Raw genomic sequence first — 72089 nt, 5'->3', positions numbered from 1 at the left:
GAGAGTTCCAGAGATTCACCACTCTCTGTGTGAAAAAAGTTCTTCTCATCTCGATTTTAAAGGATTTCCCCCGTATCCTTAAGCTGTGACCCCTTGTCCTGGACTTCCCCAACATCGGGAGCAATCTTCCTACATCTAGCCTGTCCAACCCCTTAAGAATGTTGTAAGTTTCTATAAGATCCCCTCTCAATCTCCTAAATTCTAGAGAGTATAAACCAAGTCTATCCAGTCTTTCTTCATAAGACAGTCCTGACATCCCAGGAATCAGTCTGGTGAACCTTCTCTGCACTCCCTCTATGGCAATAATGTCCTTCCTCAGATTTGGAGACCAAAACTGTACGCAATACTCCAGGTGTGGTCTCACCAAGACCCTGTACAACTGCAGTAGAACCTCCCTGCTCCTATACTCAAATCCTTTTGCTATGAAAGCTAACATGCCATTCGCTTTCTTCACTGCCTGCTGCACCTGCATGCCTACTTTCAATGACTGGTGTACCATGACACCCAGGTCTCGCTCCCCTTTTCCTAGTCGGCCACCATTTAGATAATAGTCTGCTTTCCTGTTTTTACCACCAAAATGGATAACCTCACATTTATCTACATTATACTGCATCAGCCAAACATTTGCCCACTCACCCAGCCTATCCAAGTCACCTTGCAGTCTCCTAGCATCCTCCTCACATCTAACACTGCCCCCCAGCTTAGTGTCATCCGCAAACTTGGAGATATTGCCTTCAATTCCCTCATCCAGATCATTAATATATATTGTAAATAGCTGGAATCCCAGCACTGAGCCTTGCGGTACCCCACTAGTCACTGCCTGCCATTGTGAAAAGGACCCGTTTACTCCTACTCTTTGCTTCCTGTTTGCTAGCCAGTTCTCTATCCACATCAATACTGAACCCCCAATGCCGTGTGCTTTAAGTTTGTACACTAATCTCTTATGTGGGACCTTGTCGAAAGCCTTCTGGAAGTCCAGATACACCACATCCACTGGTTCTCCCCTATCCACGCTACTAGTTACATCCTCGAAGAATTCTATAAGATTCGTCAGACATGATTTACCTTTTGTAAATCCATGCTGACTTTGTTCAATGATTTCACCACTTTCCAAATGTGCTGCTATCCCATCTTTAATAACTGACTCTAGCAGTTTCCCCACTACCGGTGTTAGACTAACTGGTCTGTAAATCCCCGTTTTCTCTCTCCCTCCCTTCTTAAAAAGTGGGGTTACGTTTGCTACCCGCCAATCCTCAGGAACTACTCCAGAATCTAAAGAGTTTTGAAAGATTATTACTAATGCATCCACTATTTCTGGAGCTACTTCCTTAAGTACTCTGGGATGCAGCCTATCTGGCCCTGGGGATTTATCGGCCTGTAATCCATTCAATTTACCCAACACCACTTCCCGGCTAACCTGGATTTCACTCAACTCCTCCAACTCCTTTGACCCGCGGTCCCCTGCTATTTCCGGCAGATTATTTATGTCTTCCTTAGTGAAGACAGAACCAAAGTAGTTATTCAATTGGTCCGCCATCACCTTGTTCCCCATGATCAACTCACCTGTTTCTGACTGCAAGGGACCTACATTTGTTTTAACTAATTTCTTTCTTTTCACATATCTATAAAAACGTTTGCAGTCAGTTTTAATGTTCCCTGCCAGTTTTCTTTCATAATCTATTTTTCCTTTCCTAATTAAGCCCTTTGTCCTTCTCTGCTGGTCTCTGAATTTCTCCCAGTCCGGAATGCTGCTTTTTCTGGCTAATTTGTACGCATCATCCTTCGCTTTGATACTATCCCTGATTTCCCTTGTTATCCACGGATGCACTACCTTCCCTGATTTATTATTTTGCCAAACTGGGATGAACAATTTTTGTAGTTCATCCATGCAGTCTTTAAATGTCTTCCATTGCATATCCACCGTCTACCCTTTTAGAATTAATTGCCAGTCAATCTTGGCCAATTCACGTCTCATACCCTCAAAGTTACCATTCTTTAAGTTCAGAACCATTGTTTCTGAATTAACAATGTCACTCTCCATCCTAATGAAGAACTCAACCATATTATGGTCACTCTTGCCCAAGGGGGCACGTACAACAAGACTGCTAACTAACCCTTCCTCATTACTCAGTACCCAGTCTAAAATAGCCTGCTCTCTCGTTGGTTCCTCTACATGTTGATTTAGATAACTATCCCGCATACATTCCAAGAAATCCTCTTCCTCAGCACTCCTGCCAATTTGATTCACCCAATCTATATGTAGATTGAAGTCACCCATTATAACTGTTTTGCCTTTGTCGCACGCATTTCTAATTTCCTGTTTGATACCATCTCCAACTTCACTACTACTGTTATGTGGCCTGTACACAACACCCACCAGCGTTTTCTGCCCCTTAGTGTTTCGCAGCTCTACCCTTACCGATTCCACATCCTCCAAACTAATGTCCTTCCTTTCCAATACGTTAATCTCCTCTCTAATCAGCAACGCTACCCCACCTCCTTTTCCTTTCTCTCTATCCTTCCTGAATATTGAATATCCCTGGATGTTCAGCTCCCAGCCTTGGTCACCCTGGAGCCATGTCTCCGTGAACCCAACTATACCATAGTCATTAATAGCTATCTGCACATTCAACTCATCCACCTTATTACGAATGCTCCTTGCATTGAGACATAAAGCCTTCAGGCTTGTTTTTACAACACTCTATACCCCTTATACAATTATGTTGAAAAGTGGCCCGTTCTGATTTTTGCCCTGTTTTTGTCTGCCTGCCACTTTTACTTTTCACCTTGCTACCTATTGCTTCTACCCTCATTTTACACCCCTCTGTCTCTACGCTCACACATTTAAGAAACCCTTTCCCTTTAACTCCATCCTCCACTATCCCATTCGACACCCCACCCCCCTTATTCAGTTTAAATCCACCCGTGTAGCAGTGGCAAACCTGCCTGCCAGAATGCTGGTCCCCCACCTGTTAAGATGCAATCCGTCCCTTTTGTACAGTTCCCCCTTACCCCAAAACAGATCCCAGTGATCTAAGAATCTAAATCCCTGCCCCGTGCACCAGTTCCTCAGCCACACGTTCAGGTCCCGTATCTCCCTGTTCCTGCTCTCGCCAGCACGAGGAACTGGAAGCACACCGGAGATAACAACCCTGGAGGTCCTGCTTTTCAGCATTTTTCCGAGCTCTCTAAAGTCACGCTGCAGAATATTCATCCCCTTCTTTCCGACATCGTTTGTGCCGACATGCACTACCACTTCCGGATGTTCACCTTCGCCCTTGAGGATTTTCTGCACTCTGTCCGTGACATCCTGGATCCTGGCACCAGGAAAGCAGCACACCATCCTCGCATCCCGTCTGTTGCCACAGAAACCCCTGTCCGTACCTCTCACAATGGAGTCTCCCACTACAATGGCGTCGCCTGCCTTAGGCCTTTTTGTTTTTGGCTCAACAGCCCTATTCGCATCACAAGCCAGTCCGTCGCCCAGTGTAAACACCTCTTCTGTCCCGACAGCTTCTAAGTGGGTGAACCTGTTCACAAGAGGTACAACACCCGGGGATGTTGGCATTCCATGCTTCCCTCCCGTTCTCACTGTCTCCCACCTTCTCTCTTCCAGTACCTTAGGTGTAACAATCGTACTGTAGGACTTGTCGAGGAACGACTCCGTTTCTCGGACGAACCGGAGGTCATCCACTTGCTTCTCCAGTTCCCCAACACGGCCCTTCAGGAGCTCTACCTGGATGCACTTCACGCATTTGTAGCAGCCAGAGGCACTAGCGGTGTCCTTTACCTCCCACATACTGCAAGCATCGCACTGAATCAGCTTGCCTGACATCTCCTGCTTTCGTATCTACCTCTCAAGCGTATTGCGTGGTCTCCTCTCCTCAGCCTCCTCGCCAAAGACTCACAGGGCACTTCCCTCACAAGGCCGCTCACTCACTGCCGCTCGCTAAGAGCAGTCTTGCTTAAATTGACTGATAAATTGCCTGATTTACCAATTTACAAACCAAATTCCTCAGTTTTCAAGTGTTTTCCCAGCACTGACTCACTTCTCTCCTCCCACTTGGGCTAGAGCCAATCAGTCGTATCTCTTGCTAAACTCCTGCTGCTGTTGCCCCCAAAACTACAGCAGTTCTGAGTCTTGAAGCATTTTGAGCTCTATCGTATGACCAAGCGCCTAGAGAGAGAGAAGCTGAACATTTTGAAACAGATGGACCTCTTGAAAGTGATTATGCATAACCCTATCCAGGAAGATAATGACTCAGACTTGGTGGGTAATCAGTGTGATGACAATCAGGACATTGATGAGGATGGCAATGATGGCGTGTCTGATGAGAAGAACAATTGCCGTTTTTTTCACAACCCTGATCCGATCGATGCCGTTGGTGACTGCAGAGGAGACACCTGCAAAGGCGACTTTTACAACAACATTGCAGATATCTATGACATGTGCCCAGAGAACAGCGCCATCGGTGAGACTGACCTGAGGAAATTCCAAAGGGAACGATGCAGATCGTTCCAAACTGGATAGTGTGCAACAAGGGCAGGGAGTTACTGCAGTCCGCCAACTCTGACCCAGGCTCCGCTGTCGCATTTGCGGAGTTCAACACCATCAACTTTAATGGCAACCTCTACGTCAACACCATCAACTTCAGTGGCAACTTCTACGTCAACACAGACCACAATCTACGCTGGCTTTGTCTTTGGCTTCCAGTCGAGCAGCCACTTCTACGTGTTGATGTGAATGCAGGCCACCCAAACTTATTAGGAGGAGATGCTGTCCAAACCCACGGATACGCTAGCGTCTAGATCAAGGGGATGAACCCCACCATAGGATGAGGGAGGGGGGGGGTCATCCCCTGGGGAGCACCTCTCCAGTGCAACGATCTACGAAGAGACTGCGAACTCCCTCGGGCAGATGCAAACTTTATGGCACAACCCCAATATCGGCTGAAAGGATTACACCACCTACAGGTGGAACCGGATCCATTAACCCTAAACAAGCTTCATCAGGATGGTTGTCAATGATGAGAGTGAGAATTGGTTGCCATACCATTGGCTTGATGGACTTTGGGGTACTGTGATACATTATGGCTCTATCATTCTGCTAATTATTGCTCTCATGCTTGCGACCATTGTGTGTACCTACCAAGAACCGTGAATGTTATCACGTTTGATAAAAAGGAGGGAATGAAAGAATAGTCAGATCTAATAGGCAAATCTAAAATGGAGTCGTTCTTCCACAAAAGCATGGTCTAGTAAAACAAAAGAAAGGCTCGGTGCCAAGTCTGAATGACTTTTTAAATTATATGGAACACAATATGGAGGACAGGTTGGATTTTCAATAAAGACATTAAGATGGCAGCCTGCAATAATAACATGAGCTTCATTCAAGGCCATAAAGTAGCCAAGATTGAAAAAAATAGCTGACGCTCCAGAGATAAGTAATAACTTGTTATTGGATGAGCTTGATTTGGACCCAACTTTTCTTATATTCTGAAAGGCTACAGAATCTTTCAGGCATGCCATATTGATACTTGGTAGGAGTGTTTTACTGATAAGGAAAATGTTCTAACTCTCATTTGTTCTGTTAGTGCAGCCGGAGAAGCACTGAGCAACGTTTATGCTCATTGTAGATCTTTGCCACTCCCGTCTGACGAATCAATTAAAGATTGCCAAGGGCCCATCACACAGAAAGCGGATGAACCAGACAGCCTGATTGTAGGAGATTCAGCCATAAAGGATATAACTAGTAAGAAGATCAAAACATGCTGCTTCCCAGATGTGACGGTTAGTGATGTCAACCATAAATTAGCCACAATTATACTGGAAAACCCAAAAATCCCACAGGTAATTGTGCATGCAGGATTTAATGATATTCGAAAAGAACAGTCAGAACTTTTAAAGAAGGATTTTACTGAACTATTAGATACACTGGACAAATTAGACATTAAGTCATTCATCAGTGGTCCCATACCAGCAGTTGACAGGGCAATAAACACATTCAGTCGGCTACTTGCACTGAATACATGGCTTTCCAGAGTCCGCAATGAATGAGGAAGGAGCTTTATTGACAACTTTAACTTGTTGTGGGGGCGCAAATATCTTTTCAGAGCAGATGGTGTACACCCAAACAGGTTCGACTCAAGACTGTTAAGGGACAATCTTCTCTTCTCGCTCTCCCACAAATCTACCCTGCCGCGGTCTGACACACAGGCCGCAGTCAGACCACAGGTAGAGAAGCGAGGCAACAGCCCCCCCCCCCCCCCCACACACAGCTACCATGCCACTGTCTGACACACAGGCCGCAGTCAGACCACAGACCTGGAGGAGAGACAACAGCCCCCCCCCCCCACCCACCCATCCCAATCGACGCGTCCTTACCGTCCCCCACTGCTGATGCTGGCTTGGAGAGGAACGGCCACCACCCTCCTCTGCACTCGCCCATCGACGATGACCTCCACCCTCATCTCACCCATAGCCATAACAACACCAGCTCCACTGTTTCCTCCCATTATGATTTTCCATATGAATTGAAGAAACAGGAAAATGGTGGCATTAAACTTGCATCTCTGTCTATGATGCCCAGCCCACGCCCCATATCAGTACCATCGCCACGTCACGGTCGCAGGGAGATAACAACCAAGCGGAGGGCGCCACAGCCCCCCTCCTGTATTGATGGCAGTCCTAAATATTACTGAGACAAGAAAGGGTTCAGCCGTAGACACATTACGAAGGAAGTTCCGCATAATCAGCTGAACCCAAGGTCGCCTACGTCAAACTATGGCACCTTCTGCATTCCTGTTGTGACTGCTAAGAGAGTAAACAAAGGGAAGCTTAGACACACTGCTAACCTAACAAACCTAATACCCATTACCTCCAAACCAAAACCAACCATAAAGCCTATCAATAATACCATCAGGATGGGCCTGCTTAATGTTAGGTCTCTTAATAACAAATCATTTTTAGTCAACGATTTTATTACCACCTCTAAACTGGATTTTATGTTTTTAACTGAAACATGGCTGGAACAAAATAACAGTGCAACCATTCTGATCGAGAAAGCTCCTCCCAACTATAACTTTTTTGATGTATGTAGATCTGGAAAAAGAGGTGGAGGGGTTGCTGCTATATTTAAAAATGTATTTCAGGGGAAACAGATGTCACTTGGTGATTTTCCATCATTCGAATACCTTTGTGTTGTATTGAAATGTTCCCCCAGCGTTCTCCTATTAATTATTTACAGGCCTCCTAAATATTATGCTAATTTTTTCGATGACTTTACAGAATTATTGTCTAGCATCTCCACTGACTTTGACTGTCTAGTTATAACTGGTGATTTTAATTTTCATACTGATGATTTGAATGACAAGGGTGCAAAATAATGTTTTACTATTTTAGACACATTTGAACTGCCTCAACATGTGAAAGAGGCTACTCATTGTAAGGGGCACACCCTGGACTTGATTATCACAAAGGGTCTCAATGTTTCTGATATTTTCGTGACTGATCCTTCATTGTCTGACCACTTCTGTGTTTTCTTTAATATATCTTTTATTCCCGACATACAGACAAAATCAAATACTGTCAAAAAATGGTATATAAATGAACATTCTAATGTACTCTTTAAAAATGCCATCTCCTTGTTACCACCTCTAAACCCATGTTCTGCTGATGATCTTGTAGATACCTTTAACTCCAAAATCGTGAAAGTTATAGATGTCATTGCACCTGTTACAATTAAAATGATTTCTGGTAAGCAAAAGGCACCCTGGAGAAAAGCTGCTTTTGTAACAGCCCAGAAAAGAGAATGCCGGAAAGCTGAGCGCTTCTGGCGGAAAACAAAACTTCATATTCACCATCACATCTATAAAGAGAGCCTCTGTGCCTACAATTTAGACTTAAAAAGTGCTAGAGAAACATTTTTTCTCCAATATCATTAACAACAACACTAATAAGGCAAACGTCCTATTTGCAACTGTTGACAGACTGACCAACCCCCCAACACAAATACCACCTGAACTCCATACCACGCAGAAATGCAATGAGTTTGCATTATTTTATACAGATAAAATTGAAGGCATCAGACGTGCCATCAATATCACCGCTTCAAATAAAAATGTTGGATCACCACCCTGTTTAGGCAAAGGTAATGTGGCAACGATAACATGCTTTAATGTCATAGACTCTAAAACTCTTGTGGAAACGGTGACACAACTAAGGCCATCCACCTGCTGCCTTGATGCTTTACCTACCAACTTCTTTAAGAATGTTTTTGACTGCCTAGCAATAGACATACTGCAAATAGTTAACAGCTCTCTTCAATCAGGCAATTTCCCAAAAGCCTTGAAAACTGCAGTTATTAAACCTCTTTTAGAAAAGCAGAGCCTAGATGCCTCTATTATTAACAACTATAGACCAATATCAAACCTATCTTTCATAAGTAAAATCATTGAGAAATTTGTCCTCCAGCAACTTAATCACTTCCTGGCTTCAACTGGCTGCTACGACAACTTCCAGTCAGGATTTCGACCTCTTCATAGCACTGAGACCGCCCTTATTAAAATTGTAAACGACATCCGTCTTAACACAGACTCTGGCAAAGTTTCAATATTAATGCTATTAGACCTCAGTGCTGCATTCGACACTGTTGATCACTCAATACTTTTGGACAGGTTGGAAAAATGGGTGGGGCTCTCAGACCTTAAGTTGGTTCAGGACATATCTACAAGATAGGAACTATTTTGTTTCCACTGGCGACTTTGTATCAGAACCAACCAAGGTCCCGCAAGGTTCGATCTTAGGGCCCTCTTTATTCAACATCTAAATGCTCCCACTAGGGCAAATCATGCGAAATAATAATATTGACCACCACTGCTATGCCGATGACACTCAAATCTATGTAGCGCTATCACCAAATGACTATCGCCCCATAGATCTGCTGTGCCAGTGCATTGAGCAAGTCAAAGACTGGATGTGCCAAAATGTTCTCCAACTAAATAAGGACAAAATGGAGATAATTGTTTTTGGTGCTAAAAAAGAAAGGCTTAAAGTAACCCAACACCTTCACTCTCTGTCCCTGAAAACTTCAAACAAAGCCAGAAATCAGGGTCATTATGGATTCACATTTAAATTTCGACAGTCACATCAAATCAAACAAAATCGGCCTACTATCACCTCAAAAACGTAGCAAGATTAAGAGGACTCATGTCAGCTCAAGACTTAGAAAAACTTGTACATGCCTTTATTACTAGCAGGCTAGATTATTGTAACGGTCTCCTTGCAGGTCTTCCGAAAAAAAATGTCAGGCAGCTACAGCTTGTTCAGAACGCTGTTGCTAGAGTTCTAACAAAGACCAAAACATTTGAACACATTACACCAATTCTTAAATCCTTACATTGACTCCCTGTATGTCAGAGAATTGATTTTAAAATCCTGCTGCTCACCTATAAATCACTACATGGTTTAGGACCAAAGCATATCACTGACATGCTTCCACTATATAAGCCTTCTAGACCGCTAAGATCTTCTGAAACCAATCTGTTAGTGATTCCCAGAGTAAATACAAAACATGGATAAGCAGGATTTAGTTACTATGCAACAAATAGCTGGAATAAACTTCCTGAAGTTTTAAGACTTGCCTCAACTTTGACCACTTTTAAAACAAGACTGAAAACTTTTATGTTTACTTTAGCTTTCAGCTAAATCTTAACTACATTGCACTTTTAACTTTTGCACTTTTTATAATGCATTTTTAATTTTGCTTTTCTTTTAGTTCTTCTATTTTATTTCATTTTATTATTTCATTTTATTGTATGACATGTTTTTATGTGAAGCACTTTGAGTCTGCCTCGTGTATGAAATGTGCTATATAAATAAAGTTGCCTTGGCTTGCCTTGCTTTTAGCTCGTCAGGAAGGGAGGTATTGTCTGGGGGGGCGTGTTAACTTTATTGTAGTCGGCAATGGACTTGATGCCTTGCCACATGCGTCTGGGGTCGGAGTTGTTTTGAAAATGCGCCTCGATCTGCCGTTTGTGTTTGAGTTTTGCGCTCCTGATTCCCTTTTTCAGGTTGGCCCTGGATGAGCTGTATCCCTCAGCGTCGCCAGATCTAAAAGCGGCATCGTGAACCTTCAGCAAGAGTCTGACCTCTCTGCTCATCCACGGCTTCTGATTAGGGAAGGTCTTTATTTGTTTATGGGTTGTGATGTTGTCGGTGCAGAATTTTATGTAGTCCAAAACGGATGAGGAGTATGTGTTAATGTCCACTAGGGAGTCAAAGGTGGCCTGAGTGGCAAACAGACTCCAGTCTGTTTGCTGAAACTGTTCCTGTAGTACAGAGACAGCCCCCTCAGGCCAAACCTTCACTGTCCTCACGGTTGGTTTCACACGTCTGATGAGAGGTGTGTATTTGGGGAGCAGGAACAGAGAGAGGTGGTCATACTGTCCCAGGTGGGGGAGGGGGAGAGCTTTGTAGGCTTCAGTAATATTAGTGTACACTAAATCTAGAATATTGTCTCCTCTGTTTGGACAGGAGATATGTTGATGGAACCTGGGGAGTACAGTTTTAAGGTTGTAGTGGTTAAAACCACCCGCAACATTAAAAGCCCCCTCTGGGTGTGCAGTTAGTTGTTTGCTGCTAGCAGCTTGCAGCTCTTCCTTTGCTAGCCTGGCATTAGCGTCCGGAGGTACATAGACTGCAGTGATAACAATCAATGTAAATTCTCTGGGCAGATAAACACAATCAAGTCAAACTCGAGTACAACAGATAGAGCAAAGTGCAAGATACAGAATGCAGAATATATCTCCCAGCATTGTAACACATCAGTTCCAAAGACAAAGTCTATGATAACATTGAACATTCATGTGTACAGGTACATGGACAGCACAGGTTTACAGGGATATGGGTCAAACACAGGCTGGTAGTACGAGGGTATGGGGCATGGGCATGGACAAGTTGGGCCAGAGGGCCTGTTTCCATGCTGTATGACTCTATGTCTGAAGGCCCCATCCCCTGCACCAGCTCCTGAGCCACCCACTGATCTGCACTGTCTTCCTCTTTCTTGTCTCGTGAACACTGGGCACAGGTAGTGTGATCCCGGCCATTGGGAATAGTTCAGATGAACTAAAGGGCACTATCCCTCTCTATGAAACACGGTAAACCTGTGTGTGAAGTTTGCGCCAGGTACAGCACTAACAAATAAACTGCTTTTAAACGGTGACCTGACAACTGTTTGGACATTTAGTCACCACTAAACTCTCGCCTTGAATCAGATGAATGAAACATCAACAGGTGTCCACATTTCTCAAATATACAGATTAAGAGGAAAACATCATAGAATTGCCTGTCATTTTTAATAACAGTCCCTGCTGCTCATTTATTTTCAGATTCGATCGGGTGGGATTGGTCTGGGGGGGGGTAGAGGGGGAGATAGGGCAGAGAGAGAGAGGAGGTAGAGAGAGGGGGAGAGAGAGAGGAGAGCGAGGGGAGAGAGAGGGGAGAGTGAGGGGGCAGAGGGAGAGGGGAGAGAGAAGGGGGCAGAGAGAGGGCGGGAGAGAGAGAGGAGGAGGTAAAGGAGAGGGGAGAAAGGGGGCAAGAGAGGGGGAGGCAGAGAGAGGGGAGAGAGAGGGGGGAAAGAGAGAGGAGGAGAGAGGTAGAGGAGAGGAGAGGGGAGAGAGAAAGGGGAGAGTGAGTGGGCAGTGAGAGAGGGGAGAGAGAGGGGAGCTGAGAGAGGAGAGGGGAGAGAGAGGAGGAGGGAAGAAAGGGCGTAGAGAGTGTGTGCCACAAAATTCTCCACCACATATTCACCTTAAAAACTACCTCCTCCAGCAGCTCGTTCAATGTTAGTAATTGTAGAGAAAAAAGTGTTTTAGTAATTCGAGACAAAAGTTTATTTCAGTAATATACAGAAAAAGTTTATTGAAGTAAACTGAGAGAAAGAATTAATTTTTTTAATTTAAAACGTTTATTATTCAAATAAAATGTAAATTTCTGTTAGTAATTAGAGAGAGATGGAGAAGTTTGTTTTTGAAATCAGAATTTGGTAATTAGAAAATTAAATTAAAATATAAAGTTATTTTTCAAATCAAAATGAAAATGTTCACTTTTTGAAATAAAAAAACTTTCAGCTAAAAATATGAATAGTTTATTTTAATAGTTAGAGAAAAAATGGTTTATTTTGGAAGTAAAAAGATTAAAGTTTATTTTAGTAATTAGAGATAAAAAGTTTACTTTAGTTATTGGAAAGAAAAAAGTTGATTTTATAATTGAAAGAAAATGAAATAGAGAAATAATTTATTCATGAGGTCACAAGTTCTCGGAACAGAATTAGGCCATGCGGCCCATTGAGTCGACTCCGCTATTGAATCATGGCTGAACCATCTCCCCCTCCTAACCCCATTCTCCTGCCTTATCCCCATAATCCCTGGCAGCCGGATTAATCAATAATCTATCTACTGGTATCCCTGCCTTATCAATATCTCTTTCTCAATCCATTTTCTGAAATGGAACAATAATTTGTTTAGTTTGGAACTAGAATAATTAATTATCTCCAATGAGCTTTTGTCGGCACTGGGCCTGTACTCGCTCGAGTTTAGAAGAACGAGAGGAGGGGCACCTCATTGAAACGTCACCGAATATCGAAAGGCCTGGATAGAGTGGATGTGGATAAGATATTTCCACTAGTGGGAGAGTTTAGGACCAGAGGACATAGCCTCAGAATTAAGGGAGATGAGTAGGAATTTATTTAGGCCAACATGCCATTAGCTTCCATCACTGCCTGCTGTAGCTGCATGCTTACGTTCTGTGACTGATGAACAAGGACACCCAGATCTCATTGTACTTCCCCTTTTCCCAACTTGACATCATTCATTTAATAATCTCCCTTCCTGTTTTTGCCACCAAATTTCCAGAAGGCTTGTAGACAAAAACAAGGCCGTAAATGCCGAGGCTCTACAAGGCGCTGGTCAGGCCGTATTTGGAGCCTTGTCGAGCAGTTTTGGGCCCCGTATCTGAGGAAGGATGTGCCGGCTTTGGAGAGGGTCCAGAGGAGGTTTACAAGAATGATCCCAGGAATGAGTGGGTTAACGTACGATGAGCGTTTGTCGGCACTGGGCCTGTACTCGCTGGAGTTTAGAAGAACGAGGGGGGAGATACCTCATTAAAACTTCACTGAATAGTGAAATGCCTGGATAGAGTGGATGTGGAGAGGATGTTTCCAATAGTGGGAGAGTCTAGGTCCAGAGGGATCAGCCTCAGAATTAAAGGAAGTTCCTTTAGGAAGGAGATTAGGAGGAATTTCCTTAGCCAGAGGGTGGTGAATCTGTGGGATTCGTTGCCACAGACGACGCTGGAGGCCACAAGGCAGTGGATATACTAAGGCCAGAGATACATAGATTGTTGATTAGTACGTGTGTCAGGGGTTATGGGGAGAAGGCAGGAGAATTGGATTAGGAGGGAGAGATAGATCAGCTATGATTGAATGGCGGAATGGCCTAATTCTGCTCCTAGAACATGTGATCAATGATCGCCCGTTCCCACACTAGTGCGGCACGGTTGTATAGCGGTAGAGTTGCTGCCTCAATGCGCCAGATCCCGGGTTCTCTCGCTAGATCGCGAGAGAGAGAGAGAGAGAGAGAGAGCGAGAGAGAGAGGGGAGAGAGAGAGAGAGAGAGAGAGAGAGAGAGAGAGAGAGAGGGGAGAAGGAGAGAGAGAGAGAGAGAGAGAGAGAGAGAGAGAGAGAGAGAGAGAGAGAGAAGAGCGAGAGGAGAGAGATCTCCTCTCTCTCTCTCTCTCTCTACCCCACCCTCTCTTTATCTCCACCCTCTCCCTCTCCCCTCCCTCAATCTCCCCCTCTCTCCCCCCCCCCCCTTCTCTCTCTCCTCATGTCACTGCTTATCATATGCCGACCATTGGGAATACCATATAATATAACCATATAACAATTACAGCACGGCAACAGGCCATCTCGGCCTGACAAGTCCGTGCCGAACACTTATTTTCCCCTAGTCCCATCTACCTGCACTCAGACCATAACTCTCCATTCCTTTCCCGTCAATATACCTATCCAATTTATTTTTAAATGATAAAATCGAACCTGCCTCCACCACTTCCACTGGAAGCTCATTCCACACAGATACCACTCTCTGAGTAAAGCAGTCCCCCCTCATGTTACCCCTAAACTTCTGTCCCTTAACTCTGAAGTCATGTCCTCTTGTTTGAATCTTCCCTACTCTAAATGGGAAAAAGCTTATCCACGTCAACTCTGACTATCCCTCTCATCATTTTAAAGACCTCTATCAAGTCCCCCCTTAACCTATTGCGCTCCAAAGAATAAAGACCTAACTTGATCAACTTTCTCTGTAACTTAGTTGCTGAAACCCAGGCAACATTCTGGTAAATCTCCTCTCTCTATTTTGTTGACATCTTTCCTATAATTGGGCGACCAAAATTGTACGCCATACTCCAGAATTGGTCTCACCAATGCCTTGTACAATTTTAACATTACATCCCAACTTCTATATTCAATGCTCTGATTTATAAAGGCTAGCACACCAAAATCTTTCTTTACCACCCTATCTACATGAGATTCCACCTTCAGGGAACTATGCACAGTTATTCCTAGATCCCTCTGTTCAACTGCATTCCTCAATTCACTACCATTTACCATGTATGTCCTATTTTGATTTGTCCTGCCAAGATGTAGCACCTCACACTTGTCAGCATTAAACTCCATCTGCTATCTTTCAGCCCATTCTTCCAAATCGCCTAAATCTCTTTGTAGACTTTGGAAATCTACTTCATTATCCACAACACCATCTATCTTAGTATCATCTGCATACTTACTAATCCAATTTACCGCACCATCATCCAGATCATTGATGTACATGACAAACAATAGTGCACCCAACACAGATCCCTGAGGCACCCCACTAGTCACTGGCCTCCAACCTGACAAACAACCATCCACCATTACTCTCTGGCATCTCCCATTCAGCCACTGTTGAATCCATCTTGCTACTCCTGCATTAATACCCAACAATTGAACCTTCTTAACCAACCTTCCATGAGAAACCTTGTCAAAGGCCTTAATAAAGTCCATATCTTCTTTTAGCATTTCTAATTTCTTTCTTAAGATTATTTTTACATTCTATATACTCCTCAAGCACCTCATTTACTCCATGCTGCCTATAATTATTGTAGATCTCTCTCTTTTTCCGAACCGTGTCCAATTTCCCTTGAAAACCATGGTTCTTTCCAATTCTTACTATTTCCTTTCAACCGAACAGGGACAGGAAACCGAATAGTTCAGATGAACTAAAGTGCACTATCCCTCTCTATGAAACACGGTAAACCTGTGTCTGAAGTTTGCGCCAAGTACAGCACTAACAAATAAACTGCTTTTAAACGGTGACCTGACAACTGTTTGGACATTTAGTCACCACTAAACTCTTGCCTTGAATCAGATGAATGAAACATCAACAGGTGTCCACATTTCTCAAAGACAAAGGTTAAGAAGAAAACATCATTGAATTGCCTGTCCAATAAATTGGTAATTTTTAATAACAGTCCCTGCCGCTCATTGAAGTGTTGATTTCACTTTCTACCGGTACCAGCTTTACACTGCATGATGGGAGATATGCTCTCTTGAATTACTTGATAAACAAGAACAACAATAAAGTCTGTGTGGACAGCCTAGGCGGATGAGTTGGTCATTTACACTCAGACCGACCATGCTGTCTGATCCATGGGTTTGAATTCATATCTACCTGTCAACTGGTCTGAAGTAGTTCACGACAAAATAAACTGCAGATTGAACAGAGCCACAGCTAGTGTTCACCGGCTGGAAATAATATTCCCACTGGACGAAGGATACAGCACCCTTTATAGTCAAACATTTGAATTAAAATGAAGGGATTCTTTATTTTACATCATATTAAATGTAAAGCATAGCAGTTAGATATAATGAGATCATGTCACTGCTTATCCAGACCCATCACTGACCACACTGATAATGTCACTGCTCACCAGACCAATCACTGAACACACTGACGTCACACACAGGTAATTTCTTTGAATCATCCACTCCCAGGGCATCTCACACAACAACCAGTTCCCAGTTTAGTCACACACTACCCAGATACATTTTCACCTGTGGCAACACTGACAACATTTGCCTTGTGCTGACCCAGTGTAGAAGATTGGACATGTTTTCAGGTTACCTATCCATGTGTGACCATTGGACAAACTGCTGTAATAATAATGTTAAAAATGTATGATTAACCGGGTTTGTCTTAAAATGAATCACTTCTACGATCCCAGCACAGAGATCCATGGCAAAGTGGGGAATATCTTACTGCATTATTTGTGCACACACACACACCCTCCAGTTATAGAGCCATAGAGACATAGAGTCTCACAGCATCTTCAGCCCAGCCTGCCTGCCTGCCTGCCTGCCTGCCCACACCAGCCAACATGTCCCATCCCCATATGCCTATAAATAGCCTGTCTGTCTGTCTGTCCATGCACCTGTCTAAATGTTCCTTAAAGTTTGCAGTAGTACCTTTTAGTTCGTACCTTTATATAGTTACAAGGAGAGATAGCTGAATGGATTGAAATTTGGCTTCAGGGAAGGAAGCACAGGGTGATGGTGGAAGGAAGGTTGCTTCTCAGACTGGAGGCCTGTGAAGAGTGGTATGCCTCAGTGTTCCGTGCTGGGCCCATTACTGTTTGTCATCTACATCTATGTTCTCTTGTATTACTTGATAAACATCAATAAAGTCTGTGTGTGTGTAGAAACATAGAAACATAGAAAATAGGTGCAGGAGGTGGCCATTCGGCCCTTCGAGCCAGCACCGCCATCCATCCAGTGATTTTGCCTCCACTGCCCTCTGTGACAGGGAATTCCATAAATTCACAACTCTCTGGGTGGAAAAGTTTTTTTCTCACCTCACTCTTAAATGACCTCCCCTTTATTCTAAGACTGTGGACCTTGGTTTTGGACTCGCCCAACATTGGAATATTTTCCCTGCATCTAGCTTGTCCAGTCCTTTTATAATTTTATATGTTTCTATAAGGTCCCCCCTCACCCTTGTAATCTCCAGTGAATACAAGCCTAGTCTTTTCAATCTTTACTCAGATGACTGTCCCGCCATCCCAGGGATCAATCTCGTGAACCTACGCTGCAGTGCCTCAATGCCTCAATCACAAGGATTGTGTGGCAGCTTTCTCTGTACCGCTGTGTGGACAGCCTTGGCGGATGAGTTGGTCATTTACACTCAGACCGACGTTGTTGTCTGATCCGTGGGTTTGAAGTCACATCTACCTGTCAACTGGTCTACAGTAGTTCACAACAAAATAAACTGCAGATTGAACAGAGCCACAGCTAGTGTTCACCGGCTTGAACTAATATTCCCCACTGGACGAAGGATACAGCACCATTACTTAACTACCCCTTTCTCAGATCTGAAGCTACACTTTGATTTTCCGCATTATGTGATATTCCATTGTATCCCGGAGAGAGGCAATTAGTATTTCTAACCACTGTTCATTAAGATGAAAATAACAAGTTAATGCACCTTCACGTGCCATGTTTACCCGCGTGGATAGAGCAGCAAGATGGAGTTAGTGCTCATTACAGATGAGATTAATTATGGATACTGAACTGCAGTTAACCCTTTATAGTCAAACATTTGAAGTAACAACCAGTTCCCAGTTCCGTCGCACACTACCCAGATATATTTTCATCAGTGGCAACACTGACGACATTTGCCTTGTGCTGACTGACTGTAGAAGATTGGACATGTTTGCAGGTTACCTATCCATGTGTGACCATTGGACACACTGCTGTAATAATGTTAAAACGTGTGATTAACCGGGTTTATCTTAAAATGAATCTGTTCTATGATCCCAACACAGAGAATCATGGCCAAGTGAGGAATATCTTACTGCACTATTTGTGCACAGACACACACCCTCCAGTTATAGAGCCATAGAGACATAGAGTCTCAAAGCATCTTCAGCCCAGCCTGCCTGCCTGCCTGCCCACACCGGCCAACAGGTCCCATCCCCATATTCCTATAAATGGCCTGTCTGTCTGTCTATGCACCTGTCTAAATGTTCCTTAAAGTTTGCCCTTGTACTTTTTAGTTTGTACCTTTATATGGTTACAAGGAGAGATAGCTGAATGGATAGAAATTTGGCTTCAGGGAAGGAAGCAGAGGTAGATGGTGGAAGGAAGGTTGCTTCTCAGACTGGAGGCCTGTGACTAGTGGTGTGCCTCAGTGTTCAGTGCTGGGCCCGTTACTGTTTGTCATCTACATCGATGATTTGGATGACAACTTACAGAGCATGTTTAGCAGGTTTGCAGATGATACAAAAAACATAGAAACATAGAAACATAGAAAATAGGTGCAGGAGTAGGCCATTCGACCCTTCGAGCCAGCACCGCCATTCAATATGATCATGGCTGATCATCCAACTCAGTATCCTGTGCCTGCCTTCTCTCCATACCTCCTGATCCCTTTAGCCACAAGGGCCATATCTAACTCCCTCTTAAATATAGCCTAAGAACTGGCCTCAAGTACCTGCGGCAGAGAATTCCAGTAATTCACCACTCTCTGTGTGAAAAAAGTTTTCCTCATCTCGGTCCTAAAAGATTTCCCCCTTATCCTTAAACTGTGACCCCTTGTTCTGGACTTCCCCAACATCGGGAACAATCTTCCTGCATCTAGCCTGTCCAACCCCTTAAGAATTTTGTAAGTTGCTATAAGATCCCCGCTCAATCTTCTAAATTCTAGTGAGTACAAACCGAGTCTATCCAGTCTTTCTTCATATGAAAGTCCTGACATACCAGGAATCATTCTGGTGAACCTTCTCTGTACTACCTCTATGGCAAGAATGTATTTCCTCAGATTAGGAGACCAAAACTGTATGCAATACTCCAGGTGTGGTCTCACCAAGACCCTGTACAACTGCAGTAGAACCTCCCTGCTCCTATACTCAAATCCTTTTGCTATGAATGCTAACATACCATTCGCCTTCTTCACTGCCTGCTGCACCTGCATGCCTACTTTTAATGACTGGTGTGCCATGACACCCAGGTCTCGTTGCATCTCCCCCTTTCCTAATCGACCACCATTCAGATAATAATCTACTTTCCTGTTTTTGCCACCAAAGTGGATAACCTCACATTTATCCACATTATACTGCATCTGCCATGCATTTTCCCACTCACCCAGCCTATCCAAGTCACCTTGCAGCCTCCTAGCATCCCCCTCACAGCTAACACTGCCCCCCAGCTTCTTGTCATCCGCAAACTTGGAGATGTTGCATTCAATTCCCTCGTCCAAATCATTAATATATATCGTAAATAGCTGGGGTCCCAGAACTGAGCCTTGTGGTACCCCACTAGTCACTGCCTGCCATTGTGAAAAGGACCCGTTTACTCCTACTCTTTGCTTCCTGTCTGCCAACCAGTTCTCTATCCACATCAAGTGTTCAAAAGGGAACTGCAGATGCTGGAATATCGAAGGTACACAAAATTGCTGGGGAAACTCAGCGGGTGCAGCAGCATCTATGGAGCGAAGGAAATAGGCGACGTTTCGGGCCGAAACCCTTCTTCAGACTGATGGGGGGGTGGGGGGGGGAAGAAAGAAGGAAAAGGGGAAGAGGAGGAGGAGCCCGAGGGCGGGCGGATGGGAGGGTGGGAGGAGACAGCTAGAGGGTTAAGGAAGGGGAGGAGACAGCAAGGGCTAGCCAAATTGGGAGAATTCAATGTTAATGCCATAAGGACGCAAGGTCCCCAGACGGAATATGAGGTGCTATTCCTCCAATTTCCGCTGTTGCTCACTCTGGCAATGGAGGAGACCCAGGACAGAGAGGTCGGATTGGGAATTGAAGGGGGAGTTGAAGTGCTGAGCCACCGGGAGGTCAGGTAGGTTATTGCGGACTGAGCGGAGGTGTTCGGCGAAACGATCGCCCAACCTACGCTTGGTCTCACCGATGTAAATCAGCTGACATCTCAGCACTTCAACTCCCCCTCCCATTCCCAATCCGACCTCTCTGTCCTGGGTCTCCTCCATTGCCAGAGTGAGCAACAGCGGAAATTGGAGGAACAGCACCTCATATTCCGTCTGGGGACCTTGCGTCCTTATGGCATTAACATTGAATTCTCCCAATTTGGATAGCCCTTGCTGTCTCCTCCCCTTCCTTAACCCTCTAGCTGTCTCCTCCCACCCTCCCATCCGCCCGCCCTCGGGATCCTCCTCCTCCTCCCCTTTTCCTTCTTTCTCTCCCCCCCACCCCCACCCCCCATCAGTCTGAAGAAGGGTTTCGGCCCGAAACGTCGCCTATTTCCTTCGCTCCATAGATGCTGCTGCACCCGCTGAGTTTCCACAGCAATTTTGTGTACCCTCTATCCACATCAATACTGAACCCCCAATACCGTGTGCTTTAAGTTTGTATACTAATCTCTTATGTGGGACCTTGTCGAAAGCCTTCTGAAAGTCCAGATATAACACATCCACTGGTTCTCCCTTATCCACTCTACTAGTTACATCCTCGAAAAATTCTATAAGATTCGTCAGACATGATTTACCCTTCATAAATCCATGCTGACTTTGTCCAATAATTTCACCACTTTCCAAATGTGCTGCTATCCCATCTTTAATAACTGATTCTAGCAGTTTCCCCACTATCGACGTTAGACTATCTGGTCTGTAATTCCCCGTTTTCTCTCACCGTCCCTTTTTAAAAAGTGGTGTTACATTAGCTACCTTCCAATCCTCAGGAACTACTCCAGATTCTAAAGAGTTTAGAAAAATTATCACTAATGCATCCACTATTTCTGGGGCTACTTCCTTAAGTACTCTGGGATGCAGGTTATCTGGCCCTGGGGATTTATCGGCCTTTAATACATTCAATTTACCTAACACCACTTCCCAGCTAACCTGGATTTCACTCAGTTCCTCCATCTCATTTAACCCCCGGTCCCTTGCTATTTCCGGCAGATTTTTTATGTCTTGCTTAGTGAAGACAGAACCAAAGTAGTTATTCAATTGGTCTGCCATGTCCTTGTTCCCCATGATCAATTCACCCGTTTCTGACTGCAAGGGACCGACATTTGTTTTAACTAATCTTTTTCTCTTCACATATCTATAAAAGTTTTTGCAGTCAGTTTTTATGTTCCCTGCCAGTTTTCTTTCATAATCTATTTTCCCTTTCCTAATTAAGCCCTTTGTCCTCATCTGCTGGTCTCTGAATTTCTCTCAGTCCTCTGGTAGGCTGCTTTTTCTGGCTAATTTGTATGCTTCATCTTTTGTTTTGATACTATCCCTGATTTCCCTTGTTATCCACGGATGCACTACCTTCTCTGATTTATTTTTTTAGCCAAACTGGGATGAACAATTGTTGTAGTTCATCCATGCAGTCGTTAAATGCCTTCCATTGCATATCCACCGTCAACCCATTAAGAATCAATCGCCAGTCTATCTTGGCCAATTCACGTCTCATACCCTCAAAGTTACCATTCTTTAAGTTCGGGACCCTTGTTTCTGAATTAACGATGTCACTCTCCATCCTAATGAATTATTCAACCATATTACGGTCACTCTTGACCAAGGAGCCACGCACAACAAGACTGTTAACTAACCCTTCCTCATTACTCAATACCCAGTCTAGAATAGCCTGCTCTCTCGTTGGTTCCTCTACATGTTGGTTTAGAAAACTATCCCGCATACATTCCAAGAAATCCTCTTCCTCAGCACCCTTGCCAATTTGATTCACCCAATCTATATGTAGATTGAAGTCACCCATTATTACTGTTTTACCTTTGTTGCACGCATTTCTAATTTCCTGTTTGATGCCATCCCAACTCCACTACTACTGTTAGGTGGCCTGTACACAACTCCCACTAGCGTTTTCTGCCCCTTAGTGTTTCGCAGCTCTACCCATACCGATTCCACATCCTCAAAGCTAATGTCCTTCCTTTCTATTGCGTTAATCTGCTCTCTAACAAGCAACGCTACCCCACCTCCTTTCCCTTTCTATCTATCCCTCCTGAATATTGAATATTTCTGGATGTTCAGCTCCCAGCCTTGGTCACCCTAGAGCCATGCCTCTGTGATCCCAACTATATCATAGTCATTAATTGCTATCTGCACATTCAACTCATCCACCTTATTACGAATGCTCCTTGCATTGAGACACAAAGCCTTCAGGCTTGTTTTTACAACACTCTTACCCCTTATACTATTATGCTGAAAAGTGGCCCTTTTTGATTTTTGCCCTGGATTTGCCGGCCTGCCACTTTTGTTTTTCACCTTGCTACCTATTGCTGCTACCCTCATTTTACACCCCTCTCTCTACGCTCACACATTTAAGAAACCCTTTCCCTTTAACTCCATCCTCCACTATCCCTTTCGACACCCCACTCCCATTATTCAGTTTAAAACCACCCGTGTAGCAGTGACACACCTGCCTGCCAGAATGCCACTGGTTCCCCACCTGTTAAGATGCAATCCGTCCCTTTTGTACAGTTCCCCCTTACCCCAAAACAGATCCCAGTGATCTAAGAATCGAAATCCCTGCCCCGTGCACCAGTTCCTCAGCCACACGTTCAGGTCCCGTATCTCCCTGTTCCTGCTCTCGCCAGCACGAGGAACTGGAAACAAACTGGAGATAACAACCCTGTAGGTCCTGCTTTTCAGCATTTTTCCGAGCTCTCTAAAGTCACGCTGCAGAATATTCATTCCCTTCTTTCCGACATCGTTTGTGCCGACTTGCACTACCACTTCCGGATGTTCACCTTCGCCCTTGAGGAAAAGTGGGTGGTTTTGCAGATGGTTGTGATTAATTGCAGTAGGATCTTGATCGATTGGCCAAGTGTGCTGGGGAATGGTTGATGGAATTTAATGCAGAGAATTGTGAGGTATTGCATTTTGGGAACTCTCACATGGGGAGGATCTACACAGTGAATGGTACAAAATAATGCACACATGGTTGAGGCAGCTCCTGGGTCGGGTTGCATAAGTCTTCCCATTCGGATGTGGAAGGATGAAGCTGATTGAGGCAACTCCTGGAAGTTCCCCATACGCGGTGTGAAGGTATGGATCCATATCGACGATGTCTCCTGTCACAAATACAAGTTGGTAATATTTACACTGGTTTGAATATTTACACTGGTTTGGGATAAAATGAGATTAGTTTATACTGCACAGCAGGTATGGTTGGAGTTGTCTTTCAAGGCAGGCTCGCAATTATGGGAGATGTGGACTGTTCATTGTCAACAGCTTCAACCCGCATGTGCAGTATAGACATTTCTGAATAACTGCCATGTGAACATTTCCGCTCACAGGCTTCGGAGATATTTGAAATTTAGCTGAATGAGGCATTGATACACTCAGAACTGTTACAAAATGGGCTAACTTCAGTTCCCAGATTATTTACAAAATCACTACAATCAGTGCTTCGACTGCACAGAGCTAACACACAAGTGTCATGGCCAATCTGGATGATATTGAACATACTGTATTTTGCTAAATTAGCCTTATCAGCCACATAGCTATATTTGAGAAATTGGGTTTCTCATCCGTCCAGTTAAATTTAACTTAAGTTGATACCAACTGAAACTATTGATTATTCGGATACAATTAATCCATTCATTTGCCTGAGACAAAAGATTAGACCTCTGCTATTCGCAGCTGAAACTATCAAAGTCACAATGGTGGACGAACAGTATTCAGCGTTGCTCCACTAAACCTTTCATCCGTAAATCTTCAGTCAATTCCAAACTGATGCTATTACTCAAAGATGGAAAATTACTAATACCATCTCTAGTTACGGAGGCAGATGGGATTAGCATGAGTTATCAATTGTTCAGTTATGGTATCAACTGTCAGTGGACACCAGGTGCATTCTGTGCATTAAAGGGTGTGTGAATATGCATAATCTGCATGCACAAGTCCAAGGTGATACACTTTGGTGGTGGTATATGTTAATCACAAGGGTGCAATCAAATCAAAGTATCCGGTGATATTTTTCCTAACCGCATTTAGCACTGGTGTATTATCATGTAAAATCAATGACAACACAGAATGGATGTGCGATCACAAAGTATTTAATGACATTGTGGCTCGATGGAACACTAACGATCGAGATGTTTGTATCCAGGCTCAATCACCAGTTGCAAAATATACGTGGCATATCAATGGCGATGGGTGCACTCTCGTTACACTAGGGAGGAATGTTATTTTATGTCTTCCTCCATTTGGCCTCATTAGACGGGTCTTGCAAAATTCAGCAAGCTTCCCGCTTCCGGCGTTTTCGTAGTGCCTGCCTGGTTTATATACCCATGGTTCCCGCTGATGTGGGGAATGATCATAAAACCTTACATGGTTATTTCTGGACACAAAAAAGTTGCTGGTTCAGTTGCGATGTTGAAACCATCCTCTGCATGATATAATCAATTCATTGACTTGCAGACTCTGAGAGACCATTCCTGCGGCTCGGGTTGTTAAACCAAAAGCCTTGGAAGTTCTCACTGCAGATTGCAGGGATAGCACCAAATAGCAGCATTCCTCATAGGAGATGGGAGGTATTGTTTATGCTTATTTACATTTAACTCGGCACGGATGACTTGAAATTCAGTTTATATGGGATTTTATAGCATTGTTAAAGTTCCATTTACTGTGCCTGAAGTACCTCCTCATCATTTGGCTGTGGAGAACAGAAACCACTCTGTCGGGTCTCACCCTCTGACATCTAGATTATGAAGGGTATCGTCAACTTAAAACCTCCCAGGCCTAGGGATGCAGAGATATGGGTTGTTAACATTGTGCTACGTCACTTCGCCGATGGGCTCCAGCAACATCCCTGTCCTTGGTCAAACTCACTTACTAGTGATTATGCCATGGCGCTGAGTACAGCGCAACGGGTCCAGTCATTGCTACACTGGATAGGATGATCATATCTGTGGGCAATAATAACATGTTAAGTTTATGATTAGTCAAGCAGAATAGACAGGGACATAAGACCAAACCAGATGTTGCATATCCCATAGACCTTAGGTTGTGTGTGACCACGCATCTACACCAGTATGTCAAGGTCCCTTAGAGCCTTATAAACTCTGACTAGCAATATTGTTAGTTACATAAAACCTCGTTAGAAGATATCACCACAGACCTTCTCCAGGGAGTTAAATGGGTCTGGCTTATACAGGAGTGAACATTGACATTTTGAGTCTCACTCCACGAGGACCGCAACACCTCAGCAGCAGGGTTATGGACCACATCCTACCGTAATTTGGACGCTTTCTGCACCCTGAAATTTAGTCGCTTTTCGCGTCCTGAATTTATGTCGCCTTTGGCGTTTTGAATTTTTGTCGCCTTTCGCATCCTGAATTGTCGTCACTTTTTGCGTGCTGAATTTTCGTCGCTTTTCGCATGCTGAAATTTCAGCGCTTTTCGTGTGCTTAAATTCCGTCACTTTTCACGTCCTGAAATTGCGTCGCTTTTCAAGTCCTGAAGTTTCGTCGCTTTTCATGTGCTGAATTTTCGTCGCTTATCACGTCCTGAAGGTTCTTCACTTTTTGTGTGCTGAATTTTCGTCGCTTTTCACATCCTGAAGGGTTAGGGTTAGGGTTAGGGTTAGGGTTAGGGTTAACCCTAATTTAGTCGCTTTTCGCTTCCTGAATTTACATCATTTTTTGCGTCCTGCAATTTCGTCGCTTTTCGTGTTCTGAATTGTTGCTTTTCGCGTGCTAAATTTTCGTCACTTTATGCGTGATGAATTTTTTCCCTTTTCGCATTCTGAATTATGTCGCCTTTCACGTCCTCAATTTACATCGCTTTTCACATGCTGAATTTTTGTCGCTTTTCGTATGCTGTATTTAAGTCACTTTTTGCATCCTACAATTTCGTCGCTTTTTGCATCCTGACATTTTTCCCTTTTCGTATTTTCCCTTTTCTGAATTAGGTCGCTTTTCACGTCCTCAATTTACATCGCTTTTCGCGTGCTGAATTTTTGTCACTTCTCGTGTGCTGAAATTTTGTCACTTTTCATGTCCTGAAATTTTGTAGGTTTTCACGTGATGAATTTTCGTCGCTTTTCGTGCGCTGAAATTTCATCATTTGTCGCGTCCTGAAATTTAGTCGCTTCTCGGATCTTGAATTTACATTTCCTTTGGCATTTAGAATTTTTGTTGCTTTCGTGCCCTGAAGTTTCGTCGCATTTCACGTCCTGAAATTGCATCGCTTTTTGCATCCTCAATTTTCCTCCAATTTAGCGTCCTGAATTTTCGTACCTTTTCGAATCCTGAATTTTCGTACCTTTCTTTGTCCTGAATTTTCATCCCATTTTGTGTCCTAAATGTTTGTCGCGTTTCATGTCCTGAATTGTTGTAGCTTTTCGCGTGCTGAATTTTCATTGCTTTTCACATGCTGAAATTTCTTTACTTTTCGTGTGCTGAAATGTCATCGCTTTTCGCGTCTTGAAAGTCTGTCGCTTTTCGTGTGCTGAATTTTTGGTGCTTTTCGCGTGCTGAATTTTCGTCGCTTTACACGTGATTAATTTTCGTCGCTTTACACGTGATTAATTTTCGTCGCTTTACACGTGATTAATTTTCGTCGCTTTTCGCGTGCTTCATTTTTATCGCTTTTCACATCTTGAAGGTTCATCGCTTTTCACTTGCTGAATTTTCGTCGCTTTTTGCTTCCTGAAGGTTCATTGCTTTTCATTTCCTGAATTTATGTTGCTTTTCGTGTGCTGAATTTTCGTCGCGTTTCACGTGCTGAGTATTAGTCGCTTTTCGCATCCTGAAGCATTGTCACTTTTGCGTGATGATTTTTTGTGGCTTTTCGTATTCTGAATTTTCGTCGCTTTTCGTGTGCTGAAATGATTCTGCCTTTCACATCCTGAAATTTCGTCGCTTTATGATTCCTGAAATTTCGCCGCTTTTCGTGTTCTGAATTTTTGTCACTTTTTGTGTGCTGAAATTTCGTCGCCTTTCGCGTCCTGAATTTTTTGTAGCTTTTCACATGCTGAATTTTCGTCGCTTTTCGAGAGCTGAAATTTTGGCACTTTTCGCGTCCTGAAATATTTTCCCTTTTTGCGTCCTGAATTACGTCGCTTTTCGCGTTCTCAATTTTCCTCCCTTTTCCCATCCTGAATTTTCGTCGCTTTTTGCGTCCAAAATTTCCCTCCATATTAGTGTCCTGAATTTTCATACCTTTTCGAATCCTGAATTTTCGTACCTTTCTGCATCCTGAATTTATGTCAATTTGTTTGTCCTGAATTTTCGTCCCGTTGTGCGTCCTAAATGTTCATCGTGTTTCTTGTCCTGAATTATTCTAGCTTTTCACCTCATAAATTTTCATTACTTTTCGTGTGCTGAATTTTTGTCGCTCCTCGCATGCTGAATTTTGCGGCTGAAGTTTCGTCGCATTTCACGTCCTGTAATGTTATCGCTTTTCGCGTTCTGAAATTTTTTCCCTTTTCGCGTCCTGAATTACGTCACTTTTCATGTCCTCAATTTTCCTCCCTTTTCCCATCCTGAATTTTAGTCACTTTTTGCGTCCAAAATATTCCTCCATTTTAGCATCCTGAATTTTCGGACCTTTTCGAATCCTGAATTTTTGTATCTTTATGCATCCTGAATTTTGGTCCCCTTCTTTGTCGTTAATTTTCATCCTGTTTTGCGTCCTAAATGTTTCTCGCGTTCCACGTCCTGGAATGTAGCTTCTTGCGTCCTGAATTTTCATTACTTTTCGTGTGCTGAAGGTTCATTGCTTTTCATTTCCTGAATTTATGTTGCTTTTCGTGTGCTGAATTTTCGTCGCGTTTCACGTGCTGAGTATTAGTCGCTTTTTGCGTCCTGAAACGTTGTCACTTTCGCGTGCGAAATTTTTGTCGCTTTTCGCATGCTGAATTTTCGTCGCTTTTCGTGTGCTGAAATTATTTCGCCTTTCACGTCCTGAAATTTCATCGCTTTATGCGTCCTGAAATTTCGTCGCTTTTCGTGTTCTTAATTTGCGTTGCTTTTTGCGTGCTGAATTTTAGTCACTTGTCGTGTGCTGAAATTTCGTCGCCTTTCGCGTCCTGAATATTTGTAGCTTTTCACATGCTGCATTTTCGTCGCTTTTCGTGTGGTGAAATTGTGGCACATTTCGCGTCCTGAAATGTCGTCTCTTTACGCGTCTTGAAATTGTGTCGCCTTGCATCTTGAATTTACATTTCTTTGGCGTTTTGAATTTTTTTCCCTTTCGCGTCCTGAATTTTCGTCACTTTTCGAGTGCTGAAATTTCGTCACTTTTCGCATCCTGAAATTGCTTCCCTTTTGGCGTCCTGAATTACGTCGCTATTCACGTCCTCCATTTTAGCATCCTGAATTTTCGTACCTTTCTTTGTCCTGAATTTTCATCCCGTTTTGCGTCCTAAATGTTTGTCGCGTTTCGCGTCCTGAATTGTTGTAGCCTTTCACGTCCTGATTTTTCATCACTTTTCATGTGCTAAATTTTTGTCGCTTTTCGCGTGCTGAATTTTCATTGCTTTTCGCATGCTGAAATTTCTTTACTTTTCGCGTGCTGAATTTTTGTCGCGTTTCACGTGCTGAGTATTAGTCGCTTTTCGCGTCCTGAAACGTTGTCACTTTCGCGTGCTGAATTTTTGTCACTTTTCGTGTGCTGAAATTTCGTCGCTTTTCGCATCCTGAATTGTCTTCACTTTTTTCATCCTGAAGGTTCGTTGCTTTTCGTTTCCTGAATTTACGTTGCTTTTCGTGTTTTTAATTTTCTTCGCCTTTCGCGTCCTGAATTTTTGTCACTTTTCATGTGCTGAATTTTTGTCGCTTTTCGCATGCTGAATTTTCGTCACTTTTCGTGTGCTGAAATTATTTCGCCTTTCACGTCCTGAAATTTCGCCGCTTTTCGTATTCTGAATTTACGTTGCTTTTTGCGTGCTGAAATTTAGTCACTTTACGCGTGCTGAATTTTTGTTGCTTTTTGCGTGCTGAATTTTTGTCGCTTTTCATGCTGAAATTTCATCACCTTTCGTGTCCTGAATTTTTGTAGCTTTTCGTGTGCTGAATTTCCGTCGCTTTTTGTGTCCTGAAGGTTCGTCGCGTTTCATGTGCTGAATTTTTGTCATTTTTCACGCGATTAATTTTCGTTACTTTGCACATGATGAATTTTCTTCGCTTTTCGCGTGCTTCATTTTCATCGCTTTTCGCATGCTGAAATTTCTTTACTTTTCGCGTGCTGAATTTTTGTCGCGTTTCACGTGCTGAGTATTAGTCGCTTTTCGCGTCCTGAAACGTTGTCACTTTCGCGTGCTGAATTTTTATCGCTTTTCGCATGCTGAATTTTCGTCGCTTTTCGTGTGCTGAAATTAATTCGCCTTTCATGTCCTGAAATGTCGTCACTTTATGCGTCCTGAAATTTTGTCGCTTTTCGTGTTCTGAATTTGCGTTGCTTTTTGCGTGCTGAATTTTAGTCACTTTACGCGTGCTGAATTTTTGTCACTTTTCGTGTGCTGAAATTTCGTCGCCTTTCGCATCCTGAATTTTTGTAGCTTTTCTCATGCTGTATTTTCGTCGCTTTTCGTGTGCTGAAATTTTGGCACTTTTCGCGTCCTGAAATGTCATCGCTTTACGCGTCTTGAAATGTTGTCGCCTTGCATCTTGAATTTACATTTCTTTTGCCATTTTGAATTTTTTTCGCTTTCGCGTCCTGAATTTTCGTCGCTTTCCGTGTGCTGAATTTTTGTCGCTTTTCGCGTCCTGAAAATTTTGCCCTTTTTGCGTCCTGAATTACGTCGATTTTCGGTCCTCCATTTTCCCATCCTGAATTTTCGTCGCTTTTTGCGTCCAAAATTTTCCTCCATTTTAGTATCCAGAATTTTCGTACCTTTTCGAATCCTGAATTTTCGTACCTTTCTGCATCCTGAATTTCCGTACCTATCTGCATCCTGAATTTTCGTCGATTTGTTTGTCCTGAATTTTCTTCCCGTTTTGCGTCCTAAATGTTCGTCGTGTTTCACATCCTAAAATTGTTGTAGCTTTTCGCGTCATAAATTTTCATCACTTTTCCTGTGCTGAATTTTTGTCGCATTTCGTGAGCTGCATTTTCATTGCTTTTCGCATGCTGAAATTTCGTCACTTTTCCTTTCCTGAATTTACATTGCTTTTGGCGTTTTGAATTTTCTTCGCCTTTCACGTCACAATTTTTGTCACTTTCCGTGTGCTGAATTTTCGTCACGTTTCACGTGCTGAGTTTTAGTCGCTTTTCGCGTCCTGAAGGTTCGTCACTTTTCAAGTGCTGAATTTTCGTCATTTTACACATGGTGAATCTTAGTCGCTTTTTGCGTGCTTCATTTTCATCGCTTTTTGCGTCCTGAAGTTTCTTCACTTTTCGCATGCTGATTTTTCGTCCCTTTTTGTGGATGAAGTTTCGTCGCATTTCACGTCCTGAAATGTTGTCGCTTTTCGCGTGCTGAGTTTTCATTGCTTTTCGCATGCTGAAATTTCTTTACTTTCGCGTGCAGAATTTTCATCGCTTTTCGCGTCCTGCAGGTTTTTCGCTTTTCGTGTGCTGAATTTTTGTCGCTTTTCACATGCTGAATTTTCGTCGCTTTTCGCATCCTGAATTGTCTTCACTTTTTTCATCCTGAAGGTTCGTTGCTTTTCATTTCCTGATTTTTACGTTGCTTTTCGTGTTTTTAATTTTCTTCGCCTTTCGCGTCCTGAATATTTGTCACTTTTCATGTGCTGAATTTTTGTCGCTTTTCGCATGCTGAATTTTCGTCACTTTTCGTGTGCTGAAATTATTTCGCCTTTCACGTCCTGAAATTTCGCCGCTTTTCGTATTCTGAATTTACGTTGCTTTTTGCGTGCTGAAATTTAGTCACTTTACGCGTGCTGAATTTTTGTTGCTTTTTGCGTGCTGAATTTTTGTCGCTTTTCATGCTGAAATTTCATCACCTTTCGTGTCCTGTATTTTTGTAGCTTTTCGTGTGCTGAAATTCCGTCGCTTTTTGTGTCCTGAAGGTTCGTCGCATTTCATGTGCTGAATTTTTGTCATTTTTCACGCGATTAATTTTCGTTACTTTGCACATGATGAATTTTCTTCGCTTTTCGCGTGCTTCATTTTCATCGCTTTTCGCATTCTGAAGGTTCATCACTTTTCACGTGCTGAATTTTCATTGGTTATTGCGTCCTGAATTTTCATCATTTTGCATCCTGGTTCGTCGCTTTTTGATTCCTGAATTCACGTTGCTTTTGGCATTTTGTCCTAAATTTTTGTCACTTTCCGTGCGCTGAATTTTCGTCATGTTTCCCGTGCTGAGTTTTAGTCGCTTTTCGCGTCCTGAATGTTCGTCACTTTTCGCGTGCTGAATTTTTGTCGCTTTTCGCGTGCTGAATTTTCGTTGCTTTTCGTGTGCTGAAATTTTGTCACTTTTCCCGTCCTGAAATTTCGTCGCTTTACGCGTCCTGAAATTTTTTCCCTTTTTGCGCCCTGAAGTACGTAGCTTTTCACGTCCTCTATTTTCCTCCCTTTTCCCAACCTGAATTTTCGTCGCTTTTTGCGTCCAAAATTTTCCTCCATTTTAGCGTCCACAATTTTCCTCCATTTTCGTACCTTTCTGCGTTTCATGTCCTGAATTGTTGTAGCTTTTCGCGTCATAAATTTTCATCACTTTTCGTGTGCTGAATTTTTGTCGCTTTTCGCGTGCTGAATTTTTGTCGCTTTTCGCGTGCTGAATTTTAATTCCTTTTCGCATGCTGAAATTTCGTCAGTTTACGCGTGCTGAATTTTTGTCGCTTTTCGTGTCCCGAAGGTTCATCGCGTTTCATGTGCTGAACTATTGTCGCTTTTCATCACTTTACACATGATGAATTTTCATCGCTTTTTGAGTCCTGAATTTTCTTCACTTTTGCATCCTGAAGGTTCGTCGCTTTTCGTTTCCTGAATTAAGTAGTTTTTGGTGTTTTGAATTTTCTTTCCTTTCGCGTCCTGAATTTACATCGCTTTTCATGTGCTGAAATTTTGTCGCCTTTCGCGTCCTGAAATTTCGTCACTTTATGTGTCCCGAAACTTTGTCACTTTACGCGTGCTGAATTTTTGTCGCTTTTCGCGTCCTGAAATTTTTCCCTTTTCACGTTCTGAATTATGTCGCTTTTCACGTCCTCAATTTACATTGCTTTTTGCATATTGAATTTTTATCACTTTTCGTGTGCTGAAACTTCGTCGCTTTTCTTGCCCTGAAACTTTGAAGCTTTTCACGTGCTGAATTGTCGTATATTTTCGTGTGCTGAAATTTCGTCACTTTTCACGTCCTAAAATGTTGTCGCTTTACGCGTCCTGAAATGTTGTCGCTTCTTGCTTCTTGAATTTACATTTCTTTCGGCGTTTTGAATTTTTTTCCCTTTCACGTCCTGAATTTTCGCCGCTTTTCGAGTGCTGAAATTTTGTCGCTTTTCGCATCCTGAAATTGCTTCACTTTTTGCGTCCTGAATTACGTCGCTTTTCACGTCCTCAATTTTCCTCCCTTTTCCCGTCCTCAATTTTCCTCCCTTTTCCCATCCTGAATTTTTGTCGCTTTTTGCATCCAAAATTTCCCTCCATTTTTGCCTTTACCTCCCTTTTCTAACACTGAATTTTTGTACCTTTCTTTGTCCTGAATTTTCGTCCCGTTTTGCATCCTAAAGTTTGTCGCGTTTCACGTCCTAAATTATTGTAGCTTTTCACGTCCTGAATTTTCATCACTTTTCATGTGCAAAATTTTTGTCGCTTTTCGCGTGCTGAATTTTCATTGCTTTTCGCATGCTGAAATTTCTTTACTTTTCGCGTGCTGAATTTTCATCGCTTTTCGCGTCCTGAATTTTCATCGCTTTTCGCGTCCTGAAGGTTTGTTGCTTTTCATGTGCTGAATTTTTGTCGCTTTTCGCGTGCTGAATTTTTGTCGCTTTTCGCGTGCTGAATTTTCGTCGCTTTACACGTGATGAATTTTCGTGGCTTTTCGCGTGCTTCATTTTTATCACTTTTCGCATCTTGAAGGTTCATCGCTTTTCACTGGCTGAATTTTCGTCGCTTTTCGCATCCTGAATTGTCATCACTTTTTGCATCCTGAAGGTTTGTTGCTTTTCATTTCCTGAATTTACGTTGCTTTTCGTGTTTTGAATTTTCTTCACCTTTCGCGTCTTGAATTTTTGTCACTTTTCGTGTGCTGAATTTTCGACGCATTTCATGTGCTGAGTTTTGGTCACTATTCACATCCTGAAGGTTTGTCACTTTTCACGTGCTGAATTTTTGTCGCTTTTGCATGCTGAATTTCCTTCACTTTTCGGGTGCTGAAATTATTTAGCTTTTCACGTCCTGAAATGTCGTCGCTTTATGCATCCTGAAATTTCGCCGCTTTTCGTGTTCTGAATTTTTGTTGCTTTTCACGTGCTGATTTTTGTCACATTTCGTGTGCTGAAATATCGTCGCCTTTCGCGTCCTGAATTTTTGTAGCATTTCTTGTGCTGAATTTTCGTCGCTTTTCGTGTCCTGAAGGTTCGTCGCGATTAATGTGCTGAATTTTTGTCGCTTTTCACGTGACGAATTTTCGTCTCTATGCACATGATGAATTTTCGTCACTTTTCGCGTGCTTCATTTTCATCGCTTTTCGCATTCTGAAGGTTCATCACTTTTAACGTGCTGAATTTTCATCGCTTTTTGCGTCCTGAATTTTCATCACTTTTTGCATCCTGAAGGTTCGTCGCTTTTCGTTTCCTGAATTGCTTTTGGCGTTTTGAATTTATTTCGCCTTGCGCGTCCTGAATTTTTGTAACTTTCCATGTGCTGAATTTTCGTCACATTTCACGTGCTGAGTTGTATTTGCTTTTTGCGTCCTGATGGTTCGTCACTTTTCGTGGGCTGAATTTGTGTCGCTTTTTGCATGCTGAATTTTCGTCGCTTTTCGTGTGCTGAATTTTTGTCGCTTTTCACATGCTGAATTTTCGTCGCTTTTCGTGTGCTGAAATTCTGTCACTTTTTGCGTCCTGAAATTTCGTCGCTTTACGCGTCCCGAAATGTTGTCATGTTTTGCATCTTGAATTTACATTTCTTTTGGCGTTTTGAATTTTTTTCTGCAATTTCATTGCTTTTTGGTTCTTGAATTTTTTTGTATTTCATGTCCTGAAATTTCGTCGCTTTTCGCCTCCTGCAATTTTTCACTTTTCGTGTTCTGAATGTTTCACGCCCTCAATTTACATTGCTTTTTGAGAATAAGAGAGGGTGGGTTTCTTAAATGTGTATGTTTTAATGCTAGGAGCATTGTAAGAAAGGTGCATGAACTTAGAGTCTGGATTGACACCTGGAAGTATGCTGTTGTGGCGATCAGTGAAACATGGTTGCAGGAGGGTTGTGATTGGAAACTAAATATTCCAGGATTTCGTTGCTTCAGGTGTGATAGAATTGGAGGGGCAAGAGGTGGAGGTGTTGCATTGCTTATCAGGGAAGATATTACAGCAGTGCTTTGGCAAGATAGATTAGAGGGTTCATCTAGGGAGTCTATTTGGGTGGAACTGAGAAGTGGGAAAGGGGTAGCAACACTTATATATAGACCGCCAAATGGGGAGCGAGAATTGGAAGAGCAAATATGTAAGGAGATTGCAGATATTAGTAGTAAGCACAAGGTAGTGATTGTGCGAGATTTCAATTTTCCACACATAGACTGGGAAACACATTCTGTAAATGGGCTGGATGGATTGGAGTTTGTAAAATGTGTGCAGGATAGTTTTTTGCAGCAATACATAGAAGTACCTACTAGAGAAGGGGCGGTGCTGGACCTCCTGTTAGGAAATGAGACGGGTCAGGTGGCAGCGGTATGCGTTGGGGAACAGTTCGGGACCAGTGATCACAATACCATTAGTTTCAATATAATTATGGAGAGGGTCAGAACTGGACCTAGGTTTGAGATTTTTAATTGGAGAAAGGCTAACTTTGAGGAGATGCGAAAGGATTTAAAAGGAGTAAATTGGGACAGTTTGTTTTATGGGAAAGATGTGGAAGAGAATTGGAGGACATTTAAAGGTGACATTTTAAGAGTACAGAATCTTTATGTCCCTGTTCGGTTGAAAGGAAATAGTAAAAATTGGAAAGAGTCTTGGTTTTCAAGGGAAATTGGACACTTGGTTCAGAAAAAGAGAGATATGTACAATAATTATAGGCAGCATGGAGTAAATGAGATGCTTGAGGAGTATAAAGAATGTAAAAAGAATCTTAAGAAATTAGAAAATCTAAAAGAAGATATGAGGTTGCTTTGGCAAGTAAGGTGAAAGTAAATCCAAAGGGTTTCTGCAGCTATATTAGTAGCAAAAGGATAACGAGGGATAAAATTGGTCCATTAGAGTGTCAGGGTAGACAGCTATCTGCAGAGCCAAAAGAGATGGGGGAGATATTCAACAATTTATTTTCTTCGGTATTCACCAAGGAGAAGGATATTGATTATGTGAGGTAAGGGAAACAAGTAGTGTAGCTATGGAAACTATGAGATTCAAAGAAGAGGAAGTACTGACACGTTTGACAAATATAAATGTGGATAAGTCTCCAGGTCCGGACAGGATATTCCCTAGGACATTGAGGGAAGTTAGTGTAGAAATAGCAGGGGCTATGACAGAAATATTTCAAATGTCATTTGAAACGGGAATAGTGCCGGAGGATTGGAGTACTGCGCATGTTGTTCCATTGTTTAAAAAGGGGTCTATGAGTAAACCTAGCAATTATAGACCTGTTAGTTTGACGTCAGTGGTGGGCAAATTAATGGAAAGGATACTTAGAAATAATATATATAAGCATATGGATAAACAGGGTCGGATTAGGAACAGTCTACGTGGATTTGTGCCTGGAAGGTCATGTTTGTCTAATCTTCTTGAATTTTTTGAAGAGGGAAATTGATGAGGGTAAAGCAGTGGATGTTGTATATATGGACTTCAGTAAGGCCTTTGACAAGGTTCCTCACGGAAGGTAGGTTAAGAAGGTTCGATTGTTGGGTATTAATGGTGGAGTAGCAAGATGGATTCAACAGTGGCTGAATGGGAGTTGCCAGAGAGTAATGGTGGATGGTTGTTTGTCAGGTTGGAGGCCAGTGACTAGTGGGGTGCCACAGGGATCTGTGTTGGGTCCACTGTTGTTTGTCATGTACATCAATAATCTGGATGATGGTGTGGTAAATTGGATTAGTAAGTATGCAGATGATACTAAAATAGGTGGGGTTGTGGATAATGAAGTAGATTTTCAAAGTCTACAGAGAGATTTATGCCATTTGGAAAAGTGGGCTGAAAGATGGCAGATGGAGTTTAATGCTGATATGTGTGAGGTGCTACATCTTGGCAGGACAAATCGAAATAGGAGCGTTTCATCTCGCGGGGACAGCAACAAGGCGGTAGGACCGCTTACTGGGCGGTCCGCTACCCCGACACCACGTCCGAGCCCAGCCCCGCCAGCACCTGAGCAGCGGGCTGGATGTACAAGCCAAGGAAGAGGCTTTCCGGCCGGTGGCTCCGACTTATCGGACGGGGACGTTTCTCCACCCAGGCGGGGGACGGACAGCCGCATGAACCGCTTGGAGCGGCTCTTGGAGCAGGAGCTCCAGCGAGGTGCACCCCAGGAGGGGCGCTCTCGAAGAGGGGGGTCAGGCACTCCCTCCACAGTGCCTTGTGCACTATCCATTGCTTCCTCCTTTCCAGCGGATAGCTTTGGTGACCAGGACTGGGCTGGTCAAGAACAGGGGCAATGGCTGAAGATCTCGGGAGTATGCAAGGGGTGCAGAAACAGGAAGAGCTGCTAGGTGTGGTGGACAGCTACGTGGAAACCCCACATGCAGGAGGCCGTTAAAAGCCTGACGACAGCCATCACATCGTTTTTTTCTCCTCGTTCCATGGACAAATACGGAGATGACCACAACCTTCGTAAACAAGTCATAAGACCTGCCATAAAATCCTACATTGCGGGGTTGTGCATACCCCAGCCACAGAGCCAGACCCACTGCTCTTTGGGGAAAAAAACTCACAAAGCATATGAAGGACATGCACGAGGTTTTACAAAACTTTCGGCTCATGAGGGCAGGGCCGGGACGAGTAACCAAAAGCAGTAATTCCTACGCAGCAGCACCCTATCGCATCCATCAGTCAACGTCTACCATATCGGACTGATGAAAGCTCGGGGTCCGCATCAATCACCGAAAGTCATCTTTAGACCAGGGCCCAGAGCGGACCCCATGGAAAATGTGCCACCCCGCGACGTCACCGCCACGTCAGACGACGTGCAACACTCGTTGGACCGGCAGGAAACAGAGGAATAACCATAACCATGGAGGTAGGTGGGGCTGGTTCCTGCCAGTATATAGAGTAATACTAACACATGGGAGTCTATCACGAGTGATCAGTATATATTCAATGGCATTCGTGAATACAATTCATACTAGAAAAATTGCCACCAGGTCAACATTCACCCCAGAGGGTATTTTACCCCTCTCCGTTAAAGAAACAAGAGGGACAAGCTGAACTGGTAAGAATAATTACAAAGGGTATCATGGGAAAACCTGAACCCTTGCAATTCGTATCAAATATATTCACTAAACCCCAAAAAGATGGTGGATGTCGCATCATCATTAACTTAACTTCACCAAATATGTTTGTTAAGTATATACATTTCAAAATGGAACCGGTTGTTACTGCCAAACAACTAAATTCCAAAGGATACTTCATGGCAAGCATTCATCTTAAAGATGTTTACTATTTAGTACCATTCACTAGGATCATCGCAGATACCTGAAATTTACCTGGATGGGGCAGTTATAGCAGTTTAAAGCGTTACCCAATGGGCTCACATCAGGCCAAGAGTGTCACCCAGACACTAAAACCAGCTCTGGCAATATTCAGAAGGCAAAAACATATTGTCATGCCATATCTTGATGATATCCTAAATGGTAGGCAAGACCATGAATTTGACTTTGTTAGCTGTTTAACTACCAAACAGTTGTTTGAAACCCTGGGGTTGTCTTACATCCAGATAAATCAAAGTTGAAGCCATCCTCTATCATGGACTACTTGGGCTTCATAATTAATTCAGTCTACGTGACTGTAACATTGCCAAGAGACAACATAGTTGAATTGGCACAATCATGCAACAATGTAATGGTCAACAAACTACCAACTACTCGACAAGTAACAGAGTAGTTGGGAAAATGGTAGCAGCATTTCTGGCTACATAATTCGGACCTTTGTACCAAAAACGTCATACAGGTCATTATTGATCGTTTCATGAAGTTACCCACTGAAGTAATATCAGAACGACAGTGGTGGGCAAAAAACGTTTGACATAGTTTCAGCCTATTATTATCACTAACCCTACGTCAGTTATCCAAACAGATGCCAGTACTCAAGACTGGGGAGCAACTAGCTCTATATCCAGCACAAGTAGTAGATGGACTAACCCAGAATCATCGTTACCACTTACACTGGGCATTAATTATCTAGAGATGTTTGGGTTACTTTTTATGGTTTAAAAGCATATGCATAAATATGCATCACTTGCATGTACGGTTATAAATAGATAATACTACGGTGGTGGCCTACATTAACCATATGGGCGGCATAAAATCGGTATCATGCGACAAGTTGGTCAACACAATTTGGCAATGGTGTGTCCAAAGACATATTTGGCAATCAGTAACTTACCTGCCAGGTAAGCTAAATAGAGTGGCAGACACCAGGTCATATAAATTTAATGACCACATCGAATAGATGTTAAAAACCCCAAAAAATGTTTCACAATATTTATCAAGCAATATGTCGATTTAGATGTCGATTTATTTGCATCAAGGCTAAATCACCAGGTACCTATGTATGTCGCTTGGGAAACAGACCCTGAGGCAGCAGCGGTAGATGCGTTAGAGCTGGATTGGGGAAATTCTTCTTCTATGCATTTCCTCCCTTCTGCCTCATCAGTCGGGGACTACGCACAGTACAAATGGACTCTGCTTCAGGTATTTTGATAGTACCCGACTGGCATACACAGCCATGGTTCCCAATACTCCATGACATGGTTGTTGAAACTCCGATGATATTCCCCAGTGACCCAGAGTTATTAACACCCAGTGTCGGGCACAAGCCACCCGTGCCATGAAAAAAGCAAACTCCTGGGTTGCAGATTCTGCAGAAACCACTTATGGGACTGGGATTATCATAACAAACCGTCGACACCATGTCAGCATCCCTTCGAACATCCACTGAAAAACAGCACTTGCCCAGCATCAAAAAATGGTAGATGTACTGCTTGGATACAGGGACCACCTATTCAACCGCTACAGTTACCAACGTACTGGAATTCCTGGTGAACCTTCACCACGATGAAGGACTTCAGCTACAGAGCCATCAACACAGCTATAATTGCCCTGCCTGTTTATTTCAAAACCTGCTCCAGGACAACAGGCCATGGGGTCCCACCAGCTGGTGGTCAATCTAATGAAGGGTATTTGCAACTCTAAACCCCTAGACCAAGGTACACCCATATATGGGATGTCAGTGTGGTCATGACATACCTCAGGGGATGCCCACCAGCCAGATGCCTCAACCTGAAACCATCTATGCTCAAACCACACATGTTGATGGCATTTGTAGCTGCACATACGGTCCAGTCACTACACCTATTGCGACTGGACACCATGCTCACAGCTCCAGACCAGATCTCGGTCATTGTCCAGGGAATGGTCAAACAGAGCAGACCAGGAACACCTAATCCAGTCGTGGTATTCCGGGCTTACCCGCCAGAAACACAGTTATGTGCCATGACCCTATTATCCTACATAGATACAACCAAAATATTCGAAGGAGATGAAAAACCTTGTGGGTCAGTCATAAAAAACCTTATGGTCGGGTGACGAGCCATTCGGGATGGCTCAAGCAGGTGCTAAAAGCTGCTGGGATAAAAATTAACATGTACAACGTTCATTCCACCAGGGCAGCATCCACGTCGACGGCTAAAAGAATGGACGTGCCTATAAACCACATCCTGGCTACAGCAGGATGGTGGGGGGAAAGACCGTACAGAAATGTTATAATAAGCCGTTGTCATAACCTGTTTTATTTGCAGGATAGATTTCCAGACTGCAAATACTTAATTTAAGCCCAGGGGAGCAATTTAATTTCTTTGTTGTTATTGTTAAAAAATACCATTGTGTTTTTCTACGAACAGATTCATTGGTTGAATACGATAACACACTTCCTCCCTCAAAGACTTCGGCAGTGATGTAGTAATAACTGTTACACTGTTTGAAATCACAGAGCTTAAAATCTTCACGGAATCACTCACGTTACTCCGAAGTAAAATAGTAAGATTAAACGAGAATTTACCAGTTTGAAGTTTGATCTGTATTTTATGAGGAGTTACGATGAGGGATTACGTGCCCTCCGCTCCCACCCTCAATAATATGGGTCAAATTCATAAACTGATGTCTCCTTATCTTTACTATGTTTACTTCAATAACTGTGTCTATCTGTGATTCCACACCGCTGCTTTGAAGTATGCCGCACAGGCGTCCTGAACGGGTTCTTCACGTAATCCCTCATCGTAACTCCTAATAAAATTCAGTTCAAACTTCAAACTGGTAAATTCTCGTTTAACCTTACCATTTTTCATCACTTTTCGTGTGCTAAATTTTTGTCGCATTTCGCGTGCTGAATTTTAATTGTTTTTCGCATGCTGAAATTTCTTTACTTTTCGCGTGCTGCATTTTCATCGCTTTTCGCATCCTGAAGGTTTGTCGCTTTTCGTGTGCTGAATTTTTGTCGCTTTCCGCGTGCTGAATTTTCATCGCTTTACACGTGACGAATTTTCGTCGCTTTTCGCATGCTGAATTTTTGCCGCTTTTCGTGTGCTGAATTTACGTTGCTTTTTCGTCCTACAATTTCGTTGCTTTTTGTGTCCTGAATTTTCTTGCATTTCATGTCCTGAAATTTCGTCGCTTTTCGCATGCTGAATTTTTGTTGCTTTTGTCGCCCTGAAACTTTCCCTCCATTTTAGCGTCTTGAATTTTCGTACCTTTTCTAACCCTGAATTTTCGTACCTTTCTTTGTCCTGAATTTTCATCCCGTTTTGCGTCCTAAATGTTTGTCGCGTTTCACGTCCTGAATTGTTGTAGTTTTTCACGTCCTGATTTTTCATCACTTTTCGCGTGCTGAATTTTCATTGCTTTTCGCATGCTGAAATTTATTTTCTTTTCGCGTGCTGAATTTTCTTTGCTTTTCGCGTCCTGAAGGTTTGTTGCTTTTGATGTGCTGAAATTTTGTAATTTTTACCGTCCTGAAATTTCGTCACTTTACGCGTCCTGAGATTTTGTCGCATCTTGCATCTTGAATTTACATTTCTTTTTGCGTTTTGAATTTTCTTGGCTTTCGCGCCCTGAATGTTCATCGCTTTTCGCATGCTGAAATTTCGTCGCTTTGCTAGTCGTGAAATTTTTTCGCCTTTCACGTCCTGAAATTTTGTCGCTTTATGCGTCCTGAAAATTCATGTTCTGAATTTACGTTGCTTTTTGCGTGCTGAATTTTAGTCACTTTACACATGCTGAATTTTTGTTGCTTTTCACGTGCTGATTTTTGTCGCATTTCGTGTGCTGAAATATCGTCGCCTTTCGCGTCCTGAATTTTTGTAACATTTTGTGCTGAATTTTCGTCGCTTTTCGTGTCCATAAGGTTCGTCGCGTTGCATGTGCTGAATTTTTGTCGCTTTTCACTTGATGAATTTTCGTCACTTTGCACATGATGAATTTTCGTCGCTTTTTGCGTCCTGAAATGTATTCCCTTTTTGCGCACTGAATTACGTCGCTTTTCATGTCCTCAATTTTCCTCCTTTCCCATCCTGAATTTTTATCGCTTTTTGCGTCCAAAATTTTCCTCCATTTTAGCGTCCAGTATTTTCGTACCTTTTCGAATCCTGAATTTTCGTACCTTTCTGCATCCTGAATTTTCGTCGATTTGTTTGTCCTGAATTTTCGTCCCGTTTTGCGTCCTAAATGTTCGTCGCATTTCACGTCCTGAATTGTTGTAGCTTTTGGCATCATAAATTTTCATCACTTTTCGTGTGCTGAATTTTTGTCGCTTTTCGCTTGATGAATTTTCATCACTTTGCGCATGATTAATTTTCGTCGCTTTTCGCGTGCTTCATTTTCATCGCTTTTCGTATTCTGAAGGTTCATCACTTTTCTCGTGCTGAATTTTCATCGCTTTTCGCGTCCTAAATTTTCATCACTTTTTGCATGCTGAAGGTTCGTCGCTTTTTATTTCCTGAATTTACGTAGTTTTTGGTGTTTTGAATTGTCTTCACCTTTGGCGTTCTGAATTTACTTCGCCTTTCGCGTGCTGAAATTTTGTTGCCTTTCGCGTCCTGAAATTTTGTAACTTTTCACGTGCTGAATTTTCGTCGCTTTTCGTGTGCTGAAATTTTGTCGCCTTTCACGTCCTGAAATTTCGTCAATTTATGCATCCTGAAACCTAGTCGCTTTTCGTGTCCTAATGATATGTCGCTTTCCACGTGCTGAATTTACATTGCTTTTTGTGTCCTGCAATTTCGTTGCTTTTGCATCCTGAATACTTTTGCATTTCATGTCCTGGTTTGTCACTTTTCGCGTGCTGAATTTTCGTCGCTTTTCATGTCCTGAAGGTTCATCGCGTTTCATGTGCTGAATTTTTGTCGCTTTTTGCATGATGAATTTTCGTCACTTTACACATGATGGAATTTCGTCACTTTTCACATGCTTCATTTTGATTGCTTTTCGCATTCTGAAGGTTCACTTTTCACGTGCTGAATTTTCATCGCTATTCGAGTCCTGAATTTTCATCACTTTTAGCATCCTGAAGGTTCGTCGCTTTTCGTTTCCTGAATTTACATAGCTTTTGGCGTTTTGAATTTTCTTTGCCTTTCGCGTCCTAAATTCACATCGCTTTTTGCGTGCTGAAATTTTGTCACCATTCGCGTCCTGAAATCTTGTAACTTTTCACGTGCTGAATTTTCGTCGCATTTCATATGCTGCAATTTTGTCGCCTTTCACGTCCTGAAATTTTGTCGCTTTATGCGTCCTGAAACTTCATCGGTTTTCGTGTCCTGGTGATATGTTGCTTTTCGCGTGCTGAATTTTGTCACTTTTCGCGTGCTGAATTTATGTTGCTTTTTGCGTCCTGCAATTTCGTTGCTTTTGCGTCCTGAATTTCTTTCCATTGCATGTCCTGAAATTTCGTCGCTTTTCACGTCCTAAAATTTCATGACTTTATGTGTCCTGAAATGTTGTCGCTTCTCGCATCTTGAATTTACATTTCCTTTGGCGTTTTGAATTTTTTTCCTTTCGCTTCCTGAATTTTTGTCACTTTCCGTGCTGAATTTTCGTCACGTTTCACGTGCTGAGTTTTAGTCGCTTTTCGTGTCCTGAAGGTTCGTCACTTTTCACGTGCTGAATTTTCGTCACTTTACACATGGTGAATTTTAGTTACGTTTTGCGTGCTTCATTTTCATCGCTTTTTGCGTCCTGAAGTTTCTTTGCTTTCCGCATGCGGAATTTTCGTCCCTTTTTGCAGCTGAAGTTTCGTCGCATTTCACGTCCTGAAATTTTGTCGCTTTTCGCGTCCTAAAATTTCATGACTTTACGTGTCCTGAAATGTTGTCGCTTCTTGCATCTTGAATTTACATTTCTTTTGGCGTTTTGAATTTTTTTCCCTTTCGCTTCCTGAATTTTTGTCACTTTCCGTGCTGAATTTTCGTCACGTTTCACGTGCTGAGTTTTAGTCGCTTTTTGTGTCCTGAAGGTTCGTCACTTTTCACGTGCTGAATTTTCGTCACTTTACACATGGTGAATTTTAGTCGCGTTTTGCGCGCTTCATTTTCATCGCTTTTTGCGTCCTGAAGTTTTGTCGCATTTCACGTCCTGAAATGTTGTCGCTTTTCGCGTCCTGAAATTTTTTCCCTTTTCACGTCCTGAATTACGTCACTTTTCATGTCCTCAATTTCCCTCCCTTTTCCCATCCTCATTTCTTGTCACTTTTTGCGTTAAAAATTTTCCACCATTTTAGCGTCCTGAATTTTCGTACCTGTCTGCGTCCTGAATTTTCGTCCCTTTCTATGTCCTGAATTTTCGTACCGTTTTGCGTCCTAAATGTTTCTCCCGTTCCATATCCTGAATTGTAGCTTTTTGCGTCCTGAAATTTCATCACTTTTCGTGTGCTGAATTTTGTCGCATTTTGTCGTTTCCTGAATTTACGTTGCTTTTGGCGTTTTGAATTTTCTGCGCCTTTTGCGTCCTGAATTTCTGTCACTCTTTATGTGCCTAATTTTCGTTGCGTTTCACGTGCTGAGTTTTAGCCGCTTTTTGCGTCCTGAATTTACGTCACTTTTTGCATCCTGCAATTTCATCGCTTTCCGTGTCCTGAATTTACGTTGCCTTTCGCGTGCTAAATTTTCGTCGCTTTACACGTGATGAATTTCCATCGCTTTTTGCGTGCTTCCCTTTTATCGCTTTTCGCATCTTGAAAGTTCATCACGTTTCACTTGCTGAATTTTCGTCGCTTTTCGCATCCTGAATTGTCATCGCTTTTTGCATCCTGAATTGTCATCGCTTTTTGCATCCAGGAGGTTCGTTGCTTTCCGTTTCCTGAATTTATGTTGCTTTTGGTTTTTTGAATTTCCTTCGCCTTTCGCGCTGAATTTTCGTCGCCTTTCACATCCTGAAATTTCGTCGCTTTTCACGTTCTGAAATGTTTTCCCTTTTCGCTTCCAGAATTACGTTGCTTTTCGCGTCCTCAATTTTCCTCCATTTTCCCATCCTGAATTTTTGTCACGTTTTGCATCCAAAATTTTCCTCCACTTTAGCGTCCAAAATTTTTGTACCTTTTCAAATCCTGAATTTTCGTACCTTTCTTTGTCCTGAACTTTCATCCCGTTTTGCGTCCTAAATGTTTGTCGCGTTTCACGTCCTGAATTGAGGCTTTTCGCATCCTGAATTTTCATCACTTTTCATGTGCTGAATTTTTGTCGCTTTTCGTGTGCTGAATTTTCATTGCTTTTCGCATGCTGAAATTTCTTTACTTTTCGCGTGCTGAATTTTCATAGCTTTTCGCATCCTGAAAGTTTGTCGCTTTTCGTGTGCTGAATTATTGTCGCTTTTCGCATGCTGAATTTTTATCGCTTTGCTCGTGATGACTTTTCGTCGCTTTTTGCGTGCTTCCCTTTTATCGCTTTTCGCATCTTGAAGGTTCATCACTTTTCACTTGTTGAATTTTCGTCGCTTTTCGCATCCTGAATTGTCATCACTTTTTGCATCCTGAAGGTTCGTTGCTTTCAATTTCCTGAATTTATATGGCTTTTCGTGTTTTGAATTTTCTTCGCCTTTCGCGCTGAATTTTCGTCGTGTTTCATGTGCTGAATTTTAGTCGCTTTTCGCGTCCTGAAGGTTTGTCACTTTTCGCGTGCTGAATTTTTGTCGATTTTCACATGCTGAAATTTCGGCGCTTTTCGTGTTCTGAATTTACGTTGCTTTTTGCATGCTGAATTTTAGTCACTTTACGCGTGCTGAATTTTTGTAGCTTTCCGCGTCCTGAATTTTCATCACTTTTTGCATCCTGAAGGTTCGTTGCTTTTCGTTTCCTGAATTTACGTAGCTTTTGGCGTTTTGAATTTTTTTCGCCATTCACTTGCTGAATTTTAGTCGCTTTTCACGTCCTGTAGGTTTGTCACTTTTCGTGTGCTGAATTTTTGTCGCTTTTCACATGCTGAATTTTCGTTGCTCTTCGTGTGCTAACATTATTTCGCCTTTCACGTCCAGAAATGTTGTCGCTTCATGCGTCCTGAAATTTCGCCGCTTTTCGTGTTCTGAATTTACGTGGATTTTTGCGTGCTGAATTTTAGTCACTTTACACGTGCTGAATTTTTCTAGCTTTTCACATGCTGAATTGTTGTCGCTTTTCGTGTGCTGAAATTTTGTCACTTTTCGCGTCCTGAAATTTCGTCGCTTTACGCGTCCTGAAATTTTGTCGCTTTACGCATCCTGAAATTTTGTCGCGACTTGCCTTCAACATACATTTCTTTTGCCGTTTTGAATTTTTCTCGCTTTCGCGTCCTGAATTTCCGTTGCTTTTCGCATGCTGAACTTTCGTCGCTTTTCCTGTCCAGAATTTTTTTCCCTTTTTGCGTCCTGAATTACGTCCCTTTTCGTATACTCAATTTTCCTCCCTTTTCCCATCCTGAATTTTTTTGTCATTTTTGCATCCAAGATTTTCCTCCGTTTTAGCGTCCTGAATTTTTGTACCTTTTCGAACCCTGATTTTTCGTACCTTTCTGCGTCCTGAATTTTCGTCCCATTTTGCGTCTTAAATGTTCATTGCGGTTCACGTCCTGAATTGTTGTAGCTTTTCGCGTCATAAATCACTTTTTGTGTGCTGAATCTTCGTCGTTTTCGCGTGCTTCATTTGCATTGCTTTTCGCATTCTGAAGGTTCATCGCTTTTCAATTGCTGAATTTTCATCGCTTTTTGCCTCCTGAATTTTCATCACTTTCGCATCCTGAAGGTTTGTCGCTTTTCTTTTCCTGAATTGATTTTTATCACTTTCCATGTGCCGAATTTACGTCACGTTTCACGTGCTGAGTTTTAGTAGCTTTTCGCGTCCTGGTTCGTGACTTTTCGCGTGGTGAATTTTTGAAGCTTTTCGCATGCTGAATTTTAGTCGCTTTTCAAGTGCTGAGTATTAGTTGCTTTTCGCGTCCTGAACTTTCGTCGCTTTATGTGTCCTGAAATTTCGTCACTTTTCATGTCCTGAATTTACATTTCTTTTCGTGTGCTGCATTTTCGTCACTTTACGCTGCTTTTGCCATGTTGAAACTACGTCGCTTTTTGCAACCTGCAAATTCGTTGCTTTTTGTGTCCTGAATTTTTGTTGCATTTCATCTCCTGAAATTCCGTCTGAATTATGTCGCTTTTCACATCCTCAATTTACATCGCTTTTCGCATACTGAATTTTTGTCTTTTATCGTGTGCTGAAATTTTGTCACCTTTCACGTCCTGAATTTTTGCAGCTGTTCACGTGCTGCATTTTCATTGCTTTTCGGGTGCTGAAATTTTGTCGCCTTTCACGTCCTGAAATTACGTCGCTTTATGCGTTCTGAAACTTTGTCACTTTTCATGTCCTGATTTTACTTCGAGGTCACGTGAGTGATTCCGTGAAGAACCTGCTCAGCACGCATTCGCAGCATTATGTTCAGCAGAGCAACAGCGGCGCAGCGATATCAGGCGCTCCCGCTACGGAGGTGAAAGAACGGACCGTCAAGTAAGCTCTGAGGTCGGGTTTTTCTTTCACATGGAGCCTTCTGCTTTCAGGCAGAGAAGAAAGGCTCTAGAACAAACCTGTCCCCCGCTCGATTCCACGGAGGAGCGTTCCATCTGGGGGGGGGGGGGGGGGCAGCAACAGAACAGACCTGTCCCCCGCTCGACTCCACGGAGGAGCGTTCCACCTGGGTGGGGCAGCAACAAGGCAGCAGCAAGGCGGTAGGACCGCTTACCCGGCGCATCCGCTATCCCGACACCGTGCCGACACCGCACCGTACCATGCTGGAAGTAAAGCCACGGAAGAGGCGTCCGGCCGGTGGCTCCGACTTGTCAGACGGGACGTCTCCCCACCCGCACGGGGGTAAAGACAGCCGCCGGAACAGACCTGCCCCCCGCTCGACTCCACGGAGGAGCGTTCCATCTGGCGGGGGCAGCAACAAGGCGGTAGGACCGCTTACCGGCCGGTCTGCTATTTCCCGGACACCGCGCCGAGCCCAGCCCGCCAGCGCCTGAGCAGCGGGCTGGATGTAAAGCCACGGGAACGTCTCTCCACCCGCACGGGGAGGGGAGACAGCCGCATGAGCCGCTTGGAGCGGCTCTTGGAGCAGGAGCTCCAGCGAGACGCGCTTCACGAGGGGCGCTCTCGCAGGGGGAGTTCAGGCACTCCCTCCACAGTGCCTTGTGCACTGTCCATTGCTTCCTCCTTACCCGAGGGTAGCTTTGGTGACCAGGACTGGGCTGGTCAAGAACAGGGGACAATGGCTGAAGGTCTCGGGAGTATGCAAGGGGTGCAGGAACAGGAAGAGCTGCTAGGTGTGGAGGACCGCTACGTGGAAACCCCATGTGCAGGAGGCCGTTAAAAGCCTGACGTCAGCCATCACATCGTTTTTCCTCGTTTCGTGGACAAATACGGAGATATCCACAACCTTCGTAAACAAATCATAAGACCTGCCATAAAAATCCTACATTTGCGGGGTTGTGCATACCCCAGCCGCTGAGCCAGACCCACTGCTCTTTGGCAAAAACCTCACAAAGCATATGAAGGACATGAAAAAGGTTTAAAAAAACTTTCGGTCTCATGAGGGCAGGGCCGGGACGAGCAAACCAAAAACAATCATTCCTACGCAGCAGCCCCCCATCGCGTCCATCAGTCGACGTCTACCATATGGGACTGATGAAAGTTCGTGGTCCGCATTCTATCACCGAAAGTCTTTCTTTAGACCAGGGCCCAGAGCGGACCCCATGGAAAATGTGCCACCCCCCAACGTCACCGCCACGTCAGACGACGTGCAACACTTGTTGGACCGGCAGGAAACAGAATAATACCCATAACCATGGAGGTAGGTGGGTCTGGTTCCTACCAGCATATAGAGTAATACTAACACATGGGAGTCTATCACGAGTGATCAGTATATACTCAATGGCATTAGTGGATACAAATACAATTCATACTAGAAAAATTGCCACTAGGTAAACATTCACCATAGGGTATTTTCCCGTCTCCGTTAAAGAAACGGGAGGGACAAGCTGAACTGCTGAGAATAATTACAAAGGGTATCATGGGAAAACCTGAACCCTTGAGATTCGTATCAAATATATTCACTAAACCCCCAAAAAGGTGGATGTCGCATCATCATTGACTTAACTTCACTAAATATGTTTAAGTATATACTTTTCAAAATGGAAACGGTTGTTACTGCCAAACAACTAAAATCCAAAGGATACTTCATGGCAAGCATTGATCTTAAAGATGTTTACTATTTAGTACCATTCACAAGGATCATCGCAGATACCTGAAATTTACCTGGATGGGGCAGCTATAGCAGTTTAAAGCGTTACCCAATGGGTTCACATCAGCCCAAGATTGTTCACCAAGACACTGAAACCAGCTCTGGCAATATCCAGAAGACAAAAACATATTGTCATTGCATATCTTGATGAAATCTTAAATGGTAGGCAAGATCATGAAATTGACTATGTTAGCTGTATCAGAACCATGGGCTTGTCTTACATTCAGATAAATCCAAGTTGAAGCCATCCACAATCATGGACTACTTGGGCTTCACAATTAAATCAGTCTACGTGACTGTAACATTGCCAAGAGACAAAATAGTTGAATTGGCACAATCATGCAACAATTTAATGGTCAACAAACTACCAATTACTCGACAAGTAACAGAGTAATTGGGAAAATGGTAGCAGCATTTCCGGCTACATAATTCGGACCTTTGCACCAAAAACGACATACAGGTCATTATGATCGTTTCATGAAGTTACCCACTGAAGCAATTTCAGAACTACAGTGGTGGGCAAAAAACGTTTGCCATAGTTTCAGCCAATTATCATCACTAACCCTACGTCAGTTATCCAAACAGACGCCAGTGCTCAAGGCTGGGGAGCAACTAACTCTATGTCCAGCACAAGTAGTAGATGGACGAACCCAGAGTCATCGTTACCACTTACACTGGGCATTAATTATCTAGAGATGTTGGGTGACTTTTATGGTTTAACAGCATATGCATAAATATGCATCACTTGCATGTACGGTTACAAATAGACAATACTACGGTGGTGGCCTACATTAACCGTATGGGCGGCATAAAATCGGTATCATGCGACAAGTTGATCAACACAATTTGGCAATGGTGTGTCCAAAGACATATTTGGTTATCAGTAACTTACCTGCCAGGTAAGCTAAATACAGTGGCAGACACCAGGTCACGTTCTCCGCAAAAGTTATCAAGCAATATGGCACGCCAGATATCGATTTATTTGCATCCAGGCTAAATAACCAGGTACCTATGTATGTCGCTTGGGAACCAGACCTGAGACAGCAGCGGTAGATGCGTCCGCGCTGGATTGGGGACATTCTTCTTCTATGCATTTCCTCCCTTCTGCCTCATCAGTCGGGGACTATGCACAATACAAATGGACTCTGCTTCAGGTATTTTGATAGTACCCGACTGGCCTACCACTGGTTCCCAATACTCCATGACATGGTTGTTGAAACTCCGATGGTATTCCCCAGTGACCCAGACATATTAACACCCAGTGTCGGGCACAAGACACCCGTGCCATGAAAAAATCAAACTCCTGGGTTGCAGATTCTGCACAAACCACCTCTGGGACTGGGATTATCAGAACAAACCGTCAACACCATGTCAGCATCCCTCCGAACATCCACTAAAAAACAGCACTTCTCCAGCATCAATAAAATGGGAGAAGTACTGCTTGGATACAGGGACCACCTACTCAACCGCTACAGTTACCAAAGTACTGGAGTTCCTGGCGAACCTTCACCACGATGAAGGACTCAGCTACAGAGCCATCAACACAGCTAGAAGTGCCCTGCCTGTCTATTTAAAACCAGCTCCAGGACAACAGACCATGGGGTCCCACTCGCTGGTGGTCAAACTAATCAAGGGTATTTACAACTCTAACCCACTAGACCAAGGTACACCCATACAGTGTGGTCCTGACATACCTCAGGGGATGGTCACCAGCCAGATCCCTCAACCTGGAACAATCTATGCTCAAAACACTCATGTTGATGGCACTTGTAGCTACACAGAGGGTCCAGTCATTACACCTATTGCGACTGGACAGCATGCTCACAGCTCCAGACCAGATCTCTGTCGTTATCCAGGGAATGATCAATCAGAGCAGACCAGGAACACCTAATCCAGTCGTGGAATTCCGGGTTTACACGCCAGAAACACGGTTATGTGCCATGACCCTACTATCCTACAGAGACACAACCAAAACATTCGAGGGAGATGAAAAGCCTTGTGGGTCAGTCATAAAAAACCTTATGGTCGGGTGACGAGCCAAACCATTTCGAGATGGCTCAAGCAGGTGCTAAAAGCTGCTGGGATAAAAACTAACATGTACAAATGTCATTCCACCAGGGCAGCATCCACGTCGACGGCTAAAAGAATGGACGTGCCTATAGACCACATCCTGGCTACAGCAGGATGGTGGGGGGAAAGACCGTTCAGAATTTTTTTGAATAATAAGCCGTTGGCAAACCTGTTTTATTTGCAGGAAAGATTTTACAGACTGCAAATATTTATTTTAAGCCTAGGGGAGCAATTAAATTTCTTTGTTGTTATTGTTAAAAAATACCATTGTGTATTTCTACAAACAGATTCATTGGTTGATTACGATAACACACTTCCTCCCTCAAGGCAGTGCGTGAAGTAATAACTGTTACACGGTTTGAAATCACAGAGCTTTGAAGTCTTCACGGAATCACTCACGTGACTCCGAAGTATAATAGTAAGATTAAACGAGAATTTTCCAGTTTGAAGTTTGATCTGTATTTTACGAGGAGTTACGATGAGGGATTACGTGCCCTCCGCTCCCACCCTCAATAATATGGATCAAACTGACAAACTGATGTCTCCTTGTCTTTACTATGTTTACTTCAATAACTGTGTCTATCTGTGATTCCACACCGCTGCTTTGAAGTATGCCGCGCATGCGTGCTGAGCGGGTTCTTCACGTAATCCCTCATCATAACTCCTCGTAAAATACAGATCAAATTTCAAACTGGTTAGTTCTCGTTTAATCTTACTATTTTACTTTGCTTTTCGCGTGCTGAATTTTCGTCACATTATGAAATGTTGTCGCTATTCACGTGCTGAATTTACGTCGCTCTTTGCGTCCTGCAATTTCGTTGCTTTTTGCGTCCTGAATTTTTTTTGCATTTCGTCCTGAAATTTCATTCACTTTTTGCGTCCAGAAATGTTTTCCCTTTTCGCGTCCTGAATTACGTCGCTTTTCCTCCCTATTCGCATCCTGAATTTTTGTCGCATTTTGCGTCCAAACATTTACTCCACTTTAGCGTCCTGAATTTTCTTACCTTTTAGAATCCTGAATTGTTGTAGCTTTTTGCGTCCTGAATTTTCATCACTTTTCGTGTGCTGAATTTGTCGCTTTTCGCGTGCTGCATTTTCATCGCTTTACGTGTCCTGAAGGTTCATCGTTTTTCGTGTGCTGAATTTTTGTCGCTTTTCGCATGCTGAATTTTCATCGCTTTACGTGATGAATTTTCGTCCCTTTTCACGTGCTTCATTTTTTATCGCTTTTTGCATCTTGAAGGTTCATCACTTTTCACGTGCAGAATTTTTGTCGCTTTTCGCATGCTGTATTTTCTTGGTGTTTTTGGTATTGTTCTTGAAGCATTTCTTTGCCCGCCGACCTTCCTTCAATTAAGTACAGGATTTGTTTCGGGAGATGCGTGTTGAACATGTGGATGATATGGCCAGACCATCGAAGTTGGTGCTGCATTATTGTGGTGGTGATGCTGGTCATGTTAGCTTCCTCCAAAACGCTAATGTTGGTGCGCCTGTCCTCCCAGCTGATCCTCAGAATCTTTTGTAAGGGTCTTCGATGGTATTGTTCCAGGGCTCTCAGGTGCCTGCTGTTGGTGGTCCATGACGCGGCTCCATACAACAGGGTGGAGAGGACAACGGCTCTGCAGACCAGCAGTTTTGTTTGGGCCTTTAGGTCTCGGGTACTGTGCATTTTTAAGGCAACCGCACTTGCCTTTGCATTTTCAAAGCAAACCACCTTTTGCATTTCCAAAGCAAACCACCATTTGCATTTTCAAAGCAAACAACCTTTTGACTTTTCAAAGCAAACCACCTTTTCTATTTTCAAAGCAAACCACCTTTTCCATTTTCAAAGCAAACCACTGTGAGATATATTGTTTGTGCTCACAATCACTACTCAGAGACTAAATCGTGGAAACAAGAAATGCTTTATTTGCGAGTCTGCAGAATCGGGTGCCTCTCCAAGTTGAGACACCCCCAGCAAAGGAAAAACGTCTATTTTTATACAATTCAGTATACAGTCTTTATTGATCGGACGCCTCCCCTACTGACCCCTTCCAATCAGGGTATCGAGGTTCACAATCTTCCAACCCTCCCCTCCGTGCGTCATCAATCATTCCCTCTCCTCCCACATCATACATCGCATGTACATTTAAATTAGGTTCTTTGTCATGAGGGGCGTACAGTTAATATTCAGTTAACTCATTAAGCATGCGCAGTATCTGTGCCCTAACCTAATTAATTGCCTTTGACCTAAAGAATAGCTTCTGCGTTGTCAGCTACATTCCTTACCTCATCTTGTTATGGGACAATGTTATCAACAGCTCTGAAGGTCTGACTGTTTGTTCGAATCACAAGGTTGGTGTTTCCAGTTACTCAGCCCATCACAAGGTCGGTGACTACAACCGTTCGGCCACTCACAATGGTGGTTTAATCATCTTATCCCTCACAATCCTCCCTTTTTCTTTTGCTACGCATCCTGTATTAAACCCCATTCCTAGACTTCCTGCTGTTCCAAAGCTAATAACATTCTTTTTATCTCTCTTTCCTCTGGGTCCTCTCTCGGCCTCATTATCATTATCTTCTGGACGCCCCCTTTCTCCCCCATGGGGACTACAACTGCCTGCATTTGGCTTATACTTCTAGTTATAAGAACCCTGAGACATGGTATACAACAGGGGATAATGATTAATGCAGCTAAGGCCCATAAAATCACTAGTCCCACCGCTTTCCACCAGGCTCCTCCTAAAATGTAATCCCACCATCCCGCTCCCATGATTGTGTACCATCTCTGTACCGGGACATGTGCTATTTTTCTGATTCCTTCTGATATATCCATTACTGCTTGCCCGTTGTCATCAATGTTTAGGCAGCAATTAGAGTGGTTGAATTTTCCGCATACTCCTCCCTCTTCGGCTAGTAAGTAGTCTAAGGCCAAACGGTTTTGGTATATCGCTGTTCTCATCTGTGTCTGCTGCTTCGCCAACATCTCTAGTGCAGATGCAGTCTGGTTAGTAATTACTTCCAGCACTGCCTGTAGTCTTATGATCCGATTTAACATATACGCTGGGGTCCGGTAGCCCCAGGATCCGTCCTGTGCCCAAGTGGCTGGTCCATAATATGAGATGATTCTTGCAGGTGGCCACTCATCATTTTCCCATTTTCCGATGTTCATTCCTCTCTTCGTTCGGTGTAGATCGTCAAAGATGGGTGTGCCTAGCGACCGCCCCTCCTCAGTGGTCAACAGAAAAAAAAACCCTGGTTGTACCAGTCCAATTAAACAAGTCCCACTCCATTTTTCTGGCAATACCGAGTATGCCTTGTGTCCGCATATCCATAGCAGTCCTTCAGGGGCAGGTCCACTAGAGGTAACATTGTTCCATATGTCCTGCAACACTGGAATTCCCTGGTAAGGGTTGTTCCCGGTGCAATTCCATAATCCAGTCGATTCGCTTCCATCAGTCTTCATCCAGATAGTACAGTTTCCTTCATCCTTTACAGTGGGATATCATTGAAGTTCCTCTGGCCACCACACTCGGGATTGATTTGGCCACTGGGTGATGATGCGCTGGCAGGGGCTGCTGCCTACTAGGATGGCATCCTTTGCCCAGGGCCTGGCGATACACTCAGTTCCAACCAGGGTGTGTGTCAGGACCCATTCCTGGGGACTTCGATCTCTTCCCACCGTCAAATTCCACTTTATCAGGTCCCATACCTCAATGATAGATCCTCTCCATGGCCAGCGTGAGCTCATCAGCGGTCCTCCACAAACCCAACAGTTAGTCACATTCAGGGTTCTGGCTATCCGGAGGGCCAAGTCCACAAACAGGTTTCTCCCCACTTCGGGGATCTCAATCTGCTGCTTATTTAATCATACATAGTCTGGTGCAGTTGAGTAGAAGGCTGGGAAGGTGGGGGAGGTTTGTTGACTACTGCTTCTGCTAACTTCCCTATCACTACCTCCTTAATTCTGTCTAATGTTTCATCCCTGGCTCGGGAAGGGATGTCTAACTGTCCTCCCTTGGTCATGCAGACCCATTTCTCCCCTTTTGGGCAGGTAATGTGCCCAACACTTCCTACATGTCCCTTATTTTCTACTACATAATACCCCCTCCCTCCGTCCTGACAAACAGCTCTAGTCCTTAGGTCGTAGCAAACATCACTTACATGGGAATGATATGTAAATGCTCTGGTTGTTCGCCCTCCATATCTGATAGGATGGTAGCACTTATCACAGTTATTAACACTTCTTATAATGGTTACATATATAGTTAGTAATACTACAACTGCTCCTTTCATGCTGTTAGTTTCATACACTTATTTCTTACTGAAAGTTAATGCCAGGGGCTTATTCCCTGGTTTTACCGTCCACTGATCGTCTTTCTCAGGAACTGACGTCTGGTCAACGGGTCCTTTAACCCGGGTCGCATGTGTCCACCCTTTTTCTTTTGTTCGTACTGCTGTCTCTGTTGTCAGCAATGCCAGGTATGGGCCAGTCCACCGGGGCTGCAGTTTCTCCTCCTTCCAACTTTTAATCAGTACCCAGTCACCGGCCTTTATAACGTGTATTGGAAACTCGAGTGGTGGACTTTGTGCCAACAGTCCTTTTATTTTTAATTCTGCAAGGGAACGAGACACTGCCAGTAAATAGTTCCTCAGGAACACATCGCTGCCTTCGAAGGTCGGCGTGCCCTCTACCTTTCCAAGATAGGGCAGCCCAAATAACATTTCGTAGGGAGACACCGCAATATCTTTACGGGGTGCCGTTCGTATTCTTAATAATGCAATTGGTAAACACTTAGTCCAGGGTAGTCTGGTTTCCTCCATTAACTTAGTTATCTGTGTTTTAAGGGTTGCATTCATCCTTTCCACTCGCCCAGAACTCTGGGGGTGCCAGGGTGTATGCAATTTCCAATTTATTCCCAAGGTACTGCAAACCAACAGGTGAACCTTAGAGGCAAAATGTGTTCCTCGGTCGGAATCTATGGATTCGATGACCCCGTATCGGGGAATGATTTGTTCTAATAATATCCGGGTTACTGCCTGAGCGGTGGCATTTATCGTGGGAAATGCTTCCACCCACCTGGTGAAATGGTCTACAACTACTAGGAGGTACTTCCACCTTTGTATTCTTGGAAGTTCTGTAAAATCTACCTGTATTCTCTGGAAGGGTCTTATAGCCAATTGTTGTCCTCCACCAGGGACAGCTCTCATTGCCTTCTTGTTAACCCTCTGACATAACACACAACCGGAGACTGTCTGCTTAGCCAAAGTATAGATACCTCGGCAAGCGTAGGTCCGTAGTAGTGTGTCACACAGGGCCTGCGCTCCCCAATGTGACTGGGAGTGCAGTTGTGTCATCAAATCCCGAGTTAATCCTTTGGTTAACATTTGTTTCCCATCCGGCGTCCACCACCTCCCGTCAGTGGAACGCCGAGCCCCTAACTCATTCATTTTGTCCTCCTCCTCCTGTGAGAATACAGGTATCTTTCCTACTCCTTCCCTTAATGGTATTAAAGACAACATCCTCACTGTTCCTTCTGTCGCTGCCTTTTTAGTGGCTCCGTCTGCCGCTTCATTTCCCCTTGCTTCTAATGAGTTCCCCTTTTGGTGTCCCGCCACATGGACCACCGCTATCCTTTCTGGCAAATGTAATGCTTCCAGCGCCTTCTCAATTAATTGCTCATGTGCCAACTCCTTTCCTCTTGCTGTAATCATCCCCCTTTCTTTCCATATTCTCCCAAACGTGTGCACTACTCCAAATGCACTACTCCACCGTTCCTTCCTTCCCCTCCAACAATTCTAACGCCCGTATTAAGGCATACAATTCACATGACTGAGCCGACCAACTACCTGGCAACCTGCCCGCCTCCACTCCTTCAAATCCTTCTCCTCCTATTATGGCATACCCACTATATCTTTTTCCATTTATACAGCGGGAAGAACCGTCTATAAACCACCTTTCTCCCTCTACCAGAGGCTGTTTCTCCAAATCCTGCTCTTGGTCTGTAGATCTATAATTTCGCTACAGTAGTGTTCTGGTCTCTGCCCTTCCTGCTCGTCGTCCGCCGAGTATAAAAACTGGGAAGGGTTTAAATTCTTATCGGTCAGAATGGTCAAATCGTCTTTTTCCATAAGTATCACTTCGTACTTTAGGATCCTGGAGTCAGTCAACCACCGGTTGGACTTCTGAGTTAGTATTGTCCGGACCGTGTGGGGAGTAGATACTACCAGGTCACCTCCAAATGTCAATTTTCTACTTTCTTCCACTAATATTGCTGTTGCTGCGACCGCTTGAATACATACAGGCCACCCTCGTGATACCGGATCCAAGAGTTTAGAAAGGAATGCGACTGGCTGTCGCTTCCCTCCTCTCTTTTGTGTCAGTACCCCCAACGCAATTCCATTCTCCGCATTAACAAAGAGATGGAATGGTTGATCAATGGACGGGAGGGTCAGTACCGGTGCGGTGATCAGGCTATTCTTTCGGGGTTTATTCTCCTTTTCCCGTCACTAATCAAGTGTCCTAGATATTTAACCTCCTGTTCTACAAATTGTAGTTTATTTTTAGACACTCTCAATCCCTTTTCCCCTAAAAAGTTTAAGCGGGTTATGGTTGCATCCCTTACTGGCTCTTCTTCTCCGCCTGAGAGTAACAAATCATCTACGTACTGCAATAATTGTGTCCCATTGGTCCTGGGAACATACTCTAATACTTGTTCTATATTTGCCCGAACAGGTTCGGGGATTCAGTAAATCCCTGAGGGAGCACAGTCCATCGATACTGTTGCTTCCTCAGTGTGTCTGGGTTTTCCCACTCGAATGCAAAGAGGTCTCTACTTTCCTCAGCCAGGGGGCAGCTCCAAAAGGCGTCTTTCAGATCTACCACACTGAACCACCTGTGGTTAGGGGGTATACGTCCCATTATGGTATAAGGATTTGGGACTACCGGGTGTCGAGCCCTAACTACCCTATTCAATTCTCTTAGGTCCTGGACCAGTCGGAACATGACAATGACTCAAATGACAATAAATGTGTATTGTATAAATGTGTATTGTATTGTAACATTCCGTCAGTCTTTCTTACAGGGAGTATTGGCGTGTTGTAGGGGGACATACAACTCTCCAATACTCCATCCTTCAGTAAGTTTTCTATAATTGGCTGCAGCCCTTTCCTTCCTTCCATTGAAATCGGATACTGTCTTACTTGCACTACTTCACTTCCTTCTCGCAAGGCTATCCTCAGGGGTGGTATTCTTAGCCCTCCCCTATTTCCCTCTCTCGCCCACACCTGTGAGACTATTCTTTCTTCATCTTCGGTCGTCAATTTATATAGTTGTACTATAATCTGTCCACCTACGGGAGCTGTGCCCATTCCTAATTGAACTTGTAAGTCCCTTCCCATCAGATTTATTCCTGCCTGGGGCACCAGGATTAAGTCTTCCATGGCCTCTCGATTTTCATATCTTACCATTACTCCTTCTATCTCGGGAGCTTTCATTACCTTTCCCCCTACTCCAGAGATTTTGACTTGCTTTTCCCCTAATCCCATTCCCTCCGGTATCCAGATTACACTTGATCTTTCCGCCCCTGAGTCTACCATAAATACCGTGTCTTCTCCTTGGGGACCTAATTTTAAGTTTACCAAGTGTTCCCGTGTACGTCCTACACACCCCAAGGAGGGAAACCCCTGACCCCTCTATTCCTCCATCAGTGTGTACGATTGTACTTCATGCCTTATCTTTGGACATTCTCTTTTAAAGTGTCCTTCTTTGTGACAATGATAACACCGGGATGGCCCGGTGCGCCATCCCCCTGATCCTTGTTCTTTATTTCCCGGGGGACCCCAACCTTGGTCCCTCCATTCACCCCTTCCTCTTTCTCTTCTTTGAAAGTTTGGGGTCCCTGGTTCTCGCCCCCCCCCCCTCACGGGAGGAGCAGATGCCCTGACCACGGGGGTTCTTTGGGTTGGGTTCCAACGCCACTTATTTCTCAATCCGACAACTCTTCGGATGTCTCAATAAGCCAGACGCACACCTCACCCCCCCCCCCCCCCTTCACCCCATCCGTGCAACATCCGCCCCAATGGACTATCAGGCGGAATGTGCGGCTCTTCACCAGTTTGAGCCTTTTTCCCCGGGCCCTTACTTTGCCCGTTCCGGTTACCCATCCCTGTCAGATCTTTTCCCGTCCAACAGAACCCAATCGCCCGAGTAATACTTAATAGTCAATATTCTTACCCGAGTCCTGTGCACAGAAATTACTCGATTGCTTGATCCCTTTCACCGGATTCCCTCTTGTTTCCAGAGTCTCTTGTCCGAATATCACTCGCTCAAACCACTGACGGCAAGCAAGGAGATCAGAGACTGCTGAATCAGCAGGGTGCACCTTCCCTTCCTTTCGTGCCTCCGTCAAGTGGCCGGAGTGGCGATCGCGGACGAGCCCCCAACTTGTGAGATATATTGTTTGTGCTCACAATCACTACTCAGAGACTAAATCGTGGAAACAAGAAATGCTTTATTTGCGAGTCTGCAGAATCGGGTGCCTCTCCAAGTTGAGACACCCCCAGCAAAGGAAAAACGTCTATTTTTATACAATTCAGTATACAGTCTTTATTGATCGGACGCCTCCCCTTCTGACCCCTTCCAATCAGGGTACCGAGGTTCACAATCTTCCAACCCTCCCCTCCGTGCGTCATCAATCATTCCCTCTCCTCCCACATCATACATCGCATGTACATTTAAATTAGGTTCTTTGTCATGAGGGGCGTACAGTTAATATTCAGTTAACTCATTAAGCATGCGCAGTATCTGTGCCCTAACCTAATTAATTGCCTTTGACCTAAAGAATAGCTTCTGCGTTGTCAGCTACATTCCTTACCTCATCTTGTTATGGGACAATGTTATCAACAGCTCTGAAGGTCTGACTGTTTGTTCGAATCACAAGGTTGGTGTTTCCAGTTACTAAGCCCATCACAAGGTCGGTGACTACAACCGTTCGGCCCCTCACAATGGTGGTTTAATCATCTTATCCCTCACACCACCATCTGCATTTTCAAAGCAAACCACCATTTGCATTTTCAAAGCAACCACTATTTGCATTTTTAAAGCAAACCTTTTGCATTTTCAAAGCAAATCATTTGCATTTTCAAAGCAAACAACCATTTGCATTTTCAAAGCAAACCACCTTTTGCATTTTCAAAGTAAACCACCTTTTCCATTTTCAAAGCAAACCTTTTGCATTTTCAAAGCAAACCACCATTTACTTTTTCATAGCAAACCACCATTTGCATTTTCAAACCAAACCACCATTTGCATTTTCAAACAAACCTTTTGCATTTTCAAAGCAAACATTTTTCATTTTCGAAGCATACCTTTTGCATTTTCAAAGTAATCACCTTTAGCATTTTCAAAGCAAAACATTTTTCTCATTTTTAAAGCAAACAACCTTTTGCATTTTCAAAGCAACCCTTTTGCATTTTCAAAGCAAACCAGCATTTTCATTTTCAAAGCAAACCAGCGTTTGCATTTTCAAAGCAAATCACCTTTCCCAATTTCACAGCAAACCACAAATTGCATTTTCATAGCAAACCAAATTTTGCATTTTCAAAGCAAACCATCTTTTGCATTTTCAAAGCAAACCTCCATTTGCCCTTTCAAAGCAAACCACCATTTGCATTTTCAAAGCAAACCACTTTTTGCATTTTCAAAGCAAACCACCATTTGCATTTTCAAAGCAAACCAGCATTTGCAATTTCAAAGCAATCCGCCATTTGTATTTTCAAAGCAAACCACCTTTTGCATTTTTAATTTGATTTGAATTTGAATTTGATTCCTTTATTGTCATTCAGACCTTTTGGTCTGAACGAAATTACGTTGCCTGCAGTCATACACAGTAACAATAAATAACAAAACATACAATAAACACAAATTAACATCCACCACAGTGAGTTCACCAAGCACCTCCTCACTGTGATGGAGGCAAAAGTCATAGTATCTGTCTCTTCCCTCCTTGTTCTTCCTCTGTGCTAAGGCGATCGATCCAGACCGAAAATGTCGCTCTCCAGTCCAGCGGACCTCCATGGTGATGTCGCCGCTGCCGAAAGCCGGAACACCGTCTCCGCTGCGAGTCGGCCCGCCACAGCCTCAGCTCCGAGTCTCGCTGCATCAGCTCCAAGTCCCGCTGCATCAGTTCCGAGTCCCTGCAGCCACAGCTCCGAGTCCCGCAGCCTCAGCTCCGAGCCCCGCATTTTGCAAACCGCCTTTTGCATTTTCAAAGCAAACCTTTAGCATTTACAAATCAAATCACCATTTTCTTTTTCAAAGAAAACCAGCATTTGCATTTTCAAAGCAAACCAGCATTTGCATTTTCAAAGCAAGCCAGCATTTGCATTTTCAAAGCAAACCTTTTGCATTTGCAAAGAAAACCTTTTGCGTTTTCAATGCAAACCACCATATGCATTTTCAAAGCAAACCACCTTTTCCATTTTAAAAGCAAACCACATTTTGCATTTAAAAAGCAAACCACCTTTTGTATTTTCAAATCAAACAACCTTTTGCATTTTCAAAGCAAATTACCTTTTGCATTTTCAAAGCTAACCACCTTTTGCATTTTCAAAGCAAACCACTTTTTGCATTTTCAAATCAATCCTTTTGCATTTGGAAAGAAAACCTTTTGCATTTTCAATGCAAACCACCATTTGCATTTTCGAAACCAAACACCATTTGCATTTCCAAAGCAACCTTTTGCATTTTCAAAGTAAACTACCATTTGCATTTTCAAAGCAAACTACCTTTTGCATTTTCAAAGTAAACCTTTTGCATTTTCAAAGCAAACCTTTTGCATTTTCAAAGCAAACCTTTTGCATTTTCAAAGCAAACCTTTTGCATTTTCAAAGCAAACCACCTATTGCATTTCCAAACCAAATCACCATTTGTATTTTCAAACCAAACCACCATTTGCATTATCAAACCAAACCAACATTTGCATTTTCAAATTAAACCACCATTTGCATTTCAAACCAAAACTTTTGCGTTTTCATATCACCATTTGCATTTTCAAACCAAACAACCATTTTCGAAGCAATACAGTTTTCGCATTTTCAAAGCAAACCACTTTTTGCATTTTCATAGCAATCCTTTTGCATTTGCAAAGAAAACCTTTTGTATTTTCAATGCAAACCTCCATTTGCATTTTCAAAGCAAGCCACTTTTTGCATTTTCCAAGCCATCCACCATTTGCATTTTCGAAGCAAACCACATTTTGCATTTTCAAAGCAAACGACCTTTTGCATTTTCAAAGCAAACCACCTTTTGCATTTTCGTAGCCAAACACCATTTGCATTTCTAAAGCAAACCACCATTTGAATTTTCAAACCAAACCTTTTGCATTTTAAACCACCACTTGCATTTTCAAACCAAACCACCACTTGCATTTTCAAACCAAACCACCATTTGCATTTTACAAACCAAACCTTAATTTTCTTTTCAAAGCAAACCTTTTGTATTTTCAAAGCAAGCATTTTGCTTTTTCAACCCAAACCTTTTGCATTTCAAACCAAACCTTTTCCATTTTCGAACCAAACCACCATTTGCATTTTCAAAGCAAACCAACTTTTGCGTTTTCAAAGCAAACCGCCTATTGCATTTTCAAAGCAAACCACCTTTTGCATTTTCCAAGCAAACCACCTTTTGCACTTTCAAAGCAAACCTTTTGCATTTTCAAAGCAAATCTTATTCATTTTCAAACCAAACCTCCTTATTCATTTTCAAACCAAACCACCATTTTCTTTTTTAAACAAAACCACCATTTGCATTTTCAAACCAAACCACCATTTGCATTTTCAAACCAAACCTCCTTTTGCATTTTCAAAGCAAACCTGTCGCATTTTCATAGCAAACCTATCGCATTTTCAAAGCAAACCATTTGCCTTTTCAGCACAAATGCTTTGCATTTTTAAACCAAACCCTTTCCATTTTCAAACCAAACTACCATTTGCATTTTCAAACCAAACCACTATTTGCATTTTTGAACTAAAACTTTCCCATTTTCAAACCAACCCATCATTTGCATTTTCAAGCCAAACCAACGTTTACATTTTCAAAGCAAACGGCCTTTTGCATTTTCAAAGCAAATTGCCTTTTGCATTTTCAAAGCAAATTAATTTTTGCATTTCCAAAGCAAACCTTTTTCATTTTCAATCCAAACCACCTATTGCATTTCCAAACCAAACCACCATTCGCATTTCAAAGCAAACCACCTTTTGCAGTTTTATAGCAAACCTTTTGCATTTTCAAAGCAAACCTTTTGCATTTCCAAAGCAAACCTTTTATTTTTCAAAGCAAACTTTTGCATTTTCAAACCAAACCTCCTTTTTCATTTACAAACCAAACCACCATTTGCTTTTTCTAACAAAACAACCTTTTGCATTTTCAAACCAAACCGCTATTCGCATTTTCAAAGCAAACCACCTTTTGCAGTTTTAAAGCAAACCTTTTGCATTTTCATAGCAAACCTTTTGCATTTTCAAAGCAAACCACCTTTTGCATTTTCAAAGCAAACCACCTATTGCATCGTCAAAGCATACCACCTTTTACATTTTCAAAGCAAACCACCTTTTGCATTTTCAAAGCAAACCACCTTTTGCATTTTCAAAGCAAACCTTCTTTTCCATTTTCAAAGCAAACCTTCTTTTCCATTTTCAAAGCAAACCACCTTTTGCATATTGAAAACAAACCACCGTTTGCACGAAGAAAACCACCTTTTGCATTTTCAAAGCAAACTACCTTTTACATATTCAAAACAAACCACCGTTTGCATAAAGAAAACCACCTTTTGCATTTTCTAAGCAAACCACCTTTTGCATTTTCAAAGCAAACCACCTTTTGCAGATTTAAAGCAAAACTTTTGTATTTTCAAAGCAGACCTTTTGCATTTTCAATCCAAACCTTTTTCATTTTCAAAGCAAACCTTTTGCATTTTCAAACTAAACCACCAATTACATTTCCAACCCAAAATTTTAAACCAAAACACCATTTGCATTTTAAAAGCAAACCACCTTTTGCATTTTCAAAGCATACCACCATTGCATTTTCAAAGCAAACCACCTTTTGCATTTTCAAACCAAACCTGCTTTATTTTCAAAGCAAACCTTTTGCATTTTCAAAGCAAACCTTTTGCATTTTCAAAGCAAACCTTTTGCATTTTAAAGTAAACCTTTTGCATTTTCAAAGCAAACCATTTACATTTTCAAAGCACCCCTTTTGCATTTGCAAATAAATCTTTTGCTTTTTCCAATGCAAACCGCCATTTGCATTTTCAAACCAAACCATTTGCATTTTCAAAGCAATCCACAATTTGCATTTTCAAAGTAAACCACCTTTTGCATTTTTAAAGCAAGCCACCTTTTGCATTTTCAAACCAAACCTCCTTTATTTTCAAAGCAAACATTTTGCATTTTCAAAGCAAACCTTCTGCATTTTCAAAGCAAACCTTTTGCATTTTAAAGTAAACCTTTTGCATTTTCAAAGCAAACCATTTGAATTTTCAAAGCACTCCTTTTGCATTTGCAAAGAAAACTTTTGCTTTTTCAATGCAAACCACCATTTGCATTTTCAAAGCAAACCACAATTTGCATTTTCAAAGCAAACCTTTTGCATTTTCAAAGCAAACCTTTTGCATTTTCAAAGCAAACCTTTTGCATTTTCAAAGCAAACCTTTTGCATTTTCATAGCAAACATTCCTTTGAATTTTCAAATCAAACCTTTTGCATTTTCAAAACAGACCACCATTTGCATTTTCAAATCAAACCACCATTTGCATTTTCAAAACCAAACCAACATTTGCATTTTCAAATCAAACCACTATTTGCATTTTCAAACCAAACCAACATTTGCATTTTCAAACTAAACCATCATTTGCATTTTCTAAGCAAACCTTCATTTGCATTTTCAAAGCACCTTTGCATTTTCAAAGCAAACCTTTTGCATTTTCAAAAACATACCACCATTTGCATTTTCAAACCAAACCACCATTTGCATTTTCAAACAAAACCATTTGCATTTTCAACAACCACTGTCAAGTCTTCTAATGTTTTTGCAGATTCCCCGCTTGAAAGGGATTTGATTTATCTACCCCGAAATGATGAACTGGATTCACTCAGACCAAACACTTCTTTTCCACTTTTTTTATTTTCTCCTTCTTTTATTTTGGCAGATTAGTCTTTAGCAGTTTTTAGCAGTTTTAACCTTTACCAGTTTTGGTCTTTATCAGTTTTGGTCTTTATCAGTTGAAACACCGGCTGCAAATCGGGTCTGTAGAAAATCAGTCCTGCTTGCCTTTTCAGGCTATCGCGGCAGTCTTTTTGGACAGTCCTTTTGATTTACTGTCCAAGTTTTACCGCCCGCAAGTCTCTTGTGTCTTCTTCACTGGCTTCTGATGCTGTGTGCCCTTTTGACCCCCAGGCAGAACTTGGCAGGCTGGGGTTCCGCCCACTTTAATTACTGTCTCGTGATTTCAATGTAGCATTTCTCTGCACCTGTTCTTTCATTTCAGTTTGACTTGACACCTCCCACTCGATCTTCCAATGGAACCACTTGGGAGATTGACGCTTTAAAGTCAAACTTTGAAGTCTAGGTTTGAACTTTGTCTTTATAGGCAACCAGTCGAACTGTTGTGGTGCTTGGGAAAGTTGTGCCCAATTGCGCAGCACAAAAAATGTATTTTAGAGCATTTTCTCGTTCTCTTACTGTAATGACTCCTGTCAGAGATGGCCTCCCACTTTGGATTGTTTAGGGCTTTGTTCTTGCCTAGAAACCTCTTCGCTGCTCTCCAAATCCATGCGACTGTCTTGATCAGTCGAGTTAGAACGCTGAACCGCTTGACATCAACAAGGTTCTGAATAGCTGACCCTGCAGATGGTCTCTTTGGGCTTGTTGGTTCCGGTTCTTGGTTCTCTACTTTGGCTCTTGATAGTGCTGCAACAAAAGCTTTCTTCTGTAACTTGTTGATGTTCTCCCTGGCAGTGGCAGCCAGTTCTTTAGCTGATTTTATTGGCCACTCACTCACAGGCAATACCAGGAACTTCGGTCCATTTTGCCACTCCGAATACTGATCAAGGTCTTGAGGGCTGGCACCTCTGGTGATTACATCAGCGATGTTTTGTGGGCCAGGAATCCACCGCCAGTCCTGAATGTTGGTGCTTGTTTGAATCTCTCCGATCCGATTGGCGAAGAATGTCTGAAATCCGTAGCTTTCTCGCTGTATTGCACCAAGGATTGTTTGGCTATCCACAAGATGATACCACTTCTCCACTTGAATTTGACTGTGTAGCTCAAAATACTTCTTTAAGCGTGAGGCGAACACTGCTCCGCACATCTCTGCTCCCTTTTGCTTAACAGGAGCCACTATGCCGATGGGGTCATATAGCCCTGCTACCTGGCTGAGAAGCTCTCTTCTTGTTAGGGGATTTGGCGTCTGAGTTTTGATTTGCTCTTGTAGAAGGCCTTGACCAAGCCACATCTTTTTCTTTCTCTTGGAGAAATTGATTCCCACCATAACGTGGAGCATGTCCTCTTCAACAATGTAGCCCAGACCAAGTGCCTTGTTATCATCATCATGCATTTGGTTTGGTAGGATCATGCTTTCTGTTTTGCTTTTCTTTAAAGTATCACTGTCCTCCTTCCTCCCACTTTGGCCAGACAGAACCCAAAGCTTGAGCTCAAACCCACCAGCTTTTAGGATTCGTTCCACATTTGCTGTGATGATTCTCAACTGGTCGAGGCTGTTGTGAGATGTGAGGATGTCGTCAACATAGCTGTCTTTCTGGAGTACTTGCTGCTCATCCTTGAGGTGGGTAAAAGAAGGAAGATTAGCAGTCTCACGCATTGCCAACTGTGCAATGTACCCCGCAGATTTGTCTCCGATGTGCACTCTTGTGATAGCATACTCTCCCAGCTCCTCGTCCTCGGAATCTCGCCAGAGGAATCTGTGTAAGTGTACTTCACGGTCCTCCAACCAGACTGAGTTATACATCTTCTTTATGTCTCCCAGAGCATCATAGATTCCGCCTCTGAATCTGAGGAGGACGGCGCGAATTTGGTTGAGGACGTCTGGACCTTTCATAGCAAACCTTTTGCATTTTCAAAGCAAACCACCTTTTGCATTTTCAAAGCAAACCACCTATTGCATCGTCAAAGCATACCACCTTTTACATTTTCAAAGCAAACTACCTTTTGCATTTTCAAAGCAAACCACCTTTTGCATTTTCAAAGCAAACCTTCTTTTCCATTTTCAAAGCAAACCACCTTTTGCATATTGAAAACAAACCACCGTTTGCACGAAGAAAACCACCTTTTGCATTTTCAAAGCAAACCACCTTTTGCATTTTCAAAGCAAACCACCAACTTTTGTATTTTCAAAGCAGACCTTTTGCATTTTCAATCCAAACCTTTTTCATTTTCAAAGCAAACCTTTTGCATTTTCAAACTAAACCACCAATTACATTTCCAACCCAAAATTTATAAACCAAAACACCATTTGCATTTTAAAAGCAAACCACCTTTTGCATTTTCAAAGCATACCACCATTGCATTTTCAAAGCAAACCCCCTTTTGCATTTTCAAACCAAACCTGCTTTATTTTCAAAGCAAACCACCTTTTGCATTTTCAAAGCAAACCTTTTGCATTTTCAAAGCAAACCTTTTGCATTTTAAAGTAAACCTTTTGCATTTTCAAAGCAAACCATTTGAATTTTCAAAGCACCCCTTTTGCATTTGCAAAGAAATGTTTTGCTTTTTCAATGCAAACCGCCATTTGCATTTTCAAACCAAACCATTTGCATTTTCAAAGCAATCCACAATTTGCATTTTCAAAGTAAACCACCTTTTGCATTTCCAAAGCAAACCACCATTTGCATTTTCAAAGCAAACCACCTTTTGACTTTTCAAAGCAAACCACCTTTTCTATTTTCAAAGCAAACCACCTTTTCCATTTTCAAAGCAAACCACCATCTGCATTTTCAAAGCAAACCACCATTTGCATTTTCAAAGCAACCACTATTTGCATTTTTAAAGCAAACCTTTTGCATTTTCAAAGCAAATCATTTGCATTTTCAAAGCAAACAACCACCTTTTCCATTTTCAAAGCAAACCTTTTGCATTTTCAAAGCAAACCACCATTTGCTTTTTCATAGCAAACCACCATTTGCATTTTCAAACCAAACCACCATTTGCATTTTCAAACAAACCTTTTACATTTTCAAAGCAAACCTTTTGCATTTTCGAAGCATACCTTTTGCATTTTCAAAGCAAAACATTTTTCTCATTTTTAAAGCAAACAACCTTTTGCATTTTCAAAGCAACCCTTTTGCATTTTCAAAGCAAACCAGCATTTTCATTTTCAAAGCAAACCAGCATTTGCATTTTCAAAGCAAATCACCTTTCCCAATTTCACAGCAAACCACAAATTGCATTTTCATAGCAAACCACATTTTGCATTTTCAAAGCAAACCATCTTTTGCATTTTCAAAGCAAACCTCCATTTGCCCTTTCAAAGCAAACCACCATTTGCATTTTCAAAGCAAACCACTTTTTGCATTTTCAAAGCAAACCACCATTTGCATTTTCAAAGCAAACCAGCATTTGCAATTTCAAAGCAATCCGCCATTTGTATTTTCAAAGCAAACCACCTTTTGCATTTTTAATTTGATTTGAATTTGAATTTGATTCCTTTATTGTCATTCAGACCTTTTGGTCTGAACGAAATTACGTTGCCTGCAGTCATATAACCATATAACAATTACAGCACGGAAACAGGCCATCTCGACCCCTCTAGTCCGTGCCGAACACATAGTCTCCCCTAGTCCCATATACCTGCGCTCAGACCATAACCCTCCATTCCTTTCCCATCCATATAACTATCCAATTTATTTTTAAATGATAAAAACGAACCTGCCTCCACCACCTTCACTGGAAGCTCATTCCACACAGCTACCACTCTCTGAGTAAAGAAGTTCCCCCTCATGTTACCCCTAAACTTCAGTCCCTTAATTCTCAAGTCATGTCCCCTTGTTTGAATCTTCCCTACTCTCAGTGGGAAAAGCTTTTCCACGTCAACTCTGTCTATCCTTCTCATCATTTTAAAAACCTCTATCAAGTCCCCCCTTAACCTTCTGCGCTCCAAAGAATAAAGCCCTAACTTGTTCAACCTTTCTCTGTAACTTAGTTGCTGAAACCCAGGCAACATTCTAGTAAATCTCCTCTGTACTCTCTCTATTTTGTTGACATCCTTCCTATAATTAGGCGACCAAAATTGTACACCATACTCCAGAATTGGCCTCACCAATGCCTTGTACAATTTTAACATTACATCCCAACTTCTATACTCAATGCTCTGATTTATAAAGGCCAGCACACCAAAAGCTTTCTTTACCACCCTATCTACATGAGATTCCACTTTCATGGAACTGTGCACAGTTATTCCCAGATCCCTCTGTTCACCTACAGTCTTCAATTCCCTACCATTTACCATGTACGTCCTATTTTGATTTGTCCTGCCAAGATGTAGCACCTCACACTTATCAGCATTAAACTCCATCTGCCATCTTTCAGCCCACTCTTCCAACTGGCATAAATCTCTCTGTAGACTTTGAAACTCTTCTTCATTACCCGCAACCCCTCCTATCTTAGTATCATCTGCATACTTACTAATCCAATTTACCACACCATCGTCCAGATCATTGATGTACATGACAAACAACAGTGGACCCAACACAGATCCCTGTGGCACCCCACTCGTCACTGGCCTCCAACCTGACAAACAACCATCCACCATTACTCTCTGGCATCTCCCATTCAGCCACTGTTGAATCCATCTTGCTACTCCACCATTAATACCCAACCATTGAACCTTCTTAACCAACCTTCCATGAGGAACCTTGTCAAAGGCCTTACTGAAGTCCATATACACAACATCCACTGCTTTACCCTCATCAATTTCCCGAGTAACATCTTCAAAAAATTCAAGAAGATTAGTTAAACATGACCTTCCAGGCACAAATCCATGTTGACTGTTCCTAATCAGACCCTGTTTATCCAGATGCTTATATATATTATCTCTAAGTATTCTTTCCATTAATTTGCCCACCACTGACGTCAAACTAATAGGTCTATAATTGCTAGGTTTACTCTTAGACCCCTTTTTAAACAATGGAACAACATGCGCAGTACGCCAATCCTCCGGCACTATTCCCGTTTCTAATGACATTTGAGTCATTACAGTCATACACAGTAACAATAAATAACAAAACATACAATAAACACAAATTAACATCCACCACAGTGAGTTCACCAAGCACCTCCTCACTGTGATGGAGGCAAAAGTCTTAGTATATGTCTCTTCCCTCCTTGTTCTCCCTCTGTGCTAAGGCGATCGATCCAGACCGAAAATGTCGCTCTCCAGTCCAGCGGACCTCCATGGTGATGTCGCCGCTGCCGAAAGCCGGAACACCGTCTCCGCTGCGAGTCGGCCCGCCACAGCCTCAGCTCCGAGTCTCGCTGCATCAGCTCCAAGTCCCGCTGCATCAGTTCCGAGTCCCTGCAGCCACAGCTCCGAGTCCCGCAGCCTCATCTCCGAGCCCCGCATTTTGCAAACCGCCTTTTGCATTTTCAAAGCAAACCTTTAGCATTTACAAATCAAATCACCATTTTCTTTTTCAAAGAAAACCAGCATTTGCATTTTCAAAGCAAACCAGCATTTGCATTTTCAAAGCAAGCCAGCATTTGCATTTTCAAAGCAAACCTTTTGCATTTGCAAAGAAAACCTTTTGCGTTTTCAATGCAAACCACCATATGCATTTTCAAAGCAAACCACCATTTGTTTTTTCAAAGCAAACTACCATTTGCATTTTCAAAGCAAACCACCTTTTCCATTTTAAAAGCAAACCACATTTTGCATTTAAAAAGCAAACCACCTTTTGTATTTTCAAATCAAACAACCTTTTGCATTTTCAAAGCAAATTACCTTTTGCATTTTCAAAGCTAACCACCTTTTGCATTTTCAAAACAAACCACCTATTGCATCGTCAAAGCATACCACCTTTTACATTTTCAAAGCAAACCACCTTTAGCATTTTCAAAGCAAACCACCTTTTGCATTTTCAAAGCAAACCACCTTTTGCATTTTCAAAGCAAACCTTCTTTTCCATTTTCAAAGCAAACCACCTTTTGCATATTGAAAACAAACCACCGTTTGCACGAAGAAAACCACCTTTTGCATTTTCAAAGCAAACTACCTTTTACATATTCAAAACAAACCACCGTTTGCATAAAGAAAACCACCTTTTGCATTTTCTAAGCAAACCACCTTTTGCATTTTCAAAGCAAACCACCTTTTGCAGATTTAAAGCAAAACTTTTGTATTTTCAAAGCAGACCTTTTGCATTTTCAATCCAAACCTTTTTCATTTTCAAAGCAAACCTTTTGCATTTTCAAACTAAACCACCAATTACATTTCCAACCCAAAATTTATAAACCAAAACACCATTTGCATTTTAAAAGCAAACCACCTTTTGCATTTTCAAAGCATACCACCATTGCATTTTCAAAGCAAACCACCTTTTGCATTTTCAAACCAAACCTGCTTTATTTTCAAAGCAAACCTTTTGCATTTTCAAAGCAAACCTTTTGCATTTTCAAAGCAAACCTTTTGCATTTTAAAGTAAACCTTTTGCATTTTCAAAGCAAACCATTTAAATTTTCAAAGCACCCCTTTTGCATTTGCAAATAAATCTTTTGCTTTTTCAATGCAAACCGCCATTTGCATTTTCAAACCAAACCATTTGCATTTTCAAAGCAATCCACAATTTGCATTTTCAAAGTAAACCACCTTTTGCATTTTTAAAGCAAGCCACCTTTTG

The sequence above is a fragment of the Amblyraja radiata genome, unplaced genomic scaffold, assembly GCF_010909765.2.
Source record: "Amblyraja radiata isolate CabotCenter1 unplaced genomic scaffold, sAmbRad1.1.pri S87, whole genome shotgun sequence".
Classification (NCBI taxonomy): Eukaryota; Metazoa; Chordata; class Chondrichthyes; order Rajiformes; family Rajidae; genus Amblyraja; species Amblyraja radiata.
The sequence above is the reverse complement of the archived record's forward strand: the minus strand, read 5'-3'. Positions refer to the sequence as shown.